This window comes from Sodiomyces alcalophilus, assembly GCF_042370955.1.
Source record: "Sodiomyces alcalophilus JCM 7366 unplaced genomic scaffold ACRALscaffold_3, whole genome shotgun sequence".
NCBI classification, from domain to species: domain Eukaryota; kingdom Fungi; phylum Ascomycota; class Sordariomycetes; order Glomerellales; family Plectosphaerellaceae; genus Sodiomyces; species Sodiomyces alcalophilus.
Window position 1 is genome coordinate 3987049 of NW_027263534.1, and position 72089 is coordinate 4059137.

The 72089-nt window shown below is 39.7% G+C and overlaps 1 protein-coding gene across 1 annotated transcript; it reads right to left on the bottom strand.

Moving 5' to 3' along the window:
* Window positions 1-20621: 20621 nt before the first annotated feature.
* ACRALDRAFT_1062774 (uncharacterized protein) lies at window positions 20622-21852 on the bottom strand. The gene is made up of 5 exons (XM_071016666.1): window positions 21640-21852; window positions 21525-21579; window positions 21375-21457; window positions 20939-21255; window positions 20622-20843 (listed from the first exon to the last, which is right to left on the bottom strand). Exons 1-4 carry the CDS (start codon window positions 21648-21650, stop codon window positions 21165-21167), a joined length of 240 nt encoding a protein of 79 aa, XP_070876180.1. The 5' UTR covers window positions 21651-21852; the 3' UTR covers window positions 20622-20843; window positions 20939-21164.
* Window positions 21853-72089: the final 50237 nt, after the last annotated feature.

Genomic DNA, 72089 nt, shown 5'->3' on the forward strand with positions numbered 1-72089 from the left:
AGTCTTCTTTAGAGCTCGGAACCTAGAGGCGATCCCGGAAAGTTACGTATCCTATAGGGTTAAGAGAATATTCCGCGATCTATAGCTATAGACTAAGGGATAGGTCGAAGCTATAGGCTCTTATAGTGATCGCGGCGAGGACCCCTTAGTACTAGGGGTCGGTCACTATAGTCTTATCCTAAAGTCGTTAAAGGTCTTTATTTACTTCGAGTACGCGCTTAACGGCTACTTTTCGTATTATTAGCTTAGGGATCGTTTTTAGGATCGCGGAGTTAGGTATTAATTAAATTACCCGTCCTTATTCCCGATTATCTAAGCTATCCTTTAGGGCGTCCTATTTATAATAAGAGAGCGTATCCGCCGCGAAGTTCTTTATACCTCGCCGGTACTCTAGTATAAAGTTAAACTAGGCTAGTTCGCCGGCCTAGCGGCTTTACCTTTCGGTAAGGGACCGTTTAGTTATAAAGTACTTAAGGGCCTTATAGTCTGATAATATCGTAAATTACTTATAGCTAGTTAGTTCTACCTTCTAGGCGAGTATATAGCTTATAATTACTAGTATCTCCTTATTATAAATAGGGTAGTTATATTCCGCTAGGGTAAGCTTACGGGAGTAATATACGATTATATAGCGACGTCCTAGCTTATCTACCTAGGATAGGATACCACCTAACACGTAGCCCGAATAGTTAGTCTCTAATATAGTCTTACGGTCTAGGTTCTATAACTATAGAACGGGTTCTATCTAAAAAAGCCGTTTTAGCTCCTTAAAGGCGGGGTCTTTTTCGGCCCCCCACCTAAAGAGCCGATCTTTCTTTATTAGTGCCGAGAGGGGGGCCGTGATACCTATAAAGTTATAAATAAATATCCGGTAATAGTTCGCGAATCCTAAGAAGCTTTATACTCCCTTTACCGAGGTAGGGGCCTCCTAATCGCGGATTACCTTTAACTTTTCGGGGTTATAGGATCCTCCCTTATCTATTATAACGATAAAGCCTAGGTATTTAACTATAGTCACGCTAAACTCGTACTTAGCCGGGTCTAGGTTTAGGCTAGCGTCCACGAGCCTACGTAGTATTAGCCGGACCTTCGCTTCGTGGTCCTTACGAGATCCACTAGAGTAGATTAGGATATCGTCGATATATACGGTAACGAAGTTATTAAGGAACTCCTATAGCGTTTAGTTAATATAGCGTTAAAAGGTGGCGGGTACGCCGCTTAGTCCGAAGGGGTATACTAGCTACTCGAAGAGACTAAAGCGCGTCCTAAAGGCTATTTTATTCTTATACCCGGGAGCTATACGGATCTTATAGAAGGCAGCGACTACGTTAAGCTTTATAAACCACTTAGCTCTAGCTAGGTTACGCAGGGTCTCGGTGATTAGGGGAAGGGGGTAATGATCTCGCTAGGTAATCGCGTTTAAGGCTTTATAGTTATAATAAAAGCGTAACCCGCCCCCCGGCTTCTTTACGAACAGGACCGGCGTAGCCGCCGCTAAGCTACTAACTTATATAAATCCCTTATCTATTAGGTCGTTAAGCGTCTTCCGGAGCACTAGTAACTCTTCTCTGGATATACCGTAAAGGGGCCCCTATAGCAGGGTCGGCTTAAGTTTATTAGGACCTCGCTTTAGGGTGATTTTATAGTCGACGCCTAGTCAGTAGGGGGGTAAGTCGTTAGCCTTATCGGGTATAAAAAGGTCGCCGAATTCTTATAGTATATTTATAGGGATATAGTCCCGAGGGTCTACTAGTTCCTTCTTACGGAGGGCCTTATGGATATCCCGTATACTAATAGCACGGATAAAGGCGTTAAACTCGTCTTTTTCTTTTCCTTTTAGCCCCCTTCTAATCCGTTATATTATAGCCGTAAACACTAATCCCGAGACTAGCCTAGCCTTACGGATAGCTCGTATATTAGCTAGTTCTTCCTCGCCTACTAGTTATAAGTCGATATTAGCGACTCTATAGTATAACCTATGGTTCTTCGCGTAATATATAATATCGTTATATTCTAGCCACGGCTTCCCTAGGAATATATCTTAATCTAGTCCTTTTACTATATAAACAAAGACTCGTTATATATAGCCGCTAATCTCTAGCTTAAAGGCGGCGATCCCGGCGCTAATAGCCGGCTTAGATATATCTAAGAATCCCTTTAATAGTCGTTTCTTTTTATCGACTAATAGTAACTAAAGTCTTTAGCCAAAGCGTTTATTTATAGTAGTATAGTAGTTATAACCCGTATCTATAAGAGTATATATATATCTTCTATTTACTCGCGTTAATATTAGGGCTAAGTCGCCGCTAGCTAGGTGTTTAAACGCCTCCTACTCTTACCGTAAGGCGGCTATTAGCTTTAACGCCCGTTTTCGCGCCAGAGCTATTCTTTTTCCGACTTATCGTTATCCGAACTATCCAAGCTCGCGGCGACGTCGCTATCCTTAGCCTAAACCTTTACTACGCGGGCGCCCTTAGCTTTCGAGCTCTTATCCCGGGACTTATAGTTTATACGGATATATCCCTTTTTCCTATACCCCTAGCACTTCCGGTTATCGCGAGGTCGGTCCGTGGTCGTATTAGGCCGGACCTAATTAATCCCTCTTATCGCGACGTCTCTATTAGCGTCGGTCTCTTTATATCGGCCCCGGGTTCGGTTCGGTATATAGGTATTCCGGCTAGTTAGGTGTAGGCCTTCTTCCTTCTAGGCGATGCTTTAGACCTTAGTAACCTAGCTTAGATAATCGTGGGGTAACTTCGCGGTGACTAGGGCGTTACGTAGCTTCTGGCTTAGGGCCCCCTTAAGGAAAGTGATCTTCGCCGAGTCTACCTATTTATTACCGCCTATTTAGATAATCTATTTCTCGAATTTCGGTAGGAACTATATAAAGGTTTATTCCTCGCGCTATCTAAGGGAATATAGCGCGAAGGCGGCGCGAGGCTATTTATTCTGGTCCTTATATATACGGTCTAGGTAGGTAAGGAACGACTCTGGGTCGCGGGTTCCTCCTAGTCCCCTAGCGGCGTAGAAGGCCGATACTATTTACTAAGCACTCCCCTCTAGGTATAAGTTAATATAGTATTATATTTCGGCTTAGTTATTAAATAAGTGTTTATTTAGTAGTAGCTTATTATATATTTACTATAACTAAGTGGCGTACCCCGTTCGCCTTCTACTAAACTTCGCGGGGTATAGTAGGGGCTTAGTATATAACGGACGTGGTTCCTAATATAGCTCCTATAGGACTTCGATTTAGGGAGGGGGAGTAGAGGTCGCTAGGGTAGGAGGGCCTATTACTAACTCCGCGGGTATATTCGTAGGGGCTCCCTCTAAGGGGGGCGCGAGGTTAAGAGTAGGTTATTATAGGGCCTGGATATTCGCGAGGCTATTCGTAAGTTATTAAAGTAGCTCTTATTATTAAGCTATCTGTTCCTATAAGGGACTAAGCGTCGTATTAATAGCTTCGGTGATCCTTCTATCCGTCCACTTAGCTAGCTTAGCGGGGTTTATAGGACCGCCGCCGCCTAACGGCGCGTTCGTATCTAAGTCTATACTATCGCAGCGCGTGGGGTTCGCTAAATTCTAGCTATATAAGCGGCTAGTTATAGGTTAATCGCTCTAAGTAAGGCCGAATAATTATATTAGCTAGAATTAAAGGAGAGAAAGAGAAAAGGTATAGGAAGGTGGGTGCAGAATCTGCTAAGTATATACGAGTCCGCCGTGAGGGCAGAGCGTGGTCCGAGCGTGGGACTCGCGCGCTGGTTGGTTATTCCGGCTTCTGCCGGATCTATGTATAAGTGGGGTCAACCCATAACACTTATATTATATATATAAGTTAGTAAATGTTATATAAGGTTTATAGGAAGAATAAGAAGATATACCTTAGGGGCCGGAGATAATCCTAAAAACTTAAATATTATTTAAAAGAGAGATAGGAGGTTAGCACCATAATACGATACGCGAAGGAGTCGTAGGCGATAAAAAACATATTACCGATAATAATGGATATTATTAAAGAAAGGAGAAAAAACAGATCTATAAAGGCGACGGCGAAGTTAGTATTATTAGCTTAGGTAAGTTACTCGGTAAGGGAAGGTATGGTATAAGGCTCTTTATATAGAAGGAATAACCCTATAACCCGCCTATAAACTATAATAACGCCTTTACACGGAACGTTAATTAATTATATTAATATTATAATTATAATAATAATAATTATAATAATAATAAGTATAATATCTAAGTCAAAATAAACAGTATATATTTATAGCTATATAACTAGAGGTCTACTTTATAACCAGCTTAACCTATACTATAATACTATATGTATTATACGTGTATATATACTTAGCTTATAATATATAGTATATAAATACACTAGGTATCTTAAATACGATATCTTAGTTATTACTTAAGCTAATAACGTGGCGTGATAACCGTCGCGTAGGCTGTTGACGTAACAGTCGCCACCCAATCTTCCAGAGTCTTTTGCCAGCCCCGGATCCAGGAAGAAATCCCAGAAGTCAGTTCTTTATATATCACTACGTGTTTGCGTAATAAGCAGTAATCCTACGGATTTACGAATTCAATAGCTATTTACTTTATTTTCCTCTCTTCCGCGCGGACAGCCTACTACTCGTAGCCTAATATATTAATAGGTTATAAGCCCGGGTTAGCAAAGAAGGAAATCTTCTCTTTTCTACCCTTTTATTCTACCCAAAAATAACAAAAAGACTCCTACCTGCCTTTTCAGGATATCCCTTTATCCTCCTCTAGTCGTAGATCCTTATCTCGAACCGTACAAAATCCCTTTATCTCCTATAAAACAGCTAATCGACTCGAACCGTTCGTACCGATACCACGGTTCATAGCTCTTTATTCTTCCTAATACGGTCGCCAAGAGTCGTGCCAAGAGGCCAGCTCTTTGTTCATGTTCCGGAAGAACTATACGATGGGAATAAGACTCTTTATCACGATCGGATATACTATTCTTTTATTTTACGAAGGGCTTTTTGAAATAGAAGAAAAATAACGAATACGTGGATTAAATATAAGGGCTATCGTGTATCCACGAATAGTGGTTATAATAATTAAGCCACTTAACCTACCGCGCTGCCTATAATAACAGGATATCGTAACCTGGTATATAAGCTTTTAGTAAAAAGTCCGCCTATATAAATCCTGTTATTCGCTTTATATAAGTATCGCTTTTCTTCGCGTCACGAGATCTATAAATAGCTTTACTATTTAGACCCACTTTTAGACCCACTTTTTAAAGCTAGGCTAATCAGAATTAGACCTTTAGCTTAGTATTCTTTATTTCTATCCTTTATCGATAACGTAATAAAGAAAAAAGGAATAAAGGAAAACGAATAAAAATAATAAAAACAAATCGTTAAATAACCCAGTTAATTTTAACCTCAATAAATAATAAAAAATATCGTTCTGCTACTTAAAAATAGCTTAATAAGAGACTAGCAAAGAAATTTCCGTCCGGAAGCTTCAGGGCAGCATAGACTATCAAAACTAGACTATAGTGTGAGCGGCTAGTCATAAGTTATTCATAGAGTAAGGCCGAATAATTAAATTATCTAAAGCTAAGGAGAAAAAAAGGAAAGGGGAAAACTCTATAGGTGCCTACGACCTAAATATAATATCGCGGCGACCCACTAGGAACACGCTATAATTAGTTAGAAGATCCGGTGCTTTACCGGATTATCTCTATAGGGTTAGCCCGTAATATTACCCCCCTCCCCCCTCGGTAAGTCGTTAACCTTCGGTATAGGTTCGTAGAGCGTTATTATTTAATCGAATAACGCCTCTTTATTAATTAAATAACGACCTTTAGTAGCTTTTTAATCCTAAATAACCTCTTTATTCGTTAAAGAGCGCTCGAGGTAGGCCTTTATAGTTATACGATTAATTAACATAGTGTGTACAGGTATTATTATTATTAATAAACGGGTTATAGGATCGTTCCTTCTATATAAGGAACCGATATACGTACCTTCCCTAACTATATAACTCGTTTATTAATAATACTAACTTTACTATTACCTCCGTTATCCCGTTTTTTCTTCTCTTCTTTAATAATATCCTTTACTATTAGTAGTATATTTTTTATCGCCTACCACCCTTGCGTATACCGTTTTATCGTTCTAACCCCTTATCTCTCTCTCTAAAAGATATTTAAGTTTTTAGGATTATCTCCGGCCCCTAAGGTACGTTTCCCGTTCTTCCTATAAGCCTCGCGCGATATTTACTAACTTATATATATAATATAAGGGGCTAATAATAATAATAATAATAATACCGGTAAGGAGGCACCTACTCCTACCCCGGCTAGTAAGGAGATCACCACTCCTACCTCGTCTATAGACCGCCGCGCCTAACCAGCCTAAGCCGCTAAGTCTAAGAGTAAGCGTTCCGCGGGCGAAGCTTCTATAGTAGTTAAGAGCCCCGCGAAGCGCGCTTATAGAATAAAACATCCTCTTAGAGGGACCCGTTCAGTCTTCTACTACTCTTATATAAAGGCTATTACTAATAGCCAGGATAAGCGGCGCTACCGTGACTAGTAAGGACCCGGAGTAAGGATACCCGATCCTAAATACTATAATTACTCGAAAGGCGGTTATAGGTGCGTTCCTCCTCCGCCTAAGATAACTAGTCTATTAGTAGCACTCCTAGAGGCGGCGAAGGTGGTTAATAATAACCCCTTTTATAGCTCTAAGGCGACGGAGGCGCTTATAGCGGCTTATTCGGCCTTCTAAAAGGCGTCCGGGGTTTTAAAAAAGACCTTTAATACTTCGTAGGAGGATAAGCCTATCTTAACGCCTATTAACTCGGGTACCGGTAAGCCTCGCTTATCGGTATAAGCCACCGCCTCCCCCCCCCGCGGGGACTCCTATATTATAATAAGTAGACCTATACCTATCACGGCGCCTCCTACTATCGTTACGCCTATTCCTAGTATAATAATTACCTTTACGGGGGTAGAAGGCCTACGCCGGCTTAACTAGTTCCTATAGGTAGTTAAGAACGTTATAGGGGTTATTCGTGTTAAGGTAAAGGACGTTAAGTCCTTTAAGGGAAAAAAGGCGGATAAGCAGGCTAAGGTCGCGGCGTTTATATTATCTCCCGTTATCGCTAAAAGCGTTAACGGTTATAAGGACGCTTATAATAATATTAATCTTAATACCTAAACCTAATAGCTAAGGGCGGGGCTTATCCGCCCCGACTTAATTAATATAAACGGCTTTACTATTATCCTAACCTTTACTTAATCCTTACTGCCTTTCCTATAACTCTTCTTCTTCTTATACCGTTCACGTAGTCTATTATTAACTTTAATCAGGCCATACTTCTCTTCGTAGCGGTCTAGGGCGGTTAATTCTTATAGGGACTCCGTCGGTTCCTAAGATATCTAAGCGTATCCTTCCTACTTTACTAACGCCTCTCTCTTTACGCCTCTACCTACCTTCCTATTCCTAGTATATAAGATTTCCTCTACTATCTATTCGTTTTCTTTAAGACTATTATAAATTAATCCGGGTTAGGGGTTATATAGAATCTAACTAGGAAACGGGTCTTCGCTTATATATCGTAGGAGGTCTATATAAAACCTCGGGTATATATTCGAAGGCATGTCTAGTTCTATAACGTATAGGTTAATAACCTTAGTAACCCTATACTTTTAGTATAGCTAGCTTAACTTACGCGATAGTCTTAGGGTAAAGTAATTCGCGAGTAAGAGCTATATAAGGTCGCCTTTATAAAAGCGTTTAGCGGGGATATAACGCTTATTCGCTAACTCTTCCTATTATAGCTATATAGCCGCTATTAAGGCTTAGGCGAACTCTATAGCTTCTTAGAGACGGCGAAGTAGGTTATAGGCTACGAACTCCTAAGCGTCGCTGCTTAGTTCCTTATAGATCTAGATTAGGTCGATATAGTATCCGTATTCTAGGAAGAACGGGCTTATCTTAGTAGTAAAGCTCTCTCGGTTATTTAACGCTAATTAAGCGGCGGGTAATAACCTATCCTAATTATCTTAGGCGTAGCAGATAAAGGCTTAGAGGTACGCCTATACTTCTTAGTTTACCCGTTTAGTAGCTTTATCGGTCTAGGGGTAGTACGCTATACTTAATCGTTATTCGATTTTAGCTAATTTATAAAAGTATCGCTAAAAGCGACTCGTCTAGTTAGAACCTCTATTATTTATAATTAAGCGAGGTATACTATAGAACCGAAAATAATAGTATAGGAACCGTTCGGTATAAGCTTCCGCCTTTATAGAGTCTATCGCTTTAAGGGTAATAACCTTTATAAGTCGATCGGTTATAACCTATAAGTATCTACACTTCTTCTCCTTAACGGGAGGCAGATCTATTTTAAAGTCTATTAACAGGTCGCTCCTTATTTATTCGGAAATCGGGAGTGGTTTTAAGAGTCCTTATCGAGCATTCCGCCACGTATAGCTCTAGTTATAAACAATATAGTTACGTATAAACCTGCGTATATCTCGGTTTATTCCTGGCTAGAAGAAGCGTCTCGCTACGAGGGTAATTATATTATCTCGCCCCGGGTAACCTCTAATTATAGAGTCGTGTATAGATTAGATTACTTATATTTATAATATACTCCCTTCCTAGGCTCCTAGTACCTATAGGCGATCTCGGAAAGTTAGTAGTCCTTATAAGGTAATCTCGTATTTAGTAATCTAGGCTCGGAGACCTAATAAGGGGGAAAACTATTAATCGCCTTTAGATACGGCTTATATAGCTTAGCGATACTAGTTATCTTCTTTTATTATAGCGTCCTATAGCCGTTATAATTCGTTATTAGCTTCGAATACTTATAGGTATTCGCGAAGGAGGCGGATCTTTAGGGGGATTAAGGTCTCCGGGATTAACTATATATATCGCGCCTATTCCCGTTTATCGGAGAAGTCCTTCGGTTTATCTTATTCTCTTCGCGAGAGAGCGTCGGCGGTATAGTTATCGGTACCCTTACGGTATTCTAGTATAAAGTCGAACTAAGTAAGCTCGCCGGCCTATCGGCTTTATCTCTTATTAAGTATCTTCTTTATTATAAAGTATTCTTAGGCCTTATAATCGGATAGGATTATAAAGCGACTATAACTTAGGAGCTCTGCTTTTTAATACGTTATATAACTTATAATCGCTAATATCTCCTTATCGTAGATAAGGTAGTTATACTTAACTCCTATAAATCGCCTTAAGTAGTAAGCGACTATATAACGATATCCTTATTTATCTTCTTAAACTAATACACCTCCTAGTACGAATCCTAAGTAGTCGGTTTCCACGAAGGTCTTATTACTTAAGACCTATTATTATAGAATCGGTTCCTCCTAGAACCTTTTTTTAACCTTTTCGAAGGCCGCTTATTTATTAGGACCCTAGGAGAATACTCGATCCTTCTTTATTAATCTCGTTAAGGCGGACGTGATATAAGCGAAGTTCTTTATAAATATACGGTAATAGTTTATAAAGCCTAGGAAGCTTCGGACTCCTTTTACTAAGGTCGGGGCTTCTTACTCTCGGATCGCCTTTAGTTTATCAGGGTCGTATAAAACGCCCTAGCCGGTAGTAACTATAAACCCTAAGTACTTCACGGTCTTTACGCTAAACTCGTATTTCGTTAAGTTAAGCGTTAATCCTACATCGCTTAGCGATTATAGTACTAGGTTAACCTTCTTCTTATAATCGCGGAGGGATCCGCTTAAGTAAATCAGGATATCGTTAATATATACGGTAATAAAGTCGTTAAGGTAGCGCTATAACGTCTTATTAATATATCGTTAAAAGGACGCGGGGGCGCTACTAAGTCTAAAAGGGTATACTAACTATTCGAATAAGCCGAATCGAGTTCGGAACGCTATCCTCGCTTTATAGCTAGCGGCTATTCGGATCTTATAGAATATAGTAACTATATTAAGCTTCGTAAACCACTTAGCTTACTCTAGGTTTCGGAGTATCTCCGTAATTAATAGGAGAGGATAATAGTCTTTTTAGGTAATCGTATTTAGGGCACGGTAATCGTAATAGAATCGTAACCCTCCTCCTAGCTTCTTTATAAATAGAACTAGAGCTCTAGTAGCGGAGCTGCTAGCTCGTATAAACCCCTTATCGATAAGGTCGGTAAGGGTCTTCCGTAGGACTAAGAGTTCCTCTCTGGATATATTATAAAGAGGGCCCTAGGGTAGTTCTGGCTCCTTACCGTTAGGCCCTTATATAAGGTTCACTTCGTGGTTAACCCTAGGTCGATAAGGGGGAAGGCGGTTTGCTTATAAGTTAGAGAATAAGTCCGGAAATCGTTATAATATCTTTTCTAGGATATACTTCCGGGGGTCGACTAAGGACTTACCTCGGAGGGCCTTATCGATATCCTTAATACTAACTATATAAAGCGCGAGTTTCTTTTTACCGAACCATTATCTCCTTTATAATCGCCGTATAATACTAGCGAATACTAACCCGGTTACTACTTAAGCTCCGTGGATAGCTTTAATATTATCGGGTTTTTCTTCGCCTTAGAGTCGGATATCTATCCGGGCTACTTTATAGTAAAGGCGATATCTTTTTATATAATAAGTAATATCGTTATATTCTATCTATAGTTTCCCTAGGAATATATTATAATCTAATCCTAGTATTATATAGGCGAATAGTCGTTATATATATCCACTAATCTTAAGATCGTATATAGCGATACCGGAACTTTTTATAGACCCTATAGTATCGAAGAACCCCGAGAGGGGTCTTTTAGTCTTATCGACTAATAGGAGGCGGAGGGACTTTATAAAACGTTTACTTATAGCTATATAATAGTTATATCTAGTATCTATAAAAGCGGTAATTAACTTTTTATTAATCCACGCTTATATAAAAGCTAAATAACTACTATATAACTATAATATAAACTCTTTCTAATCCCTTTATTCCTTTATAGTAGGCTTTAGTACCTGTTTTCGCACTAAAGCTATTCTTTTTCTAAGTCTTTATCGTTATCCGTGGCTCCTGTATAGATCGTCTTATTATCCAAGGCTACTAAGACCTTCGCTACGCGGTTCTCTTTATAATCCTTAGCGTCTTTTCTCTTTAAGCGGCATCTTCTAGTAAGGTATCCTTTCTTTCCGTAGTTATAGCACTCTCTTATCTCTTTTTTCTTAGTCTATACTCGATTAACTCCTCCTATCTTTATATCGCCGTTATAATTATAAGTATAACTATTATTATTATTATTACGTGGCGCTTAGCTAAACTATAGCCTTATAGCGAGGGCTTTAAGTCTCTAAGCGATGCTTTACACTTTAGTTACCTAAGTATAATAGTTATTTAGTAGTTTTATAGTAATAAGGGCGGTATAAAGGCGATTACTAAGAGCTCCTTTTAGGAACGTGATCTTTATAGTATTATCCTATTAACCTTTACCGGCGATAATAAGCTATCGTTTATAACCGGGTATAAAGCTTCTAAACGCTTAGTCTTCACGCTAGCGTAACGTTCTTAGGGCGTTAGCCGCGTAAGGTTATTCGTTAACGTCTTTATATATACGATTAAGGTAATTAAGGAAGTCTTTAGGGTTATATTAACTATCGGTTCCGCCTATAGCCTAAAAGGAGGCGATAACGCGGCGGGGAGCTTTATCTAAGTAGGCGTTAATAAAATACCACTTCTTACGAGCGCTCTAGAAGAGATATTAATCGAGTAGGAGCTTTTCGCGAATCTTAGACGACTAGCTCGCGTACTCGGAGCGTTTACCGTTAAACTTCTAGGGTAATAGAAGTGCTTTAGTCCTAAGGTTCGGAATAGGCGTTATATCGGGCGTAGGCGTAGTAACGGGCGGCTAAGGGCCCTATATAGTCTTTTCCGATAGTATAGCGAGACGAGGCGTGGTTATACGTTATTAACTTTATATCGCCTATAATAGCTAGTTAATAGTATTCTGTTATTCTTAGATCTAAGTGGTTAAGGTCGCGACCTAAGTCTATAGAGGGTTAATAATCTCCCTCCTCTACTCCGTAGCCTTAGGCGACTCGCCCGCTAGGCGTAACGGAGCGCCGGGAGGTGGATCGAAGTAATAGTCTATCTCTATTAGCGTAGCGTGTGGGTTTTACTAAGCTTTAGATATATAAGCGGCTGGTTATAAGTTATTTATAGAGTAAGGCCGAATAATTAAATTATCTAAAGCTAAGGAGAAAAGAAGGAAAGGGGAAAACTCTATAGGTGCCTATAACCTAAATATAATATCGCGGCGACCCACTAGGAACACGCTGTGATTAGTCGGAAGATCCGGTGCTTTACCGGATTATCTCCACGGGGTCAGCCCGTAATATATAGGAATACACGCTCACTTTGCTTATAAAGGAAAATATATTAAAGACGTTATAAAGCCCCTTCTAGTAAATCCTTTTATAAAATAGAAGGAGGAGTCTCTAAAGGCAGCTAGAGATATTCTCTCTACTCTTTTAGATAGTCCCTTAACCCAGGTTTAAGGAATAAACGAAGCTTTAAAAGTATAGGAAAAGCTAAAGGATTTATATAAAGCAAAGGGATTCCAGGCCGACTATATCGTCCTAACTTCTTTCTTTAACCTCTCGCTTTCTAAATTCCCTAATCTTAAAGCGTATTTATATAAAATATAAGAGAGACTGCTTACCTTAAATCAAAGAGGTATATCCTTTTCTGATAAGGTGATCTTTGCCTGGATTCTTAATAGTCTCGATAAGAGGTACGAATCTATAATAAGGCAAATAACTCAAGCTCTCCGTCACGATATTACTAGTTATATACTGGATAAATTAATAGCCGAATTAATAGCTACTTTAAGAAAGGTCGATTAGCCGTCGAATACCCTCCTTATATAAGGTTCGAAATCATAGAAGAATAATAATAAGAAACCCTGGAAGAAGACTAAGGGTTTATTCTATAAGAACTATAAGAAGCCTGGCTATACGCCGACTAACTGCTACTTTCTCTATCCTAAAAAAGCACCTAAGAACTAGGTAATAAAGGATATTTCAGGATTAAGAAAAAAAACCCAGAATAGGGTAAATAAATCCTAGTCCTCTCGAAAGGATAAGGAAAAGAAAGGAGGTGGAAATACGCGTCTTTCTTAAAAAGAGAAGCGTATAATAAAACTCGTACTAAAGGCTAAGGAACAGCACGCCTTAGATACGTCTTTAGAAGAAGAGGAGAACAACGAGTCTGCTACTGTTAATATAATTATAGATTAACAGAATCAGTAGCAGGATTAGCCGCAGGAAAAAGAAAAGGAAAAAGAATAGGAAGACGATAATAAAAACGAAGAGGCCGGCGTTATCTTTAAAGACGTCCTCCCTCCTCCATTTCCTCTTCCAGACCGTCCTGATCCTTTTATATAGGATTTAATGGATATGGATCAGGTATTTATTATCTCTTCTAAGAATAAAGATATAAATAATACTAACCTTAATATAGATTGGTTAGTGGAAAAGATTTATAAAATATAAGCAGAAAACAGTATTAAATTAGATCTGAATTTTTATGTAGATAGCGGGGCTACAGCGTATATTATTATAAATAAAAGACTCTTTTCTACTTATAATTCTAAAAAGAGAACTATTTATTAGGGTTAGGTAAAGGAAATAAAGATATAAGGTAAAGGAGACTGCGTTATAAAATTCAGGGATACTGGAAAGCTTCTGCTTTTAAAAGAGTGCCTTTATATACCGGAAATAGGCACGAATATTATTAGTCTCTCTCGTCTTAATAGTAAAGCTCGCGGTCTTACTAGAAACAAAAAGCTCTTATTATTTAATAATAAAGAGCCCCTCTTTCTTTATATAACGGCTCTGCTTTATAACGGGCTATACTAGGCTATAGCACGGGCACTATTATACGGGGGGGTTAAGTCTTAGAAAATAAATATAATAAATACTAGAAAAAACACAAAGAAACTGTTATAAAGAGGTATTATACCTATAGAATAGTCTCAAGACTTAACTAGCATAAAGAGGTTTTAGAGGTTTAAAGAATAAGTTTTAAAGAAACAAAATAAATAAAGAAATACTAGAAAGGGGTTAGTTAAACCTTAATAAAGAAATAATATAATAAAGAAACCTTAACCTCTTTAACCTTAAGAAGAGCTTTATAAACAAAGAGACCGTAATAACCGTCGAAGGACTACCTCTATAACTGAAAACACAACGCTGTGGCATAACAGGATAGGTTATATTAACCCTGTTGCCTTAAAAAGTCTTTATACTAATACTCTTAAAAAAGATTATAATATAACTAACGAAGAATTAACTGAAATATAGAGCTATGATGCCTATAAGAAGAGTAAGTTTATTATACTTACGAATAAAGATTTAGTTAATAAATATAAAGACTTTTCCTATTTAGAAAGGTTTATATAGATCTTTACGGACCGATCAAGCCTTTTTCTTATAATAAAAAGCGTTGGATTTTATTTATACTAGACCGTTCTACCCGGTTTCTATGGGTATAACTACTCTTAGATAAGTCTGAAACGACGGTAATTATAGCTATAAAAGAGTGGAAAGCTCAGGTAGAAAATAATAATAATTATAATAAATATCACTTCTTTATTAAAGAAGTAGGTACTAACGGTGGAAAAGAATTTAATAACGCCTCTTTTTAACGTCTTTTTATAGGCGTAAAGCATAATATAAAGCCACCGTATACTTATAAAGCTTAAGGCTCTATTAAACGAGTTATAAGGACTATAATAGAAAAGGTTCGAGCTTTTCTTTTCCACTTAGGGCTGCCTCGATACCTTTAGGGTGAAGCTGTTCTCTTAGCTGTTTATATATATAACAGATCACCTAATTCAGCTCTTGAATATAAGAGTCCCTTTAAGCTTTTATAAGGTCAGAAACCTAATATTAATAATATACGGGTTTAGGGTTTTATTATTTATTATAAAAATAACGACCCGAATATAAAGAAACTAGATATAAGAGCACTTCGAGGTGCGTTAATAGGTTTTAATGACTATAACTATAAGGTTCATAACCTAGTAACTAGAAAGACTGGTTGGTTTCGAGACGTTTATGTCTTAGAGAATCAGTTTCTTCACTCTTCTTTAGATAACTATAATAATAACTATACGCCTAAAAATAATAATAACCTCCCTCCTTATATTAATACTCAGGCATATAATCAGGTTTCTAACCGCGGGCCTTATTAGCCCGTTAAGTATAAGAAAGGAATCACTTTTAGTGAAAATACCGGTTAATTTTTATAAAATATTCCTTTGCGCGTTTCGAAACGTTCTGTTAAGTCTATTTAACCTAAAGAAGAGAATAATAATAATAGACGTAAGAGTCTTTGTCTACGGGCAGCGGGCTATAAAGTTCCAGCTATTAATAATAATAATAATAATAATATTAACCATAGCCCGGCTAATAATAATAATAGTAGCCAAAGTACTAGGCTAGAAGTCCAAATAACTTCAGAACCATCAAAACCGGACTATAAGGATTTAATATCCTATACTAATAGTGCGTACTTACTATATTATATAAAAGATATAATACTTAGAAACCTATAGTTTTAAGAAAATTCCCTATTTCTTTTAACTATAAATTCGATTAACGAACCAGCTACCTATAAACAGGCTATAAACTGCCTAGATAAAGATAAATGGATAGACGTGATAGTAGCAGAAATATCAGAACTCGAAAAGAGAAAGACCTGGGACTTAATAAATATAAGAAATACGCCTAATAATTATAATAAAATAAAAGAAGATAACCACGTACTAGGAGGTCGTTGGGTCTTTAGAATTAAATATAATAGCTCTGGCGAAGCTATTTAATATAAGGCTTAGTGGGTTATTCAGGGGTTTAATCAGGTTCTAGGTCTTAATTATCTAGAAACCTTTTTAACTACCTGCCGGCTAAAAAGCTATAAACTAGCTTTAATACTAGGCGTATCCCGTAGCTAGAAATTCAGGCAGTTTAACGTCAAAAACGCGTTCGTTTTTTATACTGATATAAATACCCCGATATACGCTATATAACCCATAGGCTTTAAGAGAGAAGATAGCTTAGAAAATAATAAAAATAATAATTATATAACACTCTATAAGCTTAATAAAGCTTTATACGGGTTAAAACAAAGTCCTAGACTCTGGTATAGTTACCTGGTTAAGATATTAACTAAACTAGGTTACCGGGTCTCTGAATATAATAACGGACTTTTTACTTTTTATAAATATAATAAAATTAAAAGAATAGAAGAACGAGCTATTCTTTTATGCCACGTTAATAATATAGTGGCTCTAAGCCCTTCTAAGGATACTTTAGACTATTTCTTTAAGGAGATATCTAAAGATATTACACTTAAAGACTTAGGTGAAATAAATACCTTTCTAGGCTATATAATAAATATAAGTAAAGATAATAAGACTCTTTCTATAAGTCAATTGCCTTATACTAATAAGATACTTAAAAGGTATAATAAACGAAGTCTAAAAAGGGTTAACACCCCTTATATATATAAGAAGGTCCTAGTACTAAATCCTGAATAAGCATTAACTAATAATATAAATAAATACTAATAGGAAATCGGGGCTTTATTATATTTAGCCTTATATTCAAGACCAGATATAACTTACGCAGTTAACTAGTATTCTCGCTATATAAGTAATCCCTTATAAGACTACTTTACTGCGTTAAATCGAATCTAGGCTTATATAAATATATATCCTAATATCGGTCTTTTATATAACTATAATAAAGAAGACCTTGGTATTTACGGTTATTCTGATGCTAGCTTTTTAGATATAATCGAGGATAGAACCTCGACTTCAGGATATATTTACTGCGTAGGAGTAAATAACCCCGTTAGTTAGACCTTAACTAAATAAAAAGTCGTTGCTTTATTAATAACAGAGGCCGAATATATAGCTCTCATAGAAGCTTCTAAAAAAGGAATCTATCTTTATAATCTATATAAAGAAATACTACAGAATCTAGGTCTAGATTCTAATATAAGAGGCAATAATAATAATAATAATAATAATAATAATAATAATAATAATAATAATAATAATAATAATAATAATAATAATAATAATAATAATAATAATAATAATAATAATAATAATAATAATAATAATAATAATAATAATAATAATAATAATAATAATAATAATAATAATAATAATAATAATAATAAAACTCTCGAAATTCCTACTATCTTAATAGATAGTGAGAGTGCAAAGAAGCTCGCCGAAAACCCTGAATTTCATAAACGGGTAAAGCATATCGACAGGCAGTATCACTACTATAGGCAACAGCTATAAAATAATAAAATAAAAATCGTATATATAAATACGAAATTTAAGATACCTGATATAATAACTAAAGGTTTAGTAAAAGAGACTTATAATACTCTTTGCGGTTATATGAACCTAGGTTATAAGGACGATACGTTGCCTGAGTATGATTATCCGCCTTATAACAATATCAAAGAATTAAAATACTAGGTTTTAATACTTAGTATTCTTAGTTCTTTATAAGGGGATATAACTAGGTTTTTTTTACCTTCGGATTTTCCTAGACATTAAAGGTGTTTCTGAACTTTTCTTTGAATAATATACTATAACAATAACAAGGGTCTTTTGAATTTTCCCTTAAATTAACAAGAAGAGGTTTTTCAAAAAACTTCCTCTATATATTCTAGTCTTAGATAGACTAGGATTACTGCGCTATAATATAACCATAACCATAATCATAACTATAACCTGACTAAGCTGCACTTATTATATAAGAGTCAGCTTACGGGGGGGTATTGATATTATACTTATAATAAGTAATAATCATAATAATAATAAGTATAATATCTAAGTTAGAATAAACAGTATATAGTCATAGCTATATAACTAGACGTCTACTTTATTACTAGCTTAACCTATACTATAATACTATACGTATTATACGTGTATATATACTTAGCTTATGATATATGTTATATAAATACACTAGGTAGCGTAAATACGATATCTTGGTTATTACTTAAGCTAATAACGTGGCGTGATAACCGTCGCGTAGGCTGTTGACGTAACAGTCGCCACCCAATCTTCCAGAGTCTTTTGCCAGGCCCGGATTCAGGAAGAAATCCCAGAAGTCAGTTATTTACACATAACTACGCGTTTGCGTAACAAGCAGTAATCCTACGGATTTACGAATTCAACAGCTATTTGCTTGATTTTCCTCTCTTCCGCACGTACAACCTACTACTTATGGCCCAATATATCAAAAAATCATATAACTATAAAGGCTCGCCTCGAGCGCCCTTTAATAAACAGAGAGGTTATTTAGGGTTAAAGAGCTACTAGAGGTCGTTATGTAAGTAATAAAGAGGCGTTATTCGATTAAATAATAACGCTTTATAAACCTATACCGAATGGTAACGGCTTACCGAAGGGGGAGGGGGGTAATATTACGGCGTTAACCCCGTAGACATAATCCGGTAGACTGCCGGATTTTCCGGCTAATTATAGTATATTCCTAGTGAGTCGCCACGGTATTATATTTAGGTCGTAAGCACCCACAGAGTTTTCCCCTTTTCCTTCTTTTCTCCTTAGCTTTAGATAATTCAATTATTCGGCCTTACTTTATAAATAACTCGTAACTAGCCGCTTATAGTAACTAACTATAACGTGGCCGGTACTAGAGTACAAATCGGATTATTATAACAAGTTAATAGATGATAATAGAACGGCTAGGATAGAATCCCGAGCTGGGCCTAAGCTAGCTAGTATATTCATTAAAAGAGATAAATAGCCGCCCTTGGAATAAAGAGATTAGTGATTAATTTAACTCTATAGCTCCCCTTACCTTCTAACTTAAGTGCGATCACGTTTTAACTATTACATGCCCTTATCCTGATTATCTCTTTACTCTTTATAATTACCTACCTAATATTAGGAAACTATCTTTATAGCTAGTACTAGGCGTCTACCATTATGAACCTTTTATTTTTATATATAGTTAATTACTTTAATTACTTTACTTAAGTTATATGATTCGGATTATCCTTTTGCCTTTAGATACGATTATTAATTAACTATCAGAAGCTATCTTTCTATAACTTAATCATGTGCCCTGTCCCAGCTCTTGTTATAGGCTACGGATAGCCTTATCCGCTCCCGACTAACATCTAGGCAGGACTAGGTTCACTCCTATAGAATATAGACTAGATGAACCCCGGCCTCTACCTTTATACTATCCACGGCTTCGGCCCCGACCTCGACTAGGACTATAACTCTAAGGGCGATTAAGATCACGACCTTCTTAGTAATACTACTACTCTATAAACCGGGCAGTAACCTCTACCTACCGCTAATATACCCTTTCCTCCTTAAGTTCCTATTCTAATAGATCGCTGGCCAAAACGTTAGCATATATAATAAGCTTATCATTCAAGGTTTAAGACCTAAGACATGAAGATAGATACCTAATTATAAATGTGTAAAAGGGGATATCGTAATTATCTAGTATAGTAGATAACTTAAACTACTTGCCTAAGTGATTAATAAAAGATTTATAATAGTAGGCGGCTAGCTCCGGCTATAAAAATAATGCCCTCGTCAGAATAAGTATACTCTAAATAAAAGCTTTAGTCGCTATATAGACAGAAAATAAGCCTCTACTAGTTATTATAATATTAGGAGTAGACTTATATTAAGGCCAAGCTCTCCGTCTCCCTATAGGTATTAGTAGTATTACTCTCCTACTATTAAAATAAGGGAAAGATTACCGTGCCCGTATATTTTAATACTAAGCCCGTAAATATAGACTATATTCTCTTACTTATAAACGGCCTATTTCTCTACGATAAAATAGGGTCTTAATGGGGCTAGGTATATACAGTTGCATTATATTAACTTCACTATTAGCGCGCCTCCTTAAGTATTTCTACTTTAAGAGTGTATTAACTTATAATTAAGTAGCAGCTCTAGGATAAGGTGTTAATAGCCTCCTTTCTAAGCCAGCAGCATAGAATGGATGTGATAGAATAATGAAATGATATTGATATAATGTAGCTGTATATACTCCAGCCCGCCGAGGCCTCGCTTAACCATAGAAAAATAAAGTACTTATTAGTAGGAGAACTTAATGGGTTATGACTCCACTTTTACGAGCTTGATATTAAAATGTATAGGCGCTATAGTGTTTCCCTAAAATAATCTTACTAGTCTTAAGAAACTATTAGTAACGTATCGTATTTTTATTTAAGTTATATACTTATGCTATTAGTCTCGAATTTAGGGAGATTCTAATAGCGGGGGCTATCGTCTTTTCCCTTAATATACTATTAGTATATATATATTATATTATAGTGAGATTATATAATCATTAACGATAAACAATAAAGGCTTAATAGTAGATATTAGTAAAGAAAACCAAGTCTTAATAATAGACGATAATAAGAAAAACGTTACTAAATCGGAATTATTCCTTAATTATTCCTTAGTCGTTCCTAGAATAGCTTTTACTTACTAGTAGTAAAAAGTGAATACTAATATAAGAACAGGTTAAGTTATAATAAAAACCAATATATATAAATAAATAACGTTATAATAGTAATAAAAGACTAATAATTATAATATTAATAATTAAAGTTATTAAAGATAAAAGAGGGAGAGGTAATCAGCTATCGTGTTCTAACGCGACTCACGAAGGACTAAGAGACGTTTCTACTAATTAAGATAAAGCCCCAGACTAACCCTCGGCTAATCTAATAAACAGCCACACCCTATATTAATTCTTAGCCCAGCCCTAGTCGTTATAACCAGTTTACCTGTAGCCTCTCTGGGTGAGTTAACGTCTAAAAGAGAGAATGAAACGAGTGGCTCTATCCGGTGCGATTTTCAAGGAATAACGGTAGAAACATACGGTGTATAGCCGCAGGCACACATCCAGCATGCAGATGATACGCGGTGTGAAGTGGTCTACTTTTCCCCATGGTACCGCACATTGTACGCATAGCCTTGCCATCTTCACTGTTGCTGTACTGAGCTAAGAAATCGATGCCACCAGTCAGAGTCAGCTGGCATTCACCCCCAATGGCGCGCTGTTACTATTTGGAGGCGTGTTTTGGTTTAAGTGCGTTGATAAATTATCAGACAGTGAAGCCACCTCGCAAGGCAAGGACGAGATGCAGCGTCGCGCCTGCCTCAAGCCCATACTCGGACGCCGACTTGTCATCAACCCTGTGCATAAAAACAATGTGTTAGCCCAGTTTCTTCTTAGAACGAAATGGTTGGCCGTTTCGATATCGTGCCCCTTCCAAAGGCCATATTTCGAGACATTCGCCATATTAGATACGCACATTTGCTTACCGCCGTAGATAAGTCGCTGCTGCACAGGCGGGATTCCCTCCTTCTCCTCTACTTTCTCTTTGATTTGCGATACCTACATGCCAGTTCCCGTGTCAGGTACGAGTAGCGTAGCAGTCATTCAAGGCCACAGTGGTCCGAACCTTGTACTCGCTCTCGATATCGAGTTCAATTTCCTTGCCGGTAAGGGTTCGGACTCTATGCCGTTTTAGAATGAGCAAATGCACCCGCAAGGAAGAACGTCTGCAATGGACGTACTTGATGAGCATTTCGGCTGGATGACAACGTAAAAGTAAAACTTATTTGATTGCGCAAAGACAGGGAGTTGCGATACGCTTACGAAAGTGCCCTTTAAAAGATCCTATGCGACTAGAGTCGTGAGTGAGTGGTAGGTTAGGTAGGGAATGTTACATAGGCTGGACCGCAATAGGAACGGAACGGGTTGTTCCGTTATGGAGTGGATATAAGTCATCTTCTGCAGGATCAAGGGCAGAGTTTTCTAGCAGATTAGATCGGTCTATGTCAGGCATTTATGCCCAAAGACCCCGAAAGCCTAATAAGCCCGATGGGTTATATTCGCAGAGCCATGTCACACACTGCTCCGAATACGGCGGTACTTCTATTAGATATATTATAGTGCTTTTCCCCCTTTTTTAGGTATATATTTAGAGACTGGATATTCCGACTATACTACTTGGATATTCCGACTATAGTTCTGATATGGACCCACTTTTTCCCTCTTTCGGAATAAGTATAATCGTTAATCCTTTAATTGCCTAAATAGTCTTTTAATATTAGATTAATTTAATCCCTCGGGTTAATTAAAGGCAGTAGTTATAATAATTCGGATAATATTAATTAAGACTAATAGTTCTATTTTATAGCTATTTACCACTAATTACGGCCTCTTTATAGAATCTAGTTCCTTATACTTTCCGATTTATATATCTAACCTACTATTACTACTATTATTATTATTATTATTAACAGATTAGCTTATTAGTTCGATTAAAGCCTACTATAGTAGTAATTATATAATAAGATCATCGCAGACCTATCGGCATATAGTCGGACCGATGGCCGCGCACGGACCACCGATCCGAACCTATCTCTGTACGCGCGTTAAGGGATTACTTTAATCCCTTAAGTCAAAGTCTTAGTTTAAAGTTAGCGTATACTTAACGAATATACTACGATTACTCTACGATACTAAGCTATTAAGCCTTTAATATAATATCTTTTCCTTAACTAAAGTCTACGGACTTTCTATTTATTATAATTCTTTAACTTCTATACCTTTAAGGTAGTTAAGCTAAAGATACCACCGAGAAGGACTTAAGGAATAAGGAGTACCACTATTTACAGCCGCCCTATCTAGTATTTATAGCCCTCTCTATCCTATCTCGGAAGGTTAAGCGAGCGCGTATAGTAGTCTGTATGCGCCACTATCTTAGCTGCAGATGTCGCGTACCGGTACGTACCCCGGATCACGACAAAATTTTCATAGTGTTAAGACTGCCGCTATTCACTATAACTTATCTCGAATACTCTATACTATAAAATCACTGCTATTTTATGATTATTTTTATTATCTTTAAGTATCTTAGAATACCCGATATCCTTAACCTGTCCGAGGGCTAAAAAGGGGGTGGAAGAGGAGTAGAAAAGAGTGGTGGAAAAGGGTAGTGGAAAAAGGTAGAAAAGAGTAGTGGAAAAGGGTGGATAAGAGTAGTGGACAAGAGGGCGGAAAAATTTTCTTATAAGGTCACGTAATCAGTCACGTAATTAGTCACGTAATTAGTCACGTAATTAATCACGTAACCACTTATATACCGTATTATATTATATTAGGGTATATATATAATTTGCTTTTAGCTACGTGACTAGTCACGTAACTAATTACGTGACTAATTACGTCGTTGATTACGTTACTGATTACGTGACTGATTATATGACCTTATAAGAAAACTTTTCCGCCCTCTTTTCTACTACTCTTTTCTACCCTTTTCCATTACTCTTTTCTACCCTTTTCTACCACCCTTTTCCACCACTCTCTTCTACCTCTAGGTAGATAGACGTGATATATTCGTATCGCCTAGAGGTTTACATATAGAAGGTTATTATAAGTAGTGAATTTATAGTTTCAGACATTAGAGATAAGATTAGGTAAGAAAGTCTTGTCCGAATGTGTACGTAGCGGTACGCGACATCTGCAGCCAAGATAGTGGCGTATACAGACTACTGCGCGCGCTCGCGTAACCTTCCGAAATAGGATAGAGAGGGATGTAAATACCAGACAGGGCGGCTATAAATAGTGGTAGTTAGGAATAAGCGTCCCCCTATCGTATAGGCTGGCCTAAAGCAGGTCCGGAAAGGGTTATTCCGGACCTAAAAGTGGGAGTGGATCTAATACAGGAATAAGGGCAGGAACTTAGCACTCCGAATAGAGATTTCTATAGAGTTAATTAAATTAATAGATCGATCGCTTATTTTACGTAATTAAGTTATACGCTGTTTATAATAATTAAGAGTCTTATTTACTTAATAACCTATTAAAGCTATTTACGCCGAGCTGTGGATAGCTATAACCATAACCTCTAATATAACTATCTACACAAGCCACGAAGACTAGGAGCTATAGCAAGGCCTCTATAAAGTCAGGGGCCGTAGTAATAGAGTTTAGGACTTCCTACACCCTAATAATCCAGCCCCTAGGCCGTAGCTAGCTACCCGTCCCGAATTTACCCCCTACGCCTCTATCGCTAACGTTAACAGATAGCCTATTAATATCTCTAAGCTAACTGTTATAGGCAAGGCCCCCTATACCTAAGACTACCGCCGATATAAAGAAGATCGTAAAGACTACGAAACCTATTAGAAGGGTATTAACGGTATACTTAAATGGGTAGAAGAGTCTATCGTACCGAAGAGACGGAAGGCCCTAATAAAGGGCACGACCCCGGAAGAGATCTATATAGTAGTATAAGCCGACGCTGTACCCTATATCGTGATCTGTATAAAAGACTCCTAAAAGAACTACGATCCTTATAAAAATAAGCCGCCTACTAACCCACGGAAGGTGGCCGCCTAGCTAAACGATTAGCAGGACCGGCTTTAGGACTATTATAACGTCGGGATATATAATAAACCCTGGGAGATTTATATTAACGATTTCTTTAACGCTTTACGACCTGCCCTAGGTAACTAGGTGGATATAAAAGAAGTAACGCTAGATCTTAAAACAGTATCGGCTATAACCCTTATCGCGGAAGGGAAGAAAGCGGCGGAATAACTTAATATGCCGCCTACTTAAAGCCATAGAATTATAGCCTTCCCGGCCCTAAACCTAGGTAAAGGTAATAACAATAACGGGGTATAACGGGCCGGGAGGGCTAACCGGACTAGAGTCTAGCGGGGCTATAGTGCCTACCCTAAAAGTAAGTTAACTAAGTATATAAGCTCTAAGCGCCGATAATCCCGTTTCTATAAGGATAAGTGCCCCGCGTACTACCGGCGCGGCCACGATCTACAGGGCTACTAGATATTATTTCCAGAGTTAGCGCCAGAGGGCTTTTAAGCTAATAACTCTATTAGGAGGCTTCTAAAGAAGTCCCTTAGAATAGACCGGGACCTATAAGGCGCTATAGAGAAGATTAGGGCCCGAAATCAAAAGAAGAGGACCGCCGCCACCGAGTATAAAGTCACGGATAATAATACTAAAGTCGGTGGCGGCGGCGGTAACGGCGATAATAATAATAAAGCACTTAAGAAGGCGTGACTATGTACGGTAATAAGAGCCGCCGATAATAATAACAAAGTCTTCTCTAAAATCAAGAAGTCTATAAAGTAAGAAAAGCTTATAACTGCATTCTATAAAAGGCAAGCCGGCGCTAGTAACTAAATAGAGCTACGTAGGCTTAAAGCCCTGGCGGCCGCCCTCTTAGCCGCCGTATATCCTTTATAGCAGTCCGCTATATTAGACTTAGGTACTATATCCCACGTTTCCTATAATAAAAGCAGATTTACGGATTATAGACCGGCCCGCCCTAGTAATCTTAAAATCGCCGGTACTATAACGGTGCCGATCTAAGGATATAAAGACGTTATTATTATAATAGAAGGAACGGCCGGCCCGATAAAGTTCTGATTAAAAGACGTGGCCCACTATAAAGATTTTATCTATAACCTAGTCTCTGATAAGAAGATACGTTAGAACGGTTACTAGTAGAATCAGGAGCCACCGAACGATTATATACGCCGTAGCGATCGATTAATCGTTTATAAGCTAAGTATCCACTACGATTAAACGGTTATAAAGCTCTTTCTAGTCACTAACGCCCTAGCTATTTTTCTAGCCCCGATTCTACTAATCCAAAAACCGATCAAGAGAGCAGCCAGCTAAGCCAACGGCAACCTATAGCATCTCCGCTTAGGGCATGCTGGCCCTAATATAATAAAGTACCTAAAAGAGCAGTTATAGGGCGTTAACCTAAAGGGGCCAGGAACGGTAGAGGATAACGCCTACGCTTAATCGAAGATAAGTCGTTAGATTAGCCGGCGGACTCGTATAGCTCTAAGCTATACCGGCGAGAGGCAGGCGATCGACTTCACGGAGTTCCTACTAACCGCTCAGGGCTATATACGGATTATATTCTTCACGGATCGATATAGCGGATTCGTGCCTACTACGTTATAACGTTAAAAAGGGCCTCCGATATCTATATAGTCATAAACCAATATAACCGATGGGTGTAGAGTTAATTTAACCGGTAGGTACAGGTCTTTAAGTATAATAACGAACTAATATAATCGCTCGAAATACAGGGCTTAGCTAAGGTTTTAGTATCTAATTAGAGTCCTCTTTAGTAAAGACCCCCGCTTAGAACGGTGGTGCCGAAAGATCCAGGGCTGTTATTATACTAAAGGCACGAGCTATATAAATCCACTCCCGATTACCCGATTTCCTATAGGTTAAAATCGTTCCTATTACCGCTTACGTATAAAACAGAACGCTATAATAACGCCTTAGCTAGAAGACCCCGTTTAAGGTCCTTTATTAACGTGAGCCGTTGTTAGGTTACCTTCGAGCTTTTAGTTATAAGGCTTTTCCTATAACCAGAGCAGCTCTAATAAGGTCCGGAAAGCTCTAAAATCGGCTAGCGCCGCGGGCATATATCGGCTACCTGATAGGATACGATTTAACTAATATTTACCATATTTAGGTTCCTGGCCTTAGAAGGAACGGGATTGTTCGTATATATCACGTTATCGTTAATAAAAAGGAGTATTTTAACGGAAGTCTTAAAGTCCTAAAGGATAATTTACGTTAATTAACGGAAAAAGAGCTAGTGGATATTATTAACCAGATCCGCCTACTAGAGATATATATAATTAAGCAGGGCGAGCCGTTGTCGCCCGAGATATATATAACAGTATACTTTAAGTCTATTCTCTAGTCGGGCAGCGAGGTTAATAAACCTCTCCTAAGGGCTACGCCTGCCGGCCCCGAGGCTCGGGGGGTAGAACCGTTTATAAAGCCTAAAAGACTGGAACGGTGGGAGGAGCTTATAGAGCCTATAGCCGGAGCTAGAAAAAGACTCTTCTATACCCACGATTATCCACTAACGCCTAGATAGTCACCTTCTAACTCTACTAGAAACTCCTCCTTAGGCAGGGCTCACGGCGGCTGCGTTTACGGGCTATATGCCTAAAAAGCAGGGGGGAGCTAAACTTCGAAGCTATACTAGTAACCGAGTCTAGATCCCTGCTTTTAGCGCAGGAATATATACCCTATTAGTTCGTACTTTAACTAATAAGCCGCTAATAAAGTTAAAAATTAAAAAGGCACTTAAGATACCTCGTAAGATACACCGTAAGTAACTACCGGCCCCTATAAGAAATCAACGAGACCTTAAAAAGCACTTATATAAAATCCTATTCCGATAAGCCTGACAGGATTACCTAAAAAGTCATAAAGAGATAGGCTTATAGATTACGGTGCCGAAGGATAGAGCGAACGGTTATTAGGTGCGTAGCTATATATAGGTGATAACCTATAAGTTTAATAAGCACGGCTTTCTATAGAAGTGCAAGGCTAGATTAGTGGTCTAAGGAGATTAATAGTATTAAGACTTATTAAAAGATATATATATAGCCACGCTCGCCGGTTATTCCTTTAGATCGTTAATAGCGATCGCCGTCCGCTTTAACCTATTTATAACGAGATAATCGCAGACCTATCGGCATATAGTCGGACCGATAGCCATGCACGGACCACCGATCCAAAACTATCTCTGTATACACGTAGAGGGATTAGTTTAATCCCTTAAGTTAAAGTCTTAGTTTAAAGTCAGCCCTTAGGTAACGAATATACAGCGATTACTCTGCGATACTAAGCTATCGAGCCTTTCGTATAATATGTTTTCCTTAACTAAAGTCTACGGACTTTCCTTTTATTATAATTCTTTAACTTCTATACCTTTAAGGTAGTTAGGCCGAAGATACCACCGAGAAGAACTTAAGGAATAAGTATCCCCCCGGGGGGAGCTTATAAGGTGAACGCCGAGTAGGCGCCCGTTATACCGAAATTAATAACGATAGTGCCCGAGAAGGGACCGGATAAAAATAAGGGGTCTATGGATACGCCGGTTACGCTCGGTCCTAAAGATAGCGGGTTATAGGTTAATCGGCGATCTATCGCCGGCTCCTCGACGTCGATATAAAAGGCGTTAATTATGATATTTTCGTAGTATCTTTAGTGATAGAGCGAGATTAATTAAGTAATTATAAAGAAGCTCGCCGAATAACCGGCGCCCCGGCGCGATTACGAAAAACCGCCGGTATATAATTATAAGCTAATTAAAGAGTTATCCACGGCTATAGAAATCGACGATTAGTTAGTAGCGATTAAGGCTAAGAATCAGTTTAGACCTAGTGCCTTAGTGCTATAGCAGATCGAATAGGCTTTAATAAAGCTCGAATATGCCTTTTAGACGTCCTGGAGGCACTATACTAGGAAGATCGCTAACCCGAATTAGAACGACTTTATAGTGTTTATTTAGCGAGAGTATCTATCCCGGGATATATAGCGGTACTATTACCGTGAAGAACTTCGTAAGCTACGAATAACCGGCGATATAACGCCGATAAAACTATTTAAACGGTAAGATAACCTATAACGGCTATTAGGCCAGGAGATAAGCGGAAGCGAAGAGCGTGCCTATAACTATTTTAGCCGGCTGCCCCTGCGTATTAAGGATAAGATACGAGAGCGGAGAACTAAATTAGATAAGGCCGTAACGCTGGCTTAAGAGGTATAGCTGTTCTGGCATACGAGCCTTATTAAGAAGGCGAGTAGTAAGCGATTGGATACCGGTTATAAGAGGACCTTATTAAACCTCTAGTATTCGGATAGTCGCTTAAGCCGGGTAAGCACTCCGGCGACTAGCCGGCGTACGCCCGCCGAGCCAGGTAAGGCAGACTTAAATAGGGCGCCCTTAACGGGTTAAAAGGGCTCGGGCCCTAAGCCTTTATAGATATACCCTAGTATCCGTGCCTTTATAGGCGAGTGCTATAGCTACGGTAAAAAGGGTTACTATTTTAAGGATTATTATAGTAATAAGGAACGATAAATAACCGACAACGGGGCGGTAAAGGCTCGCGCCCGTATTAGTAATATATATGCTACATATAACGACCTTAATAACGATATTCGGGTTAGGGAACTCTATTTATTAGGAAACGAGTCGGTATAGACGGGGAGGCTAAACCTACGCCTAATAACCGGCCGGCGATCGTAGTTAGCGAGGTAGCGAGATCTATAGCGATAGTAATCCGTTATAGGAAGGAGATCGAGTTTAGCGTGGATTTAGATACCTATACGTAGGTAGATATTATTAGCCCGGCGTTAGTGGAACGCCTAGGGTTAAAACCGCTCTTAGAGGTTAAGACTCCGGAGATTAAAGGCTTTAACGGTAGCCCGGCACGGTTTCGCGGTGCGTACGACTTAGCTTTCTATCTGCTAGACATAGAGGGACGGCCACGCCTATTAAAAAGGGTCTTCCTATATACGGATCAACCTAAAGGTACCGGATAATTACTGCTCTTAAACGATAATATAGGTTAGTAAGGTATTCTTATTACTATAGCCCGCCTAATATTCGTTTACGGGCCGATCTCTATTATAGGCCCTAAGCTATAGGCTCGCGAGGTTATCGAAGGGCGGGCGAAGGTATATATTATATATATCGCTACTACTACTATTATCGTACCGGGGACGCCGGATATAACCATTCCGTCTATAGATAACGATAAGGTGATATACGGGCTAGTCGTCGAGCTACTGCCAGAAATCGCCGATTACTATAATATATTTTCGGAGTAGGCCGTAAAGGAGCCGCCCTTACTAAAGGACGCTAAATACACGATTAACTTATAAAACAGGAAAGAACTGCTATTCGGGCTATTATATCCCTTATCTCGAGCCTAGCTAGAGGAGCTTAAAAAGTATATCGCCGAAGGGATAGCGAGTAGTCGTATTTAACGGTTAACGAGCCCCGTAGCCTTACCGGTGCTATTCGTGCCTAAGAAGGACGGTAGCTTATAACTTTATATCGATTATCAAGGGTTAAACGCTATAACGATTAAGAAGAGGTACCCTCTGCCTCTAGTCGGCGAGCTATTAGATAGGCTCGCCGGGGCAAAGTACTTTTCTAAGGTGGATATCCGGGATACCTATTATAGGATCCGGATTAAAAAAGAGAACCGCTAGAAGACGGCGTTTAGAACGCGATACGGTTATTATAAGTATACGGTTATGCTATTCGGGCTAACGAATACTCCGGCTACTTTCTAGGCGTATATTTACTAAGCACTCGCCGGTTTACTAGATATATATTATATCGCTTACCTAGATAATATCCTTATATATTCCACGTTAAAGGAATAGTATATAAAGGACCTAAAGAAGGGTTTAGATCGGATTTATAGGGCCTAGCTATACGCGAAACTATTAAAGTACGAATTTTACGATAACTAAGTAGATTTCTTAGGGTTTATAATAACCCGCGAGGGTATTATAATAACCCCAGAACGTATATATACGGTCGCTAAATAGCCGGCGCCTAAGTTATTTTATAATATCTAAGTTTTCCTCGGTTTTACTAATTTTTATAAGAGGTTTATTAAAGGGTACTTTAGAGTCATAATACTGTTAACTATACTATTAAAAGGCAGTTAGGCGGGTAAAAAGAAGGGACTTTTTGAGTTCCCGGATAACGCTAAGCGGGCGTTTAAATTACTAGAGGTCGCCTTTAGATCGGCGATTATTCTATAGTACTAGAATCTAGTGCTGGATATAAAGGTCGAGACGGATACCTTAAATAAGGCTATTTCCGGGATCCTAAGTTAGAAGTATAAGACTAGATAGCGACCGGTCGCTTACTTCTCGTAAAACCTTTCCGAGATAGAGTAATAATAGGGTATAGCATAGCAGGAGCTATTAGTTATAGTAAAGAGACTTAAGTATTAGCGTTACTATCTTAAAGGCACGGGGTAGGTGTTTATAGTGCTAATAGACTATTAGGCGCTTAAAGGCGTGCTAAACGCGCCGGCACGGGACCTTCGTAGAAGGCTTGCTAGGTGGGTATACCGATTATTATTATTCGATTTTAAGGTATAGCACCGCCTAGGCAAAACCAACCCGGCAGATAGCCTATTAAGACGGCTAGATTATATAGTAAATAAGACGCTATACGATAATATGCTTCCTACCTTATTATAAAGATTACTATTAGTTAGCGACCTTCTAATAAGCGTTCGTTAACGGATCGCGAGTATCCACCTTACCCTAATAAGTAATATAATAAAGATTATATACGTTTAAGCCGCTCGGGTAACGCTACCCTAATATAGGCTTAATAAACATAAGCGGGTATAGACTCTTTAGGAGGGGCCCTGCCTAGCTTAAGGGATAAGGACGGAAAAGGGCTATAACCTCTACGTCCTATTAATGGTACCCGGCGTGTTATTATCGCTATTATTACCCGCTCCCGAATATAAGACGTCGGGTATAGGGCGATTACCTAGCGAAGGGTCGCCGATAAGATATCGCCGACGCCTAAGGCTAATAAGGCTAGGGTTACTATAATACCGGATTAGTATATCCTATATTCTATAGCCTAAAAGCTAGCCAGGAATAAAATAATCGGTCGGTGTATTATTAGCGAGGAACTAGAAGATCTAGTTAGAGGGCTATAGACTATTAACCCGGATTATATATCCTTAATTAAGAATATTCGCTAAGGGACCGGAAAAAAAGCGGGGTACTCTCTCGGAGAAAAGGATATATTACTATTTAAGGGATAGTTAGTATTACCTATATAGAGCTCCCTAAGGGCGGAGGTCCTGCGATAGCACCACGATAACCCTAGGGCGGGGTATATAGGAGCGAATAACACGCTCGAGCTGATTTCTAGGAACTTCTACTAGGTGGATATAGCGGCGGACGTTCGTGATTTTGTCGCCGTATATTTAGCGTGTTAGAGGGTATAGGTGCCACGATATAAACCGTACGGCTAGCTATAAACGCTACCGCTACCTATACACCTATTTTAAGAGATTAGTATATATTGTATCACGGGCCTACCGCCTTTAGGAGGGGCCGACGGGTAAACGTATAACGCTATTGTAATAGTTATTAACCGGTATATAAAGTATACCCTATTTATTCCTATAAGGAAGGACTTAATAGCACCCTAGCTGGCGGCGCTGCTATATAAGGAGATTAAGTGCCGATTCGGTAGCCTAGGAGGTATAATAATAGACCGGAATAAGCTGTTTACTAGTTAGTTTTAAATAGAGTTCTGCCGTAAGCGGGCGAACGCTTAGCGGCTATCTATTATATACTACCTATAAACGTATAGTTAGACGGAATAAACGTATTAGTTCCTAATTAAGTACCTATAAATAATCGCCGGTAACGCGACGATATAATAGCCTATTAAGTTATTAAAAGCAGGGTTCGCTTATAATAATAGCGAGTATTCCTTACTCGGTATTTCGCTATATAAAGCGTTATACGGGTACTATCTATATATAACAGAGTATATTCGACTTAGGGACGATACCCGGGTATAAGGTATTCGAGAATATATTAAGAAGCTAGTAGAGGTTTAGTAAAAGGTCCGCGAATACTAGGCGCGTGCTATAAAGCACTAAGCTTAGTCTTATAATAAACGCTACTAGCTATGATAATATAAGGTGGGCGATATTATTAGGCTATCCACGAAGAACTTCCGATTCCGGTAAGGGTCGAAGCTAGCACCGCGATATATCCGGGTATAGGTAACTAAAAGGATCGGCGAGTAGGCGTATAGAGTTCGCCTTCCTGCGTAGTATATAAGGATACACGATATATTCCTAGTATCCTTATTAGAACCATAGAAAGACCGAGTAGCTATAAAGCTATCGGCGAAGGACCTCCTGTTTTTAAAGAAGGAGTAAGATAAATAGGAGGTAAAAGATATCGTTAGTTATAAAGAAGAATAAGGAAAAACGTTCTATCTTATAAAGTGGGCAGGCTGGCCGGTAGAGTATAATACCTAGGAACTAGAGGACCACCTAAAGAACGCTTTAGGGATCCGGAAAAGGTATTAGAAGTATAAAAAATATATATACAAAAAGTAGGACGACTATAAGATAGTATAAGGCGCTAAAGGGTTATCGGATATAAAAATAAAAACTTAATTATAGGCTATAACAACCTTTTATTATAGTGACTTAATAAACGGGGTTAATACCCTAATTAGTCCTAAAATCCCGAACTATTAGTATAATGTTTAACGCTATTATAGGCGATTAATACCGGCGAAGGCTTAGCGGGTAAAAGAAAAGAAATTAATCGTCGAAGCCATAAAAGTCAGTCTCTACGCCTAAGGTGGCGCCGGACGAATAGCGATAACGGTTAGGACGGAAGGGCCCGGGGACCGCTTCCCCTTTATCGTTATTAATAGTAGCGGATAAGGTAGCAGGGGTATATCGACAAGGGGCGCGGGGGGACTCGGGCGCCGGCTTAACGGCAGGAAGCTAGCTAACCGAAGCACTAGCTAGGGGCGCGTAATAGCGGCGGCGGGTCGCTATATAACCAGTAATATAACGACCTAGGAGGGGGCGGCGAGGTTCGTTAATAGCCGCTAATAAAGCGGCGAGGCCAGGCAGGGCTAGGAAGGTCTTAATGCCTTCCTAATTATCCTTATCGGGGTAGGGGCGATAATATATAGCCTAAAGATCGGCGAGATAACGCTAAAGGGACGTAATATCCCGTAAGTTATCTTCGCGGGGAGGGCGAAGTTAGTCTAAGAGGACCATACCGTTATTATTAGTAACGCGGCCGAGGCGGTATATAAACTCTAGCGTTATAACCGAATAAAGGGAGCTAACCTTATCTAAAAGAAGCTACTGATTCTCCTAATAATTAGTATATAGTCGCTGACCGATTAACTAAAAAACTTAGAGCCTTAATAGGAAGCTCGTGGTCGCCACGCAGGATAACCGCCTAGAACTATTTATAGGCGTTAAAGATACGTGTATAGGCACGCTAACGTTAGATTGGCGTTGGATTATCGTTTTTATCGAGTATACGCTTATTATAGTTCTAGAGTAGCTAAGCTACGCCTATTAAAAACTCCGGAATCTAATAATTCCTTTTTTAGTATAAAAATAAAAACGCCGATAAGTCGTCGAATATACGGCGGTGCATTACTACTAGTCACGGGCATAAGTAACGTAACGGCTAGCGCCTACGCGGCTAGTAGACTTATTAAAGCATTTATCTTCGATATAGCTGCCTAAGCGGGTAATATAACGCTAGTATAGCGCCTCGTCGATAGCGCCAAAACATCCTTAGGCCTTATTAAATAGCCGTTCGCTTATAGCGATAACCGCTTATAAAGGGATATCTGATATAATACGGCGAATAGACAGCGAGGGAATAATAATAGTTAACGGGATAGAAAATAAAGAATCGCTATACGATTAGCGATATAATAATAATAGAGGATGGTTATAGAAGGAAGGTTAGAATCGCTATAAGGAGAACTACGTAACAGAGCTATATACTTATCGCCGAACGGTTACCTAGGGCTAGGCATAATATCCACGAAGGGTTAGATAACTATAAGCAATAATAATAAGTATCGCGAAGTTTCTATAGTAATATTCGGATATATTATAAGGTATATAGTCGGCGATAGAACGCCGACGAAGGTAAATAAAGGAGCGGCTACTCTTTTTTCCTACGGGTTTTTAACGAGGGCTCGTATAAAACTAAATAGAGAGAGGTAATTAATCGCGTTAAACGCGTAATTAAAGGTATCACGATAATATAAGTCTACGGGACCAGACTCGTTAACAGGGGGGGCAGTATAATAAGATAATCGTAGACCTATCGGCATACAGCCGGACCGATAGCCGCGCACGGACCACCGATCCGAACCTATCTCTATACGTGCGTAGAGGGATTAGTTTAATCCCTTAAGTTAAAGTCTTGGTTTAAAGTCAGCGCTTAGTTAACGAATATACTACGATCACTCTGCGATACTAAGCTATCGAGCCTTTCCTGTGATATCTTTTCCTTAACTAAAGTCTATAGACTTTCCTTTCGTTGTACTATTCTTAGTATAATACGACGTTATTAACGCGTTTATACACGCCCCCCTACTATATAATATATATATACGGTTCCCGCCTAGGACCGCGGTGCCGGGTTAAGTATTATTATAAAAGAAGGCGTTATACGGGCTCCGGGAGTCTCTATTACTATCGCAACAATATATTATAAAAGTGCTAAAAAGAGACGGGTTTAAGATAGTGCCGTAAGAGACCTGCTGCTTTATACGCCGTGGCCTAATTCTATTCTTCTATATAGACGATATCGTGATCGGCTTTAAGGAAGACTTTAGAGAAGAGATAGAATAGGCTGTCGCGAGTCTATAAGAGCACTACGCCCTATAAGGCGGGCAGCTATTATAGTGGTTCCTTAGGATTAAGGTTATTCGGGACTATCCCTTAAGGAACATATAGCTATTATAACGCGAATATATCGTAAAGGTAGGATATCTGTTATTAATAGCATCTAACTATAAGCCTATAAGCCCTATAAAGCCGGCAGAGCTGCTACCGTACACAGGGAAGTCCACTACTATTAAAAGCTATTAACGTAAGATAGGATCCGTTCTAAACGCCGTAGTAATTATATAACCCGATATCGCCTTTATAGTATCTCGACTCTATAGGTTTAATATAAATCCAAGCTATTAGTATCACGAAGTAGCCGATTATTTAATCCCATATCTACTAGCCATACAAACCTACGCCTTAGATTTAGGTGGTGGCGACTCTATTAAGGTGTTCGCCGACGCGTCCTTTACGGATAATTTAATTAATTAAAAAAGCAGCCAGACATTTATAATACGCCTATTTAGAGGCATAGTACCCTAGCGAGCCAATAAGCAAGCAACGGTTATAACGTTAATAACAGAGGCGGAGCTATTGTTACTAGTATAAGGTACGAAGGAAGCGATATTCACGAAGAGGCTATTAGAGGCAATACGTATAATATTCGACGATCCACGATTAAAGATACGATACGATAATAGCTACACGATACGCCTACTAACGGCGGAGATCGCTTAATTAAATACACGATTACAGTATATAGGTATATATAACTATTAGTTATAAAAGGCGTAGCAGTATAGAAGGATTAAAGTCAGCTACGTTATAAGCGCCGATATAGTTATTAATAGATTAACAAAGGTCCTGTCTAGGGAAAATTTTATAAGCTTTAGGAAACAGGTAGGAGTGATAGATATACAGGGACGTCGCTATATAAATAAGCTAGAGGAGATCTTACCGGAGTATTTAGAAGAGCTAGAAGAAAAGTTCGATAGAAGTTACGTGGACGTTATAGAAGGGGATATATCGATAAAAGCAGCCTATGAATAACGTTAACTAAGTAACTGATATATAGTTATTTAGTTAGGGGGGTGTGTCGAATAGGCTGGCCTAAAGCAGGTCCGGAGCGAGTTATTCTAGGCCTGAAAGTAGGAGTGGATCTGCCACAGGAATAAGGGCAGGAACTTAGCACTACGATCAGAGATTTACACAGAGAAAATTAAATCAACAGATCGATCGCTTATTTTACGCAATTAAGTTATACGCTGTTTGCAATAATAACTGCCGATTAGTTATTTAGTTAGGGGGGTGTGTTGTATAGGCTAGCCTAAAGCAGGTCCGGAAAGGGTTATTCCGGGCCCGAAAGTGAGGGTGGATCTAATACAGGAATAAGGGCAGGAACTTAGCCCTACGATCAGAGATTTTCATAGAGTCAATTAAATCAACAGATCGATCGCTTATTTTACTCAATTGAGTTGTACGCTGTTTACAACACCCCCCCGGGGGGAGCTAGCGAAGCGGACGCCGGGCAGGAGGCGCCTATTATACCTAAACTAATAATAACGGTGCCTAAGCAGGGACCGGATAAAAATAAGAATAAGGGGTCGATGGATACGCTAGTTACGCTCGGTCCTGAAGATAGTGGTTTATAGGTCGATCGGCGATCCGTCGCCGACCCCTGATTATTAACACAAAAGGCGTTAATTACGATATTTTCGTAGTATCTTTAGTAATAGAGCGAGATTAACCGAGTAATTATATAGAAGCTCGCTAAATAACCGGCGCCCCGGCGCGATTACGAAAAAACACTAGTTTATAATTATAAGCTGATTAGAGAGTTATTTAGGGTTATAGAAATCAACGATTAGTTAGGAGCGAGTAAGGCTAGGAACCAGTTTAGACCTAGTGCCCTAGTGCTATAGCAGATCGAATAGGCTTTATCGAAGCTTAAATATACCTTCTAGATATCCTAGAGGCACCATACTAAGAAGATCGCTGGCCCGAATTAGAACGATCTTATAGCGTTTATTCGGCAAGAGTATCTATCCCGGGATATATAGTGGTACTATTACCGTAAAGAACTTCGTATACTACGAATAACCGGCGATATAACGCCGATAAAGCGATTCAAACGGTAGGATAACCTATATAGGCTATTAGGCTAGGAGATAACGGAAATAAAGAGTATACGTATAACTATTTTAGTCGGCTACCTCTGCATATTAAGGATAAGATATAAGAGCGGAGAACTGAATTAGACAAGGCCGTAACGCTGGCTTAAGAGGCATAGCTATTCTAGGATATAAGCCTTATCGAGAAGGCGAGTAGTAAGTGGATAGATACCGGCTATAAGAGGACCTCATCGAACTTCTAGTATTCGGATAGTCGTTTAAGCCGGGTAAGCACTCCGGCGACGGGTTAGTATATACCTAATAAGCTAGGTAAGGCGGACTCGAAGGGGGCGCCCTTAGTTAGTTAAAAGGTATCGGGCTCGGGCTTAGAGCCTCTATAAGCGTAGCCTAGTACGGGTAACTTTATAAGCGAGTGCTATAACTATAGTAAGAAGGGTTACCGTTCTAAGGACTACTATAGTAATAAGGAATAACGAACAACCGATAACGGGGCGGCGAAGGTTCGCGCCCGTGTTAGTAATATACATATTATATATAATAACCTCGATAATAATATTAGGGTTAGGGGACTCTACTTATCGGGAAATGAGTTAGTATAGGTAATAAGGGGGCCGGACCTATACTCGATAACCGGCTAGTAATTATGGTAGGCGAGGTAGTAAGATTTATAGCGATAATAATCCGTTACGGAAAGGAGATTAAGTGTAGCGTGGATTTAAATACCTATACGTAGGTGGATACTATTAGCCTAGCGTTAGTAGAACGCCCAGGGTTAAAACCACTTTTAGAGGTTAAGACTTTAGAAATCGAGGGCTTTAATAGTAGCCTCGCGAGGGTCCGCGGAGCGTACTGCTTAGCTTTTTATCTGCTAGACGTAGAAGGACGGCTATGCCTATTAAAAAGGGTCTTCCTATATACGGATCAACCTTAGAGTACCGGATAATTACTCCTTTTAAACGATAATATAGGTTAGGAAGGTATTATAATAAATACGGCTCGCTAAATATTCGTTTATACGCCGATCTTTATTATAGACCCTAAGCTATAGGCTCGCGAGGTTATCGAAAAGCGGGCGAAGGCGTATATTATATATATCGCTACCGCTACTATTATTATACCGGGGACGTCGGATATAACTATTCCGTCTATAGATAACGATAAGATGATATACGAACTAGTTATTAAGCTGCCGCCGGAAATGGCTAACTACTAGGACGTGTTTTCGAAATAGGCCGTGAAGGAGCTGTCCTTACTAAAAGACGCCGAATACACGATTAACTTATAAGACAGGAAGGAACCGTTATTCGGGCCGTTATATCCTTTATCTTAAGCCTAGCCAAAGAAGCTAAAAAAGTATATCGCTTAAAGGGTAGCGAGTAGTCGTATCTAATAGTCGATAAGCCCTATAGGCTTGCCGGTGCTATTCGTACCTAAGAAGGACGGTAGCTTACGACTCTGCGTTAATTACTAAGGGTTAAACGCTATAACGATTAAGAATAGATACCCTCTACCCCTAGTCGGCGAGCTATTAGATAGGCTTACCGGAGTAAAGTACTTTTCTAAGGTGGATATCCAAGATACCTATTATAGGATCCGGATTAAGAAAGAGGACTGCTAGAAGACGTTATTTAGAACACGGTACGACTATTATAAGTATACGATTATACTATTCGGGCTAATAAATACTCCGGCTACTTTCTAGGCGTATATTTACTAAGCGCTCGCCGGTTTACTGGATATATATTATATTATTTACGTTAACGATATCTTTATATATTCTATATTAAAGGAATAGTATATAAAAGACCTAAAGAAGGTTTTGGATCGGCTTTATAGGGCCTGGCTATACGCGAGGCTATTAAAGTACGAATTCTACCGTGACTAAGTAGACTTTTGAGGGTTTATAGTAAGCCGCGAAGGTATCGCGATAAATCCGGAATATATATATATAGTCGCTAAGTAGCCGGCGCCTAAGTCGTTCCGGGATATCTAAGTTTTCCTCCGTTTTACTAATTTCTATAGAAGGTTTATCGAGTAACACTCTAGAGTCACGATACTATTAAGTACGCTACTAAAAGGCAGTTAAGCGGGTAAGAAGAAGGGACCTTTTAAGTTCCTAGATAACGCTAAGCGGGCGTTAAAATTAATAAAGGTCGGCTTTAGGTTAGCGATTATTCTACGGTACTAGAATCCAGTGCTAGATATAAGGGTTAAGACGGATACCTTAAATAAGGCCATTTCCGGGATCCTAAGTTAGAAGTATAAGACTAGATAACGACTAGTCGCTTACTTCTCGCGGAAACTTTCCGAAATAGAGTAATAATAGGGTATAGGATAATAGGAGCTATTAGCTATAATAAAAAGCCTCGAATATGAGCGCTATTATCCTAAAGGTATAGGATAGGCGTTTATAGTATTAACAGACTATTATGCGCTTAAGAGTATACTAAACGCGCTGGCGCGGGACCTTTACGGAAGGCTTACTAGATAAGTGTACTGATTATCGTTATTCGACTTCGAGGTTTAATACCGTCCAGGTAAGATAAACCCGGTAAACGGCCTGTTAAGACGGCCAGACTATATAGTGGATAAGACGCTATACGATAATATACTTCCTACCTTATTATAAAGATTATAATTAGTTAGCGACCTCCTAATAAACGTTCGCTAACGGATCACGAGTATCTACCTTGCCCTTATAAGTAACGCGGTAAAGATAGTATACGTTTAAGCCGCTTAGGTAACGCTACCCGAATATAGGCCTAGTAAATATAAGCGGGTATAGACTCTATAGGAGGGGGCCCTGCCTAGCTTAAGAAATAAGGATAGAAAAGTGCTATAACCCCTATATCCAACTAACGGTACCCGGCGTGTTATTATCGCCGTTATTACCCGCTCCTAAACACCAGATATAGGGTATAGGGCGACTGCCTAGCGAAGAATCGCTAATAAGATATCGCCGATACCTGAGGCTAAGGCTAGGGTTACTATAATACCGGATTAGTATATCCTATATCCTATAGCCAGAGAGCTAGCTAGGAATAAAACGGCAGGTCGGTATACTATTAGTAAGGAACTAAAAGATCTAGTTAAAGAGCTATAGACTACTAACACGGATTATATATCCTTAATTAAGAATATTCGCTAAGGGACTAAACAAAGATGGGGGTACTCTCTTAGAGAGAAGGACGTGCTGCTATTTAAGGAACGGTTAGTACTGCCTATATAGGGCGCCCTAAGGGCGGAAATCCTATAATAGCACTATAATAACCCTAGAGCTAGGTATATAGGAGCGAATAAGATACTTAAGCTAATTATAAGAAAGTTCTACTAGGTAGACTTAGCGGCGGATATTCGTGATTACGTTACCGTATATTCGGTGTGTTAAGGGGTATAGGTGCCACGATATAAGCTATACGGCTAGCTATAAACGCTACAGTTACCTATATATCCGTTCTAAGAGATTAGTATAGATTTTATTACGCGTTTACCGCCTATAAAAGGGGCCGATAAGTAAATATATAACGCTATCCTAGTAATCGTTAACCGGTATATAAAGTACGCTTTATTTATTCTTAAGTAGAAGGACCTAATGGGACCCTAGCTAGCGGCGCTGCTATATAAGGAGATTAAGTGCCGATTAGGTAGTCTAGAGGGTATAATAATAGACCGGGATAAGCTATTTACTAATTAGTTTTAGATAAAGTTCTGCCGTGAGCGGGTAAATACTTAGCGACTATTTACCGTATATTATATATAACCGGATAGTTAGACGGAACGAATATATTAGTTCCTGATTAAGTACCTATAAACGATTGCCGGTAATATAACGTTATAGTAGCCTATTTAGTTATTTAAGGCAGGGTTCGCCTATAATAATAGCGAGTATTCCTTACTTAGTATCTTACCGTAAAAAGCGTTATACGGGTATTATCTATGTATAGTGGAGTATATTCGACCTAGGGACGATACCAGGGTATAAGGCGTTTAAGAACGTATTAAGAAACTAGCGGAGGTTCGGTAAAAGGTCCGCGAATACTAGGCGCGTGCCACGGAGCACTAGGCTCGGTATTATAATAAGCGCTTCTAACTATAATAGTATAAGGTAGGCGATATCGGTAGACTATTCCGATTCCGGTAAGGGTCGAAACTAGCACCGCGATATATTCGGGTATAGGTAACTAAAAGGATTAGCGAGTAGGCGTATAGGGTTCGCCTTCCTATATAATATATAAGGATACACGATATATTCCTGGTATCCTTATTAGAACCGTGGAATAACCGAGTAGCCGTAAAGCTATGGGCGAAGGATCTCCTGCTTTTCAAGGAGGAGTAAGATACATAGGAGGTAAAAGATATCGTTAGTTATAAAGAAGAATAAGGGAAAACGTTTTATCTTATAATGTGGGCAGGCTAGCCGGTAGAGTATAATACCTAGGAACTAGAGGACTACCTAGAAAACGCTTTAGGGATTTGGAAGAGGTATTAGAAGTATAATATATATATATATATATAAAGTAGGACGACTATAAGACAGCATAAGGCGCCGAAGGGTCGTCGGATATAAAAATAAGACTTAATTATAAGTTATAATAACCTTTCCCTTATACTAACTAAATAAACAGGGTTAAGCCCTGACTAGTCCTAAAAATCCTAACCTATTAGAATAAAGTTTAACGCTATTTTAGGTAATTATTACTAGCGGCTACTTAGTAAATAAAATAAAAAAAATAGTTACTAAAACCGTGGAAATCGGTTATATTATTAATAGTAGCGGCTACGGCACCGTCGTTATTAGCGGGGGCCGGCTAGGCGGCGGGTATATAGCGGCGAGGCGTGCGAATACGATAATAAGGGATATCCTTTTTATTAGAAATGGTAAACGCTAGCGGCGTATACTTAGTATCGCTACAGGGACCGGGAGTGGTAGCCGACGAGGCGGTAAAGGCTCGGAGATAAGTAGGTTGGCGGGGATAAGCCGTGGCGGGACGAGGAGTAGGCTTAATAGCCTTATTAGAGCTATCGGTAAAGGGATTATCGTTATCGGCGGAGGCGTGTTTATAGCGAGTAGCCGCTAACCGGCTAGTAAAAAAGCGTGCTAAAATAAGGCGCTAGGGGTTATTAATAGCCGCTAAAATGTCGGCGAGACTATTAGGGACCGGGAAGGTATCCAGGCCCCCTAGGCGTCCCTTATAGTTAAAAGGGTAGTAACCGTTAGTCGCTAGATCCTTACCGAAGGTAATAAGCGACTTAACGTCACGGAGATTATCTTTACGGGGAGGCTGAGTAAGGTCTAGTAATACCGAAGCCTTAGCGTTAGTAATACGACCTAATCGATATATAAAGTTAACCGTTATTATCGAATAAGGAGAAGAAATCTTACCTAAAACAAGCTTTTAGATCTACTAACTATTAGAGTATAGCTAAAGAATCGCCGGTATATTAACGACTTATATTCCTTATAGAGAGCTTTTTCTCTTTATAGTCTATAACTATACGGAACCACTGATACGCCTAAGAAATATATTTATAGCTATAACGCTAAGCTATCGGTATTAGGTTATTATCTAATATATAAATCTACTTACTACTATTCTAGAGTAGCTAAGCGATACCTAGTATAAAATCGGGAATCTAATAAAACTAATTAGTATAGGAAACACCGAAGGGTCGGCTAACTTATAGCGATATATTATTATTATTATTATTATTATTATTCTCTTACTCCGCTATCCTAGCTAGCTAATCTAGGAGCCTAGCCTAGGCTATACGGTCCTTCTTAATTAGTTATAGGGGGGAAAAACCCGTTCGGGTAAAAAAACCTCTATACTCTCCTCGTTAGGATCGGTGCCGCGTCGGGGCCTTAACGGTCCCGGTAGTAACTTAATACGTATCTGGATCACACCTCCAGTCTAGTGGCTAACAGGAAGGTAGCAGGCTAGGGGATTCGGGTTAGCCTAGGATACGGTACACTATATAGGGGGCCGAAAAAGGTCCGCGGCGGTCCCGCGCTCTAGGAATCCTCCTTATATCGGGGTAGCCGGTTTATTTACGCCTTCCTTTTAGGCGGGGTTTTAGCAGGGGCTCCTGCCTTTATTACTATATATGCCTACCGAATTTAGTAGTTACCTATAGTTATAGCTAGGTTAATAGAAAATCGTAAGGGCCTCCGCCCTTCTTCTTATTTTTCCCTTTTTTAACCCTCTATTATAATATTATAGGTTTCCCTTCAAGCCGCCCGCCCCCCAACTCCCACCTCTATTCCCGGCTCTATACCGTAGTTACTAATAAAGCGTCGGATAGTTTATAAATAGACCGGGTCTCTTATTTAGCGTTATCTTATAGTATCGTTAATTTATAAATAGCAGCGCGGTAACACGGGCGGGAAATTAGCGGTTTTAGGCGGGCTAATAGGATAGGCTATAATTAATTAAAAATAACTATTAAATAATTAATAACCCGGAGTCGTTAATATAAGTTTAATAGGGTGCCACGGGGGGGCGTGTTAGTTCTAAGCTCGGTATTAATAGCCTCCTAGATACCGCCTAAGAAGAAATAGCCTAAGAAAAAGGGTAACTCTCGCTATTATAAAGCTAGGGCTACGCGAGTGCTATTATAGGTTTTCCTAGAGGTGCCCTTAGGGTGCTAGAGTGCTATCGCTAGGAGGCCGTCTCTGACTTTAAGTAGATATCTTAGATATACTAAGCGCCTCGGGGGCGATAAGCCCGAGGATATAAAAGTATATACTAATACTACTAGGAAGGGCGCGGTATACTATTAGTATACTAATAGTTATCGGACTTATAAGGATATAAATCGGACTTATAATAGTGTCTTAGTAGCGTTAGTATAATAGTAGCGGGAGTCTAATAATCGGTGCAGGTTCCGGCTATCGCCCTAAAGTATTAATAGCGTGTCCTTAAACGCTATTAGGAACTTATAACTGCTATCGCCGGAGGTAAAGACGGAGCTATTATAAGTCGTATCCCTAGGGGTGCCGTAACTATACCGCGCTAACTTTATATAGGCTCGGGGTCGGCTTATAGCGGCGGTAATATCCTTTAAGCGCGCCGCTAGGTATACCCGCCCCGCCGGCTACCGCCGCGGTAGTAACGCCACGCTAGCTAGCCTAGAGCGCCGATTAAATCGGCTAAACGAAATAATCGCTATTCTATTAGAGGTGGCCGTATATATCTCTACGGTCCCCTTATAGTAGAGTAAAGCTAATATCGCGGGATAGGGTCGCGAGTATAATACTAATAGCGATAATACTACCGATAATAAGGATAAGGAGGGAGGCGCTAAGACTAAGGCTAAGTAAAGGGTAGGTGCCGCTATAATATAACTCTTTAGTGCCGCTAGGGGGGTCCCGGCTTATAAGACCCCTAAAATAAATATAAATATCTAAATCGGGTACTATCTTTATTCTATATAGTCTATACTAGAGCGGTCCAGCTACGGGGTCTCTGCTATATAGTTCCTTATAATTTCTAGGGTAAGGCGGAAGTCGCTTAGGCGACTAAGATATAGGAACTATTTCGCGATTATCCTTACTTCCTTAGGGTAGTTTAGGGCGTCAAAAAGGTCTCCCCTAGTTAAGATCGGTCTCCCTACGGCGCCGTGGAGGTCTCTTTATAACTCCGGAGTAGTATTCTAATACTAGAGGATAATATATTCGGCTATTTCCGCCCCTCTATCACTATAGGGGTACTAGGCGGTAGTAAAGCCGGGAACCCTCGCTCTAAAAAGGAAGGCCCTAAGACCTAGCTTCTCGGAGCGGATCTAGGTAAGGACGGAGCTTTACGGCTTTAAGAGGCCTTTATACCTTTAAAGGTCTCTCTTTTAGGGGTTCCGGTTCGGTACCGCTATAGCGTAGGTTAGGTTCTAAGTAGACCCTAAGTCCTTTTATCTCTCCTTTTATTCTTTTTTAAGGGCGGTGTCCGGGTTACTATTATTTAGCTATTATTAGGTAGTAAAGGATTAAACAGGCTAGGCGAGTGCTTACTAAGTAATATAGCGGCGCCTTAGTACCGCTAATACCCTTATAGCGGCCTAGGTGCTAGCTAAGATAAGTCCCTCGGCTCCGGTATTTTAGTAATTAAAAGCTTTTTTAGCTATAAGACGGGTAAGGTATAGGTTAAGGGGGGGGATATACGTCTTTTTTTCTAGAATCCGGATCGGTATAGCCTTATAGGCACCGGTAATAGTCCTAAGGCACTTATTCTAGGCCAAGCTTAAAGCCGTAATAAGATTATAGCGGGGCCTATTAGTGATTCTATAAAAGGTAGGGGCGTAATACAAGATAGCTAAACGGATTATAGCGGTATAAAGGCGCCGGGCGTTAGCGAAGCTATAGCCCTAGGCTACCGCGGCGAGCCGGGTTAGGGTATAGTTCTATATCGCTAATTTACTCTAGATCTCTTTCCGATACTATAAAAAGCTTAGTTTCCGGTCTAACTATACTCTAAGGAACCTGGTTTCCGTTAAGGGTGGTACCGGCATAGTGCTAAGGTAGAAAGGCGATAGGGGGGGGGAGCGGGATTTCGCGAAGGGTATAAACACGTATTTTAAGGGCTCGAATTAAAGGCAGCTCGCTTAGGACTAGTCCTCGTATATCTACTAGGCGGAGGCGAGATAGTGCCGTGTCTAAGCTTCTATATAGCTAAAGGCGATAATATTTATATCGTTAATAAAGCCGATAATAGTGGTTCTCGCGGCGTATTTAAGTTCCTTATATAGGGTAGAAATATATAGAATAAAGAGAATTAGGGAGACCGGGGACCCCTACGGCACGCCGGCGTAAAGGGGTTACGGGGTTACTAACTAGCTATCGAAGAGGAGGTATACTATCCGGTCTTAGAGAAAACTGCTAGTTAGTTAAACGGCCTACTCTAAAAATCCCTTATATCGGAGGGACTTAAGGAGTCTAGTATAAGGGACGGTATCGAAGGCCCCGCGTATATCTAGCTAGAGTATCGCGGGGGCGCCGCCTAGGGCCTAGGCGGCTTTAACGGCCTTTATCGCGCGCTACACGGCTATCTTTATACTATATCTAGGTCTATTTCCTATTTAGCTACTAGGGAGTAATCGATATTCCTTTATAACGGCTATAAAACAGTCTACTATAATACCCTTAAGTAGCTTTCCGATCGTGTTAAGGAGGGAGATCGGTCTTTATCCTTTAACTATCTTATAGTCGCTTTATAGGCGGCCCTCTTTTTAGATAATTATAATAATAGCGATACGGTAATAGCGCGGGAAGTAGCTTAGGGATAGGCAGGCTAAGAGGATTATAGCTAGGATCTAGTATAGAGCTAGGCCGTAGGCCTTTAGGAGGCCGGCTAGGAAGCCGTCTAGGCCGGGGGCGGCCTAGGGCTTAGTCCGGCGGAGGCGGCTCTAGATATCCGCCGCGGAGACGCTTCGGTCTATATCCTACCTAGAGGGGTACTCCTATCCTAGGGGTCTAGGATCCGAGTCCCCGGGTAAGGGGAAGAACTTTACGTATAGGATATCTGCTTTCTTATTATATAAGGTCGCTAGGTCGCCTCCGTCGTGGTATAGCAGGGGTATAATAAGGGGTCCGGGTAGCTAGTACCCTTTAGTTCGGGCCTATCTTTAGAGCCTTTAGAGGAGTCCGTTATTCGCTTAAGTTAAGTAAAGGGGGTGGCGCTAATATTACCTCTTTGCTACCGCTATAGCTTTATCGCGGCGGAGCTTAGCTTACCTATACTCCTCCTACCTATTCCGTGATTTTCTTATTATATATTATCGGTATAGTCTATACGCTTCTTAGGTTAAGGATATTAGCTTATTAGTTTACCACGGGCAGGGTAGGCGGCTAGGGGGGCCGGTTTATCGGCGCGGGGCCGTTTAATCGGTAACGGTAGTAAGGTCCTAGGTTAGCTAATTAAGGGCCTTATCGATATTAGAAGGCGTTAATAGGGGGCCTAGCTACGTAAAGATCCCGGGAGCTGCCTAGTAGGCAAAGAAGGGCATGAATTCCTTTTAGACCTAGCGTAAGCGGTTAGGGGACTAAGGCGGGGCTATATCGGTAGGGCGGACCCCGCTAAGGTATATAGTCGCGGTTTAGGAGAGGTGGTTTAATCCGATAACCTCGCTATCTATACTATTATAACCGTAGCGGAGCCCCGGGAATACCTATATAAGATCGATAATACTAGGTCTCCGGCCTAGCCTATACTAAGTGGTTATACCGGGGGGGGTAATAAGGTTAAGGTTTTAGCGGGAGGTTAGTTCTAGGAGGGTGCTAGACCTAGGGTAGAATCTAGGATAATTAGCCTAAAGGGGGTAGTGGAGATTAAAGTCTCTAAGAAGGATATAGCGGCCCCGAGGGGGGGGCCCTATAAGGTCTATAGTTAGGGGAGTATACCACGGGGTAATAGCGGATTAATAGTTCTTAGAGTAAATAAACCAGATTATAACGGCTTAATCACCTATACTAAAAGTAACCGTATAGGAGTCCCGATAGGCCCGCTATATCTATATGCTAGGGGGGTATCGTTTATAGATATAAAGCAGGGCCTTACTACCTCCCTAAATCAGGAGGTACAGGGCCCTACTTAGGGCTTTTAGACCCTTCGTAAAGGGGTTAAGCCCTAGCTCTTAGATAGCTATTACGTTATACTTAGTACGGGCCTATAACAGGAGCTTTACTCGGGCCTATTTAGCTCCTATATTCTAGGTTAGGACACGGAGCTTTATTATTTAAAGGGGGGGGGGGGGGGGGGTTCGGGCCCGATCCGGCTAGCGGGGCCTCCTAGGTGTCTCGGGTTAGGGTCGGGTCGGTCCCGCGGGGGATAAGGAACGGCTCTAGGGGTCTAGAGGCCGGGGGGTGTTTACGGGGCCTTTTTGGCGGGTAATTAGGATCACGGCGAATCGGGGCGGCTTATAATAAGGGGGGGGAGGGGGAAGGTAAGGGATATCTAGGGCAGGGTCGCGGGTATACCGCTTTAGTTTATCGTATAATATTAAACTCTTTTACCCGGTACTTATATACTTCCCGGGCTCTCGCGGCTTTATATCTCTTAACCTAGTAGGCGTCGTCGAAGGCCTTATAGTTTCTATCGTATACGGTATACCTTCGGGTAGCCTTTAGGGCCGACGCTAGGCAGTTCTCGAAACCATTCTAGTAGGTAGACTCGGGTTTAGTATAGTAACGGCACCGCCTCTCCGCCTCTAGGTACTAGGCGGCTTTATATCCGAACTATAAGTAGTTAAAGCACCTTAGGAGGTTTATATCAGGGTTATAGGGCTTATATAGGTAGCTACCGCCCTCTAGCAGGAGACTATTCTATATAAGGTTCTCTACGCTTTCCGGTAAGGAGGTCTTAATAAGCAGTATCACTACCTCGCCGGTACCGTATCTAAGGAGCCGGGTCTTTACTCGGTATATTCTCGTGTCGGGGTTAAAGGTACATAGGGACTATAAGAGCTTATTTTCGGATAATAGGCCTAGGATTAAGCAGGGAATAGCTTTCGCTAGGACTAGATAGGTTCGGGTAGCTATTTTAGCCCTAGGGCTAAAGGCCTATTTAACCTAATAGTCAGCGAAGGTAGACCACTACTAGGCCCCTCCAGTAAAGGTTAGGTATATATCGCCGCTAAGCAGTCTTCTAGCCGCTACGGCGTTATTATAGCCAGCGGCTATATTCATAGCTTAAATAATCTCCTTTAGCGACTAGGCTTAAAGTGCCTAGTCCGGTTAGTCTCTATATTTAATAATTAGTTCTTTATAGTATCGAGCTAGGATCACTTAAGGGGGTACTAGGTCTCGAGGGGGGGCTATAGCGGGCGGCGTTATAGCTATTACGGCCTAGGTCGGCTTTATTCCTCTTCGGAGTTCCTCCTTAATCGTATTATATATAGTAGCGTAAAGGTGTATAATCGGGGCCGTTACGGTACTCTGGCTATTAAGGCAGCATAGCTTAATAAGTTCTTCTACTAGCTCCACGACCTAATTAATCGTGTTCCCGTTAGCTAGTAGACTTTAGATTAACGCCTTAACTTATTATATCTTTATTTTAGAGGCCCGCGGAGCCTCCGTTTCGGTCTTAGTTCGGTTACCTACAGGATTACCCTAATTTAGGCGATAAGAGTTAAGTAGTGGTCGCTATCGGTAGGGGCGGTTTAAAGGATTTTTAGGAGGTAGGCTAATCGCCACCACCCCTTTTATCGTATCCGCCCCTATATCCGCGCTACGGCTTCTACTCGGTGCTATCACGGCGTAGAGGGGGGAGTTAGGTTCCTTCTCTAATTAGTTTCGTTGTTTTTAATTAAGTTACGCGTCGGTTAGCTCGAATCCTATCCGTCTAAAAATATAAATAATAATAATATCCCTTGATATATTATTAATAGACATAGGTATAGGCGATATAGCGATTAGCGCCCGTGCCGTTACCGGCCTTATTAAAATAATTAATCCTAGTATAGGAGTCTAGACGCGATATATAAAAGAGGTAAGGTGCCTTATAAGGGAGGGCTAAGTCCTAGCCCTTATTAGTATTATTTTTTAGCTTATAAAGAGTAATAGCGACTTAGAAATTAATAGACGATATAACGGCGACCGAGCGGCGTTATTAATAATAATAATATTAATAATAGTTAGAATTAAGATAAGTAAAAATAATCGGCGAGTAGTCGGCGATTATAATAATAGAAGATAGTTATAGGAGGAAGACCGAGAGCTACGAGGAGAATTACGCGAAGGAACTATATACTTATCGGCAAACGGTTACTTAGCGCTAGGTATAATACCCGCGAAAGGTTAGATAATTAGAGGTAATAATAATAAGTATCGCGGAGTTTCTATAATAATATTCGGATAAATTATAAGGTATATAGTCGGCGATAAAACGCTGAATAGGTAAACGAAGGAGCGGCTACTCTCTTTTCCTATAGGTTTTTAATAAGGGCTCGTATAGAACTAGATAGAGATCATTAATCGCGATAAACGCGTAATTAAAGGCAGCAGGATAATATAAGTCTATAGGACCAGACTTATTAAGGGGGGGGGCAAGTGTAATAAGATAATCGTAGACCTATCGGTATATAGTCGGCCCGATAACCGCGCACGGACCACCGATCCGAACCTACCTCTGTATGCGCGTTAAGGGATTAGTTTAAGCCCTTAAGTTAAAGTCTTGGTTTAAAGTTAGCGCTTGGTTAACGAATATACTGCGATTACTCTGCGATACTAAGCTATCGAGCCTTTTCTGTGATATCTTTTCCTTGACTAAAGTCTACGGACTTTCCTTTCGTTATAAATTACTCCTCTTCCACCGCGCCCATAGCCACGGATATCTTCGCCTTATTATTGCTATTATTAGAATTATAAGCTTTATTCCTATAAGGTAATACAACGGGTTATTACCTCCTCCTGCCGAGCCGCCGCCCGTTACTCTTTAAGCTCCTATTCCGAGGGTTCCTGGGCATAAGTCCTTTAGGCCTAACGCTATAAATTACTACCGCGAGGAATTAGTGCTATAGGAATATCCTTAGGTGCGATATAGGGCCGGCCACGGCTAGCGATCACGATAAAAGGGTTAAGAATCCGCCGTATATTATTATCCGACTACTACCCACGGCTACGGCCTAGATACTTGTAGGGATAGAAGTTGGTGTAGCTAAAGGGGGTATTAGATTATTTATGCGTAACGATCTCGTGCTAGTAAGGAACTCTAAACTACCGCCTAAACTACGTAGTACACGGCGTTAACGGGGCTCGCGACTTAGCGACGCCGACGGCGTAATAGAACTACTTTAATAAAAGCTTTAAGGTAACCTGGCTATAGTTTTGCCTTATATCACCTATCTAATTCCGTGTACCATAATCCTTAATCTAACGCTAGGCTTAATCGGACTTAATCCTCTTATATTCGGCCTTATCATTTAAAAGCATTAACTTAATCTGTTTAACTAGGATCTTAATATGCGCTCAGGAATTAAGTAGATGTCTCTTAAATAAGCTATAATTAGGTTCGGATCGAGCGTTTATACGATAGCCCTAGTTCCTATTCTTTAAGATCCAGTAAGTAATAAATTACTTCTACTAGGGCAGCCACCATTAAAGGATATACTAACTAACCTTATCTTATTCGGGGAATTCTTTAAGCAGATATAGCCACGCCTACTTAAAATCCTCTTCCGTCTTCGTATAAACAACGGCCTTCTCTATTATTAGTAGACCGCGAGAGTCGCGTATGATATTGGTTCCTCTAGGCAGGGTAATATAGACTTTGTCCTATTAATCTAAAAGAGTTAGCTCCCTAAAAAGCAGCGCCTTATAAGCCTTAAACTCTTACCATTACTATTGGGGATAATCGCCTTCTTATAGCCACCTATCCTTCACTTTACCCGCGACGTTCTTCTTAGTATACTATACGTAGATCCATTATTTAACGTTATCCTAGATACTAGTAATAGAGTTTTTAAGAGCCCGGTTAAGGTTAGTAATAATAATATATAGGCAAGGGATTATTAGCTACCAGCGGAGCTCGTCTAGGCGGTCTATTAACTATATGCATATCTCTTTATCTTCCTTATTTATTAAGGCAAAGCGAAATATTAAATATCCATCCGATATTTATTACCTCGTAGATATATATTAGCGGTATCATAAACCTATTCGTTTTATAGGTGTTATTTATACAAAGGAGCGCTAGATTATGTTTCTATATCTCTTTATACCATAGCATACTCTAAAGGAGCCCTATAACGCGGCTATCTAACTATCGGATGAAGTGTTTACTATTACGGTCGCGGAAGTCACGAATAAGAGCTTATATAGGCGTATAGCCGGTAAGGGATTCTTTACAAGCCTTAGATTTCTCGTTACGAATATCATTGCGTACCTATGTCTGGTTAGGGTATTTCTTACGTATAAAAGCTATGATATTACGGGAAGATACGAGGCTGGTCTTAAAATATTAACGGATCTCGTCGCGCTATTCGGGGGCCTAGGTTCATTTACGGTGGATTAGATAAGATAATATATTAAGGGCAGTATCGTGACTATAGTCGGGGTTCGTGATATTTATAAAGTAACGGTTATCTTTAAAGGTTACTACGATAATAAAAGGGCACTTAACCTTCCTCGACGAAGCGTTCGGTTAAGCTCTGGTGGTTTACGACGCCCGCTTACTACTACCACGATTATAGTAAAGTTCTTTATACCGGTAGCGCCCGGCTTTATTCTTATTATAAGATCGTCCGATAGCGATAGCGTATCCGTATTCCTTTACGTAGTCGTTTACGTTAGCTAGCAGATCCTTACATTCTTCATAGCCTAAGGCAAAAAAGATAGGCGTTAGAAGCGCTATCGCGGGCTATTAATTAAAGTAATTAACGTTAGTTAACGTTAATTAACAATAGCTTAATAGGTGGAAGTGGTGATCGTCATTAATATAGTAGATTACGTTATGTGTGGCAAAAACAAAAAAAGAATTAATTGGTTAGAAAAGTGGGTCCCACAGGAACTACAGTCGGAATATCCAAGTGGTACAGTCGGAATATCCAGTCTCTATATTTAATATCGTAGACTGGTACTCTTTTATAGTCTGCAATAAACATAAGTCACACTTCGTACGATATTAGTGTCCTAACAGTTATAAGCCCGGCGCTCTAGTAAACGCCTCTAATCCAGTTGATCTAATAGTTCTAGGCTCCATGCCTGTCTCTTTTAAAGCCCTCTTTTTAAAGCTCTTAATCGTTATAATTAGAGCCTCTCTTTTTAAGTCCCTGCTCTATTATGGATAAAATCGTCCACCAGCCCGTCCGCCTACCTATTATCACTAACCCCTTTAACCGCCTATATTTATTCCTCCTCCTCCTTTTTCCTTCTCCTTCTTATCCATGCTATCACGATGACCTCGGTTATACTAACCTCCTCTAAGGACTAGCACTAATAGTATCTATATGTGATAGAAGTCGCCCTCTTTAACGAGGTCACGAAGCTCGTGGATCCAGATCTTAACGATACTAAACGTCTATAACGCCTCTAAAAGGTTAACCCTCCTGCTAAAAGCAAAGATAGTAATTAGGACTAACGATATAAGCTATGGCTCTACGCCTATAACGAATATAAGCAGGAGAAAGCCACGATAAAGGCGGTACTAAATTATATTACTACTACTATAGACCAGAGCCTCGCGGAGTCCTTTACTAGTTAAGATAACCCGAAAGAGATCCTACGAATCTTAAAGGCACGTCTTAAGCCTACTAACGCCGCCTAGGGGTCACTTATTAAGCGCTATTAGAATAATTATATATAATCTATTAGGAAGATGCCTTACTACCGCTAGCTGAACGATTTCCGTAAGTTATATAAAAAGGTAAAGACGTATTAGCTTCACGTAATTGATTCAAAGATAGATTAGCTTAACGGGTTTCTTAACGCGATCGGATGGATTTCCCCGGAGTAGTCGGACGCCCGGTTTTCTATAATACTAATAGAAGAAGACGAGACTAAATTACCGGATATCGAGACGGTTGTTAATGAATATAATACCTGGTTACGTTATAGGCACCCTCTACGGTTAGATCGGAAGCCGGCATTATCGTTATTGTATATAGCTATACTTAGGAAAAGATAAAGGTTAGTAACAGGATTATTAATCGGATCATTAATCGGATCGCTAAAAGGATTCTTTATAGGGTCAGGGTACTAAGCGAGACTTTATGTATAATTACCGTATAGCCTGGAAGGCCCGAAGCTACTATAAGCTAATTTAGACCTGCCTGAATATTAAACCGGCCCGAAAAGGGAAGACCTTTAAATTATCTAAGGAGACGGAAGAACGGTATAACCGGATTATCCCTAATTAGGATAACGATCGTCGAAAGAGGTTCTAGAGTAACCTTAAAAAGGACGCCGAAAGTAAGGGAAACAAGGGTTAATAGAAGTCACCCTCGAAAGACCCTTCTAAGGATTTATCTAATTTCGTGGCTACCGGGGGCGCCGGTTCTTTGGACTCGGATTCGGAAAATAAAACCGGATTATACGGTATATACAGGTTTTTATTAACCGGAGCCGTAGACAGACCCTTTAAAAACGAGCTATTAGTTAATTCCGGCACTATAAGGCATATCACTAATAAGCGTCACCTTCTAGAAGACTACTGGCCCGCGGAAAAGTATATAATATTCGCTACCGGTAGAGGAGAGTCGGATGCGGTTACCGGACTCGGCACTAAAAGGCTATAAGTGAAAGACCGGGATCGTCAGCCGTATACGCTGATTTTAAAGGATATAGTGTATATTGAGGGATATCTTATAACCCTTATATTACCCCTCTACCTACTTCTAACAGGATTGCTTATCGCTGGTAAATAGGCGTTAGAAATCAAGGAAAAGGGTGGGACTGTTACCCTGCCTTTAAGGAACATAGGAGGTTAGTTTACCCTCTAAGTAACGGCTTAATAACAGAGTGTTTTTAATAGCTTAAGAGCCCCGATTATAAACGTCGCCGACGCTCGTTTATAGCATAAGCGGCTAGGCCACGTAAGCGGCAAGGCCCTTAAATATATTATAACCGCCTATATAGGTGGCACTACCTCAAAAGGGGATTTCCCCTTGAAATCTAATATAAGAGCTGCTCCGGCAGTAAGGCCCGGAGGCTAGTATCATAACGAACGCCTAACCACCGGCCCACACACCCTTAGCAGTGTATAGATTTCAATATCTTCGTTAACAACAAATGCTTCAACGGGCTTATAAAGCTAATACTATTACACTGCCCCCATACCCACTTTATTATAGGGGACTTTCTAAAGAACCTTAAGTTAGCTTTTCTATTAGTAACGTCGTTCGAGCTGCGTACGGTAAAGCAGTACTACTATCCGATTATAGTGATACGCCTAGATAATAAGCGAGCCCTGCAGAGCAATCTAAATAACTAGGCCTATACTAAAGGGATCCTAATTAAGAGGTCGTTACCTAATATAGCCGTATAGAACGCCGGAGCGGAACGGCACGGGGCTATTATATACGCTATAGCCCGGGCCCTCGCCAGCGCCTCCGGCTTCTAATAGGATATGTAACCGGAAATCGTCGCCGCCGCGATATACCTATATAACCTAATTCTACGCCGTGACCTTAGGTGGAAGTCGCCAAGGGGTTATATAGATAAGTGGGTTAATAAGATAGGTATCGAGCGTATTACTAGCACCCCCTTAATCGGCTACCTAAAAAGGTATGGTTACCGTGCTTATTTATTGACTGCTGACTATTAACGTGGGCGCCGGAGGAACGAGAAGCTCGCGGAGAGGGCTTATATCGGTTATCTAAGCGGATACTAAAGCACTAATATTTATCAGATTTAGATGCTAAAGCTCGGAATGGTCCTGTGTATAATAGACGTGAGCTTTAACGAAAAGATCCTATATAAGGATCGCGATATAGATCTACCTCTTCTAATAGACCTTTTTAAAGAGCTTAACTTGTCTGACGATACCGAAAAGGACGCCCTGGAAACCGTTAGCGTGATGCCGGTATACGATTAATTTATAGTGTTATAGTAGAATACGATAATAGAGTCGTTCTAAGATATTAGGAGGCCGGAGCAGGTTAAAGTACTTAAAAGAGCTGTAGTTGAATACGTTAGAAGAGGTTAAAGTAGTTATTAAAGTAATAGAAAATCCGACTCCCTCGCCTAATTCTGGGGGGGGGGGGGGGTGGATAAATTAGGGTACGGTTAGTCCGACTAGGGCACTTGGTTATTCCGACTGGGGCAGTACTGACAACACCTGACGCCAGCCGCAACGACTTCTTTTTGTACCTAGATACTTATAGACACGTATTAAGCGTATCGTCGTTACGATAAATTAAGCGTCACTACGATTAATTAAGTGTATCGGCACTACGATTAATTAAGTGTATCGTCGTTATGATTAATTGAGTGTATCGTCGGTATCGTCGGTATTATCGGTACGATTAATTAAGTGTATCGTCGGGACTGTCGCTACGATCGATTAAGCGTATCGTCGTTACGATTAATTAAGTGTATCGTCGGAACCGTCGCTACGATTAATTAAGCGTATCGTCGTTACGATTAATTGAGTGTATCGTCGGGACGGTCGCTATGATCGACTGAGCGTATCGTCGTTACGATTAATTAAGTGTATCGTCGGGATCGTCGCTACGATCAATTAAGTGTATCGTTATTACGATTAATTAAGTGTATCGTCGGGACCGTCGCTGCGATTAATTAAGTATATCGTCGGGACCGTCGCTACGATTAATTAAGTGTATCGTCGGGACCGTCGCTATAATCGATTAAGCGTATCGTCGTTACGATTAATTAAGCGGATATCTTATAGTAGGTATATAAAAGTATCTGGGTATAAGCGAAACACGCGGGCGGGTGTCACCGGCTGTCACTATGGGACCCCAGTCGGAATAACCAAGTGCCCCAGTCGGACTAACCGTACCCAAGTTATAATAGCGATCGTAGCCGCCTAAACCGGCAGCTATAGTGGCCACTAAGGTTGCTCCTTCCGCTATAACAGCCACTGCCGCCTAAGCTCAGGGCTCTGCTATAACGGCGGCTATAATTACTGCTATAATTGCCTCTAAAACCTCTCCTAAAACAAGGCCCTTTTCTTCCTTTTCCCGTTCTATAATAACGCCTCTAGCTTTACGTTAATTAACGCCTATAGCAGCTATTCTACTGGCTACCGTAAGAACTGCCTATTAGCCGGCTCCTCCGGCTAAGCCTCTAGCTCCTATAACGTTAATAGTAACCGCCGCTCCCGCTACCTCTAACGATAAGTCTAATAACTCCGATAACGACGATGACTTAAACAAAGATTCTTCCAATTCCGATGACTCTAACGATCCTGTTACGCCTACCGCCGGCGCCGCCGGCGGTACCACCATAGCTATAGGTTTATTATCTTATAATTAGTTAGTTCTAGAGGATAAAATAACGGCTACTGCCACGGCTACCGTAACGGTAACCCCGGGCCCCTCCACTATTCCTACGGTAGCTAGTTAATAGCTATCTCCACTGGCTGCCTCTTTAATACCGGCTAGTCCTCTATCTTCGGACTGTCTAGCGCCGGATACACGTCTATCCTTATCCACGGCAGGTGCCCTATCTAAAGACTCTTTAGCACCGGCTACCACGCCGGTAGCCTTCTCTTAGCCTTAACGTAACCGACGGTTACTATAATGATACGCCGACTCTGCTTTCCTTTATCTTAACCGCTTTAATATACCGAAGAAGCCGCTACTACGACGTGATATAGCCAAAGACCCCTGTAATTAGAGCCAGATAATATAGTCACCATATAGAACGTAGTGGGTTATAGCCGCCTCTAAAGAGGTGCAGACCCTTATTAAGATAGCTATATTTAAAGCAGTAAAACAGTATACTGCCGTTCCGAGCCGCTCTTTAGATCTGATATGGGTATTTAAATATAAGGTTAATCTATCTAGCTACGTTACTAAATTTAAGGCACGCCTTTACGTTTATAGTAATTAATAGCCTTAAAACCACCTTAAGGCCTACGCCTCTACGCTAGCCGGTAGGACCTTTAAAACGCGTATAGCTATTACTGCCTACTTCGATCTAGAGACCCGCTAACTTAATACCGTTAATACGTTTGTAAACGCCCGGCTTAACGAAGAGGTCTGTATTAGAGACCCGCCGGGATAGAATATCCTATAGGCCGCCTCTGCCGCTAACTTTATTAACAAGGCCGAGTTAGAACCGTTTTTAAGCCTCTTACGCCCCTTAAACCGTGGGATCAACTGGCTACGCCGGGCCCTGTGTAGGCTACGCTATTCCCCTAAGGTATAGTATCAGAAGCTCTATTCTATTTTAGGTAAGTATACGCTTACATAGATAAAGAAGGACGATTACGCTTTCCGAAGCGATAAGCTGTTTATATTCTTCTGTATTAACGATATGGTTCTGCTATATCGAAAAGAGTATATTAACGCCACCGAAAATCTAAGTAAGTAGCTATAGGAACACTTCTAGAGCCGGGGTTTAGGTCCTATTAAGTGGTTCCTTGGTATTAGGATTATAAGGGATCGTTAACGCAGAAAGCTATAGTTATTACCTAATAACTATATTAACGAAAAGATAAAGGAGTTAAATATCGTTACTAGCCGGAGGGCTACTACGCCGCTCGCCTTTCCCGATACGTTAGAACCGAATGGCTTATAGGCGTTAGAAGACTCTATCTACCTGTATCCATAAAAGGTCGGATCGATCAATTACGCCGCTTATTAAATAAGGCCGGATATCGAAAAGGCTACTTCTAGACTGGCCGAATTTGCCACTAATCTATCCGGTTAATATTATAAAGCCGCTAATAAGTGCCTTAAGTACCTTAACTTAACGAGGTCCCTTTACCTATCCTTTAGGCCACGGCATTCCGAATAAAACCCTAGCTAAATACGCCCTCTTTTATATAAGCGACGGCGCCTTTAGAGACGATTATAAGACTCTGTATAGCTCCTAGGGATATATAACTATACTTTTTAGAGGCCTTATTAACTAGAAGGCGAATAAGTAAATAAGCGTTACTATATCTAGTACCGAAGCAGAGCTCGTAGCTCTAGGCGCCGCCGCCTAGTAGTATATCGCGACGCTATAATTAATAAAGCACTTAACATTAACCTTTAAGGTTAATCCTATCACTATCTACTACGATAATAACTAGACCCGTTAGCTGTTAGAAACCCTCGCCTATAGGTGACGTCGAAATTAAAGCATCTTGATACCCACGCCCTATAGATCCCGTAGATCGTATAACGCCAGGAGATTGTGGTTAATTAGATTGCTACTAATAAGATAGTTAGCGATAGCATAACGAAGGCGTTCCCGCCGTAAACGCATGCTATATTCGCTAAGATGCTTAGGATAGAGAAGAGCCCTGCCGGCCTAGTTTAAACGGATCGATTACCACCGCCTCAACGGTAGATTGGATCGGTTACTATGGCCTTGATAGTGGTTTAGATTAGATTATGATTGTAATTGAGGATTATTACATTGACTATAATTGTGTGATAATTGTCACGTTGTTTTTGGGGTTAATTTGACCACTGTTTTAGGATTATAAGGCACGAGCTGTTTAATAAGCCGTTGACCTTTGGATTAATGTCTAGGCTTAAAAACCCTGGAGTTTTAAGCTTTAAGTCGATCAGAACCATCAGGTTTAATCCTGCAGCTCTAGGGGGGTGTGTCAGGCATTTATGCCTAAAGGCCCCGAAACTCCGATAAGCTTAGTAGGTTATAATCGCAGAGCCACGTCGCATACTGCTCCGAATACGGCGGTACTTCTATTAGATGTATTATAGTGCTTTTCCCCCTCTTTTAGGTATATAATTGATATCGTAGTCTGGCACTCTTTTATAGTTTACAATAAACATAAGTCAAACTTTGTACGATATTAGTGTCCTGACAGTCTATAAAGTTAAGTAAACTAATAGATTTAGTATACGTTTATTCCCACTAGGGCCCGAATATTGCGGCCGGTATAAGCCGACCACTACTAAATACGTTCTATATATATATATAATTAATTAGTTTAATTACTTTAATAAGGTTATATTATTTAGATTATCCTTTGGCCTTTAGATACTATCGTCGTCTTGCTTTTAGATACGACTATGTTTTAACTATAATCAGCTATTTTCTTATCTTCTATATAGTATTCCTAGACCTGCAAAGTAGAGTTACTTATAGTATAGCGATACCTTCTATATAGTCTAAAGTTATATTTTTACCGTCTATTATAGATTAATATTTATAGATAGTACCGTACTAGGTACTAAAACGTTAATAGTTAGAAGAAAGGTACTTCTAAATATACAGGCTTTACAGCTAAAATATAAGTCACTGTATTGTTTTTATATACTAATATTATCTTTATACTAACCCTTCCTACTATACATTAATATTCGTATTATTATTCTCATTTTTTATATGCCCGCTTGGCGTTAGGGTAGAATTCTATAGGCATAGCAGTCTATACTAGTCTCCTCCTACTAGAATGCCTGGTTATAAAATGGGCTATAATAAATAACTAACCACCCACTAACTCGCGCGCTAACCGGCCCTGCTATTCCTAGAAGGCGGTAAAGGGCTTGTTCGACTTTAGTTATTATCCATATAGTACTAGGATTCACGCTACCTATTGGTCTTGCTGAGCTTTTTATCGCCGGCCGTACTAGTAGAACCAGTTAAATCCTCCTGCAGCTTAGGTGTATACAGCTTAGAATACAGCGCCTGTAGCTTAGAATACAGCGCCTACAGCTTACAATACACCGCGTACAGCCCAGAGTATAGCTCCTATAGTTAGATATCGGACTTCCCGCCGTCTAATGGCGATTAGCCTCACTCTGCTATCTTCTATTAGTTTCTATTACTAGTCTACTAACGATACCGCCCCACTACCACGTTTCCTATAAATCATAACGGCGTTCTATATAGGAGATGCCGCGAATATCGTGATAAAAGGACTAAACCCGGCAGTCCTTATAATAAAGCTGCTATAGAAGATAGTATACGTATGTTATTGAACTAAGCTATATAGAGAAATCAAGAGGAGGCGGTCAGTCACATACTTAAACCGGCTTAGTAGATACTGGTATATAACGAGGTTATTATCGAATATTCTGACCTAAGTCTCTTACAGGTTAAGTATAAGTATTAGACTACCCTTTATTGGGTAGGCGAGAGGTTCTAGGGAGGTGTTTCGGCTTTTGTAGTGGCTATATTGCGTTATTTCTTTATTTTAGGATTCTACGCCCTTAAACTCAAAGTTTAACTCCTACTATAACAGGGCGATACGAATATTCCAATAATCCCCCTACTACCTAATCTTATTAAACGGCTACTGCCTTCTCCGTATCCTAGGACCGTTAATTTCTATAAGCAGATTCGTAATATAATAACGCCTTTGCTTTTATTTCTATATAATATATAGAGACCCGTCGCGGCCTAGTAGGCAGCCTAGTAGCCTTTTAGATCTACTGCGCACTTTATTATGTCACTGGCCTTTAAATACGGCCGGTTATATCCCTGTTTTCATATAGTTATACTTATATAATTCCTAGGATACGGCCGATCACCGCTATACTAATGCTGCAACTCTTAACGCTACCCTTAACCGAGCTATTCTAGGCGACCTATCTTATCTTTTATATTAATATAATTAGTATACCGCGATTTACCTTATTACCTGCGAATAGATCGTGAGTCTCGGTAAGTAAGGCCGTATAGTACTAAACATATAAATAAAGTTAATTATAAAGCAGCGTACTAACTATTACTAAGGGAACCTGGCTATTACGGAAAAGGTTATAGCCGTGATTCCTAATAAGTGTAGTTAAAGCTATTACCGAGATATCGCCCTAGCAGAGAGAGTCTTAGGAAGTATAATATAAGCTTTTTATCCCGTAAATAATACGTACCCCACGTATTTACCACTTTCCTATCTGGTAATAAATCCTCTTAGCGGGATAAGATATTATTAGAATATATAATAACAGGATATATATAATCGCGAATATTAGGTAACAAAGGTAAAGTTGTGTTAGTATTACTATTATCGTTTATAAGCGGCTACCTATAGGTTAATTATACTAAGTAAGGCCGAATAATTATAGTAGCTGGAATTAAGGAAAGGAAGACAAAAGATCTATAAAGGAGTGCAGGATCTACTAGGTTTATACGAATTTACGGTAAGGGCAGCGCGAGGTCTAAGCGTCGGACCTACACGCTAATTAGCGGTTCCGGCCATATACCAGAACTATATATTCGAGGGGTTAACCCGTGATATTACCCCCCTTCCCTCCCCCCCTCCCCCCCCCTCTCGGGTCGCGATAACTAATAGCCGGTTCCCATTTTATCCTAATACCGTGTAAGGGAGGGGTGTATGCTCCCTTATATTAGGCCGCTTCGCGTTACGCGTTACTCGCGGCGACTATTATAGGTTAACCCCGTGGAGATAATCTGGTAAAGCACTAGATCTTCCGACTAATTATAGTGTGTTCCTAATAGGTCGCTGCGATATTATATTTAGGTCGTAAACACCTAGGTTAACCCCGTAGAGATAGTCCAGTAGCGCACCGGATCTTCCGACTAATGATAGTGGGTTCCTAGTAGGTCACCACGATATTATATTTAGGTCGTAAGCACCTATAGAGTTTTCCCCTTTTCCTTCTTTTCTCCTTAGCTTTAGATAATTTAATTATTCGGCCTTACTCTATAAATAACTTATAACTAGCCGCTTATATATCTAAAGCTTAGCAAAACCTATACGCTACGCCTATAAAGATAGACTACTAGTTTAATCTACCTCCCGGCGCTCCGTTACGCTTAACGGGCGAGTCGCCTTAGGCTACGGAGTAGAGGAGGGAGATTATTAACCCTTTATAGACTTAGGTCGCTACCTTAACCACCTAGATCTAAGAATAATAGAACGCTATTAACTAACTACTATAAGTGATATAAGACTAATAACGCATAGCTACGCCGCGCCTAGCTACCTTATTAGAGGAAGTTATACTACGCGCCTAAACGCCTGCGCCGACGCCCACTCCCGACCCGATACCCGTTACGAATCCACGAACTAAAGAACTCCTACTATTATAGAAGTTTAACGGTAAACACTTAGAGTATGCGCGCTAGTCTTCCGAAATATAGGAGAAGCCCCTATTAGATTAATACCTCTTCTAGAGCCCTCGCGAGAAGTGGCACTTTATTAACGGCTGCCTAGATAAACCCTTCGCCGTGTTATCGCCTCCTTTTAGGCGGCGGGCGGAACCGATAGTTATTATAACCCCGAAGACTTCCTTAATTACCTTAATCGTATATATAAGGACGCTAATAAATAACCTTACGCGGCTAATACTCTATAAACGTTATAATAACGCGAAGACTAAGCGTTCGGTAGTTTTATACCTAGCTTTAAATAGTAGCTAGCTATCGCGGGCGGAAGTTAATGGAATAATACGGCGAAAATCACGTTGCTAGAAGGAGCTCTTAGTAGCCGCCTCTATACCGCTCTTATTAGTAGAAAACTCCTAAATAATTACTACGCTTAGGTGGTAGTGGTATAGAGTATTGCTTAGAGACTTAAAGCCCTCGCTATAAGGCTATGTTTTAGTTAAATACCCAGTAATAGTAATAATTATAATAACTAAACCCGCGATCACGACGGCAACGTAAAGATAGGAGGGGTTAATCGAGTATAGACTAAGAGGAAAAAGATAAGAGAGTATTATAACTATAAAAAGAAGGGACACCTTACTAGGAAATGCCGCTTAAAGAAAAAGGACGGCGAAGATTAAAAGGAGAGCCGTGTAGCTAAAGTCTTGACTACCTCGGATAATAAAATAACCTATATAGGAGTTATAGATAACGATAAAGACTCGGAAAAAGAATAGCTCTAGTACGAAAACGGGCACTAAAGCCTACTATAAAGGAATAGAGGGATTAGAAAGAGTTTATATTATAGTCGCGAAGTAGTTACTTAGCTCTTATACCAGCGAGGATAAATAAGAAGTTAATTACCGTTCTTATAGATACTGGATATAACTATTACGCTGCTATAAGCGAACGTCTTATAAAGTCCCCCCGCCTCCTATTAGTCGATAAGACTAAAAGACCCCTCTCGGGGTTCTCCGATACTATAGGGTCTACTAAGAGTTCCGGTATTACCGTATACGATCTTAAGATCGGTGGATATATATAACAATTATTCGCTTATATAATACCAGGATTAAATCACGATATATTCCTAGGAAAACCTTAGATAACATATAACGATATCACCTATAATATAAAAAGGCGTCGCCTTTACCACGGAGTGGCTCGGATTAATATCCGACTCTAGGGCGAAGAAGAGCTCGATAATATGAGAGCTATTCGCGGAGCTTAAGTAGTAACCGGGTCGGTGTTTACCGGTATTATACGATAGCTATAAAGGAAGTAATAATTTGAAAAAAAGGAGCTAGCGCTCTACGTAGTTAGTATTAAAGATATCGATAAGGCCCTCTAAGGTAAGTCTCTAGTCGATCCCCGAAAGTATATCCCGGAGGAGATCCTATAACGATTTCCTGACTTATTCTCCGATTCGTAAACAAACCGCCTTCCCCCTTATTAACCGGGGGTAGACTATAAAGTGAACCTTATATAAGGGCCCGACGGTAAGGAGCCAGAACTGCCCTAAGGCCCTCTTTATAATATATTTAGAGACGAACTGCTAGTCCTGCGGAAGACCCTTACCGACCTAATCGATAAGGGGTTTATACTAGCTAGTAGTTTAGCCGCTAAAGCTCCTATTCTATTTATAAAGAAGCCGGGGGGTGGGCTAAAATTCTGCTACGACTACGGCGCTTTAAATACGATTATATAAAGAGACCGCTACCCTCTCCCCTTAATTATAGAGATACTCCGAAACCTAGAATAAGCTAAGTGGTTTACGAAACTCGATATAGTTATTATATTCTATAAGATTCGAATAGCCGCCGGCTATAAAGCGAAGATAGTATTTCGAACCCGATTCGGCTTATTCGAATAGTTAGTATACCCCTTTAGACTTAGCGGCGCCCCCGCGTCCTTTTAACGATATATTAATAAGACGCTATAGCGTTACCTTAACGATTTTATTACTGCTTATATTAACGATATTCTAATCTACTCGAGTAGATCCCTACGCGACTATAAGAAGAAGGTTAATATAGTACTATAATTGCTAAGCGACGTTGGGTTAACGCTTAACCCGGCAAAGTATAAGTTTAGTATAAAGACCGTGAAGTACTTAGGGTTTATAGTTATCGCCGGTTAGGGTGTTTTATATAACCCCGATAAGCTTAAGGCGATCTAAGAGTAGGAAGCCCCGGCCTTAGTAAAGGGAGCCCGAAGCTTTTTAGGCTTTATAAACTATTACCGTATATTCGTAGAGAACTTCGTTTATATTATAGCCGCCCTAATAAGGCTAATAAGGAAGGATCGAGTATTCTCCTAGGATCCTAACGAATAAGCGGCCTTTAAAGAAGTTAAAAAGAGGTTCTAGGAAGAACTGATGCTACGGTAATAGGTCTTAAGTAATAAGACCTTTATAGAAACCGACTACTCGGGATTCGTACTAAGAGGTGTATTGGTTTAAGAAGACGAATAGGGATATCGTTACGTGGTTACCTACTACTTAAGGCGACTTACGGGAGCCGAGTATAATTACCCTATCCACGATAAGGAGATATTAGCGATTATAAGCTATATAGCGTATTAAAGAGTAGAGCTCCTAAGTTATAGTCGCTTTACGATCCTGTCCGATTATAAGGCCCTAGAATACTTTATAATAAAGAAGATACTTAATAAAAGATAAAGCCGATAGGTAGGCGAGCTAGCCTAGTTCGACTTTATACTAGAATACCGTAAGGGTGCCGATAACTATACTACTGATACTCTCTCGCGAAGGGAATAAGACGGACTAAAAGACTTTTCTAGTAAATAGGAATAGGCACGATATATATAGTTAATCCTAGAGACCCTGATTCCCCTAAAGGTCCGCCTCCTTCGCGAATACCTATAAGTATTCGAAGCCGATAATAAATTATAATAGCTATAGGACGCTATAGCAGAAGCAGATAATTAGTATCGCTAAGCTATATAAGCCGTATCTAAGGGTAATTAATAGTTTCCTCCCTTATTAGGTCTCCGAGCTTAGATTACCGAATATAGGACTACCTTTTAAGGACTATTAATATTCCGAGACCGTCTATAGGTGCCGGGAGCTTAAGAAGGGAGCATGTTACGAATATAAGTAATCTAATCTATACACGACTCTATAATTAAAGGCTATTCAGAATAAGATAATATAATCGCCGTTATAGTAAGACGCTTCTCCTAGCTAGGAATAAACCGAGACGTATATAGGTTTATACGTAACTATAATGTTTATAACTCAAGCTATACGTGGAGGAATACTTAATAAGGACTCTTAAAACCACGCCCGATTCCTGAATAAATAAGGAGTAACCTATTAATAGACTTTATAACGGACCTGCCTCCCGCTAAAAAGAAGAAGTGTAGGTACCTTTAGGTTATAACTAATCGACTTATAAAGGCTATTACCCTTAAAGCGATAGACTCTATAAAAGCGGAAGCGTGCGCTGAACGGTTCCTATACTATCACTTTTATTTCCACGGTATACCTTATTTAAGTATAAGCGATAGAGGTTCTAACTAGATAAGTCGCTTTTAGCGATACTTCTATAAATTAGCTGGAATCGAATAACGATTAAGCACGGCTTATTACCTCTAGACTAATAGAGCTACCGAATAAGCGAATTAAGAAGTATAGGCGTATCTCCGAGCCTTTATATATTATACCTAAGACGATTAGGATAAGTTACTACCCGCCGCCTAACTAGCGTTAAATAACCGGGAGAGCTCTACTACTAAGATAAGTCCGTTCTTCTTAGAGTATAGATACTATATTAACCCGATCCAGATTCACGAAGAACTAAGTAGCGATGCCCGGGAGTTTATAGCCTATAACCTACTCCGCCGCCTCTAAGAAGCCACGGAGTTAGCCTAAGCCTTAATAATAGCTATATAGCTATAACAGGAAGAGTTAGCGAATAAGCGTTATATCCCTATTAAACGGCTCTATAAAGGCGACCTTATATTACTTTTATTTACGAACTATTTTACTCCACGATTATCGCGTAAATTAAGTTAGCTATACTAGAAATATAGGGTTACTAAGGTTATTAACCAGTATGTTATAGAACTAAATATACCTTCGAATATATACCCGAGGTTTTATATAGACCTCCTATAATATACGAGTAAAGACCCGCTCCTTAGTTAAATCTTATATAACCCCTAACCCGGACCGACTTATAACGGTCTAAAGGAAAACGAATAGATAATAGAGGAAATCCTACACGCTAGGAATAGGAAGGTAGGTAAAGGCGTGGTAAGAGAGGCGTTAGTAAAGTAGGAAGGATACGCCTAGATATCTTAGGAACCGACGGATTTCCTATAAGAATTAACTGCCCTGGACCGTTACGAAGAGAAGTATAGCCCGATTAAAGTTAATAACGGACTATACGAATATTATAAAAAGAAGAAAGGTTATAAGAAAGGCAGTAGGGATTAAATAAAGGTTAGAATAATAGTAAAACCGTCCGCGTTAATTAAATCGGGGCGGATAAGCCCCGCCCCTAGCTACCGGGTTTAGGCGTTAAGATTAACGTTATTATATTTATCATCGCGACCGTTAACGCTTTTAGCGATAATAGGAGATAAAGTAGACGGCGCGACCTTAACCTGCCTATCCTCCTCCTTTCCCTTAAAGGACTTAATATCCTTTACCTTAACTATAACCTCTATAACGTTCTTAACCACCTATAAAAACCGGTTAAGCCGGCGTAGGCCTTTTACCCCCGTAAAGGTAATCGTTACGCTAAGAATAGGCGTAACGATAATAGGAGGCGCCGCGATAAGTATAGGTCTACCTAACACGATATAGGAGTCCCTATAAGGGGGGGAGGCCGTGGCTTATACCGATAAGCGAGGTTTACCGGTACCCGAGTTAATAGGCGTTAAAGTAGACTCGTCCTCCTACGTAGTACTAGAAGTCTTTTTCGAGACCCTGGACGCCTTTTAGAAGGCCGAATAAGCCGTAGCGAGCGCCTTTATCGCCTTAGGGCTATAAAAGGGGTTATTATTAACTACCTTCACCGCCTCTAAGAGTACCGCCGATAGACTAGTTATTCTAGGCGGAGGAGGAACACACCTATAACCGCCCTTTAAGTAATTATAGCACTTAGGATTAGGTATCCTTACTCCGGGTCCTAACTAGTCGTGGTAGCGCCGCCTATCCTAGCTATTAGTAATTCCCTTTATATAAGCGAAGCAAAAGACCGAACGGGTCCTTCTAGGAGGATATTTTATTCTACGAGCGCGCTTTATAGGGCTCTTAACTATTATAGAAGCTTTGCCCGCGGAACGCTTACCCTTAGCCTTAGCGGCTCGGGCTAGCTAGGCACGGCGGTCTATAGCTAAGGCAGGAGTAGTAATCTCCTTACTAGCCGGGGCGGGAGTAGGTGCCTCCTTACCGGTAGTATTATTATTATTATTATTAGCCCCCTATATTATATATATAAGTTAATAAATATCGCGCGAAGCCTGTAAGAAGAATAAGAAAACGTACCTTAGGGGCCGGGAATAATCCTAAAAACTTAGATATCTTTTAGAGAGAGAGATAATTGGTTAGGACGATAAAATGGCGTGCGAAACGGTGGTGGGTAATAGAAAATATACTACTAATAGTAAAGAATGTTATTAAACAAAAGAAGAAAAAACAGAATAACGGAGGTAACGGTAAAGTTAGTATTATTAATAAGCGAGTTATATAGTCAGAGAAGGTACGTATATCGGTTCTTTATATAGAAGGAACGACCCTATAACCCGTCTATAAATAATAATAATATCCTTATATAATATATTAATTAACTCTATAACTATAAAGAAAGCCCGCCTTAAGAGCCCTTTAACGAATAAAAGGGTTATTTAGGGTAAAGAAACTGCTAAAGGTCGTTATTTAATCGATAAAGAGACGTTATCTAATTAAATAATAACGCTTTATTACTATACCGAAAATTAACGGCTTACCGAGGGGAGGGCGGGGGTAATATTACGGGTTAACCCCGTGGAGATAATCCGGTAGAGCACCGGATCTTCTAACTAATCACATCGCGTGTCTAGTGGGTCGCCGCGATATTATATTTAGGTCGTAAGCCCCTATAGAGGTTTCTCCTTTTCTTCCTTTTCTCTTTAGCTTTAGATAATTCAATTATTCGGCCTCACTCTGTGAACAACTTATGACTAGCCGCTTATAATAAGGGAGTATTATATTAATCATAGTAGCATTAAGTTCGCTATCTATAGTACTCTCGAGGAGGCGTTAGACTACGCGTATATTATCTTTAGGCTACTAAGGGAAACCTATAAAGGGGGCAGCGTTATCCGGGATATTAAATACACGGTACGATAGTCCTTACTAGAGAAATAACTATCGGCTATTATTAGGGTTGCCGATATAACAGGGGCGTATAGTCTTATTAATAGTAACACGAGTAGCGGGAATAATATTAGCAGTAAGGATAGGACCGGCGGGAGCCGGCTCCTAGTAGTTAATAGTAGGTAATATAGATATTCTGGATATCTCTGTTAGCCTAATCATAGTAATATATAGATAGAGGAATATAGGAAAATACTTAAGGGCAGCGGGGGTAATAAATAGTCAAGAGATAGATAGCGGGGTAAGCTTAAAAAATAAACTTAACGATATAGGAAAAGAGAGGAAGAGAGGGAAAACGGGTTAACTAGAGCTAGTAATAGGGGATATATATTCTTTATCGATATCTAATATTTCTGTGTACTGCCTCCCTTATAAGACTGGCTTTAATTGGAGTTCCTATTATGGCTACTAGTTAAATAGGGTTGTGATTATTAAAGAAAGGGCGATCCTAATACTATTTATGGTTTTCGGATGAAGGCAACTTAGTGAATCAGGTATAGGATCTAAATACGAAAGTCGGCGTACTATATAACTGATTTGATTAAATAAAAAGATTAGATAGTATCTTTTCTATTATACCTATAATCGCGACTATATAATAAAGCGATATAAGGAAGGTAATAGTTAATCACGCTTAAAGACTAATCTTTTACTAACTTAAAATAGACTGTTTATTTAAGTACGCCTCTTTAAGTTACTAAAACTATAAATCGCTAGGCTATATTACTTATCGTCGAGGGATATAAGGCGGAGGGTTGCCGGCCAGAGGCGTATCTTTCGGGCTCTACCTTTTCATATTATCGTATAATTCGATATCGTATATTCCTTACACTTCTTATTAATAATAATAAGATTATCGATATATCCGTTTAAAGCTCTAATCACGGGGCTTAATAACCTAAGCCCTTATAAGCGTAAGAAAACCGTGGATTATTAAGAGTTAGTTTATCCTATACCGTGCTTCTAGTCTAAGATACGACTTATCGTAGGTACGGTTAATAAGTATAATATTTTTACGATAGTCTAAGATATAGTAGTAAGTTCTTTTTGGGCTGCTTATCGTGTTACCCTGATTATGGTAAGCTAATACTATAGATATAGGCAAACTCGTACTGTATTTAGTATAAAGTGGCTAGTAAGAGTAGTGTATTATATATCGAACTGGATTTCGTAGGCTAAGATATCAAAGGTAACTCTAAGGCTACCGTCGAGGGCCGGGTATAGGATAGCCTGCTAAATCTCGCTAATAGAGATATAGAATAGGAGCTATTTAGGAAGGTAAGGTCTAGTAATACTTCGTCTCTCTTTTATTACTATATATTCGTGGCTAAGGACCTTGCTAGTCTATAAAGGGAGTATATTATAAAGATAGTAACCCGGGCTTATATAGTCAGAGCCCTAATTATCTAAGGGTTCGGGGTTATTAATAAGGTACCGTGCTGGTACTATAAGGAACGGTGGTTAGCTATAAGTGATTCGGTTAATAATAAAATCACTTATCCTTTCTTTAAGTATATATCGCTTTAATATAACGATCGATTTCCGGACTATACTAACTGCTATTTTCACGAGATAGCTTATACGTATCGTGATAATAAGGTCCGGAAGCAGTTTTATTAGTCTAATCAGGAGGTCTTATAGCCGGGTAATAACGATATAGGTATTAGTTACTTTAATCTATATACTAAAGACTTACTAATACTACTATAGTCTATATACTACGATAAGATATGTCTATAGCTTTTGCCTCGGTATAGCGTCCTTATAATAAGCATTATTACTCTATACCGTGACGGTGCTCGGTAAATATACGACGTTTATAAATAAAGGGATCTTAAACCGTGGGACTATATAATAGCATAGGTCCCTATATTAGCGTATAAACATAAGGATAATCTTAAGAAGTTCTGTTATACTATTTAGAATTACTAGATAAAGAGGAATTAAGAAAAGACGGTAGGGTGGTATTATATTCCCTTTATCTTTAGGGCTTAGGTTTAGCGGTATAAGTCGGGGGTATACGGCCCTAGTAATAGTGATTATAAGAGTAAGCCAGAGTAAGATATAGATAGGTAAGTCGGGTAGTGATTATTATAATTAAGGTAACCTTAGTATAATTAGGATATTTTATTTCAGTATACGGCGTAAATAGGTAAGGGAAAGGTAGATAAATAATAAATATATTTAATAGATATATCTTTACGGTGTCCACTTAGTTAGTATATATAAACAGAAAATAATAATAGTAAAATATAAATAAAAGGAACCAATAAATAAAATAATCGGTATAAGGGTATAGAATAGGGTAATTAGGGTAATAAAGGGTAAATAGAAAAGGTATAGGAAAAAAAGCGAGTTCAGGAGTCCTAAAAGTAGTGGTTTTACTTAGGGGGTGGTGGTTAGTTTCTAACGATAAGCAGATAGCGGTGCCTTATATATCCTTAGTACTAATACTATATATAAGACTCCTATTTAGTATAGTATTAACACGATTAGGTTAACTAGGTAAGAAGTAATAGTAGGGGATAAAGTATAAGGTCCTAGTATAGTC

Bases quoted from the DNA above. Each gene is read 5' to 3' on its own strand.
- ACRALDRAFT_1062774 (XM_071016666.1), bottom strand. The intron at 21,458-21,524 runs GTTCGGACCACT...ACTGGCATGTAG, and splicing joins ATATCGAGAGCGAGTACAAG to GTATCGCAAATCAAAGAGAA. The intron at 21,256-21,374 runs GTGCGTATCTAA...TTTTATGCACAG, and splicing joins ATCTACGGCGGTAAGCAAAT to GGTTGATGACAAGTCGGCGT.